Raw genomic sequence first — 72,089 nt, 5'->3', positions numbered from 1 at the left:
CATCAATTCTTACTAATGATTATGTATCAAACATCGACTTTGCCATATGAGCCAACACAACCAACCATCGCTCCTCATGTGACAACAATTTATCAACCCGAAACGTATCTCATATCAACCTCATACTGCACAATTAACACCACCGTGTAACTAGATTCATTCTATTACGACGCATCGCGCCGAGATAAGACTCTTTATATAACGGTCCTTTACAATTAATTCTATCATTTTCACTTCAACACATGAATTACTCCACAAACCGAGGTAACTAATTACACTTCATACAAGTAAAGTAACCAAGGTACTAGAAAATTTTGCAATTAAACAACAAAACCTTATAGGCAAACAAAACATAATTTCGAAATCAGCCTTTTATTTCGCGATAATTTTCGCGACATTACTCTTCCCCCCTTAAAAGGAACTTCGTCCCCGAAGTTCACCACCAAAATTACAACACATATTACCTATTATTTGCATCATAACATTAAATAAAACCATATTATTTGTTATGGACCTTACTCACTAACTATATACTCGTTAAATTAGAATTCATACAGCAACCTCCGGAATATACAGTCACCGTCGACAACACATGTTAATATGGTATGCGCAAGTGTACAAGAAGTTGTAAATCCGATAAATAGCTCGTAATAGGTCGTATGCAACATTAAAGTAACAAGAAACTATTACCGCTTCACTAATTGTGACAAATACGCTTATAAAACTTCAAACACGACTTCTAACATATGAAATTAACGGTTCAAAGGTGTTACTATGCAGTAATAACTACCTTAAACATCAAACTTGCAATTATAAAACAATTGAACATTTTTAATTTTTGAAAACCTCTTGTAACAGTGCTACTCGATCGAGTATGTAGCGATACTCGATCGAGTGCCATGCTACTCGATCGAGTGTCCTGGCTACTCGATCGAGTAGCCTACAGGTCAGAATGCTTTTTATCCCACCTTCCTGCAGCTACTCGATAGAGTACGGGGTACTCTGTTGAGTACCTACAGGCCAAGTTCCCCTATACAACATGTCATAAGCCAACATACATGCACATATTTGTCATATAAAATCGAGTCGGGATGACTCCCCGACTTCTAACATCCTGCAACAAGTCAAAATATCAAATCCGGCCTTATGGCCAACAATACAAGTTCATAACTAAGGTTTTCATAAAAACAACTACCAAAGTCTAACCATACTACCAACGCCTACCACCAACGACTATAAACAAGGATAAATCAAGGAGTACCACTCCTGCTGCTGCTGCTCAAACATCACCTCATCATCACCACCACCGCCAGAAGTACCTGCTCCCGATGACCCGATCCCCGCATCCACTTCTGCTCCTGCTCCTGCTCCTGGACCCACGTACCATGGAGTCAAGCCACCGTAGGCAAAGGACTGAGGTGTCCCCCACGTCGACTGATCCACCCCGTAGGAATGGAAAACCCCTGTGTAGTCCCCAACTCCACTCCACCACACCGGATACGGTCCCTCGGTCCCTATCCCCTGAGTGTACGCCATCTCGTGCATGTTCTGGAGTGTCAAGGTAGATGACACTCTCTCCGCCAAGTAGCTGGATCGCGTCTCCGGGGTGTCGAGGTAAGGGTAGCACGGAAAAGGCTGCTGCTGCTGTGGTGCCACCGGCCGTGGCCTGGTCTCTGAGGTCCTCTCCCTCACTCGACGGGATCCTCTCCCCAACCTAGGTCTCTCCACTTCCACGACCGACGCATTCTCTCCCTTCTTCGGCTCTGGCATCACCTCGAGAATGGTGTCGTCGATGAGGTAGGTCTGCAGATGGCGGGGTCTATCATCCTCCTCCTCCTCCTCCTCCTCGTCATCGGAGTCCACCGTCACTACCGTCGGTTCCAAGGGCTCCGTGGGTGGGAGGTGCTCAGGAGCTGGAATCTTCATCCAACTCACGTCCCACACCCTCCAAGCTAGGCTGCCGTCAGCCAAAGTCCTCAACCATTTCAGGTCGAGGTAGTAATCACGGTCCATGGTGGGCACAGGGGTAGCTAGAGGCACGTACTCCGAAGAAGCCTCGAAAGAGGTTAGCTTTTCAGCTAACCGAGTGGCGATGGCGCCACAACTAAAGTATCGGGAAGAGGCAGTAGCCATCAAGGCAAGGGCAGCACAAACCATAGAAGGAGCATTAAAGACCACTTTTCTGGTCCGCTCCGGGTTGAGGTACGACATCAAAAGCAGCACCTCATGATTGTTTAGCTTACTGATATCCGGTCGGTCATAAAGAAGGTTCGAGAGAGAACGGAGAAAGATCCTCAACGTGACATGCTGAACATCATTAATCAGCATGTTACTTGAGGTAGGAGCTGGTTTCCCGGTCAGGCAAGGCATTAGGCGGCATACACCGCACTCAGCAGGGATGTTGGTGATGGAGTCCTTGGGAGGCTTGGCCAACCCAAGGTGAGAAGCAAATTGGTCCATAGAAAGCAAGAAACTAGTGTTCATCAATCGAAACTCAACGGTCTGGCGAACGGGGTCATAGATAAAGGAGCTCATAAACTCCAAGGTGAGAAAAGGATAAGTGTGTTTCCTCAGCCTATACAACCCAAGAAGACCCAAAGTCTCAAATATGTGACGGACATCCGTCTCTATCTCCAACTCCTCCAAAAAAGTAGTGTCTATACACCTTGTAGGTCTCATTTTGCGTTTTTGTAAAGCTACAAAATGCTCTCTTTGCTTGAAATCAACAAAAACAACAGAAGGGTACTCTGGAACTGCGGGTACCACAGGTCCACTCCCTTCCCCCATCTCAGATGGATTACCCCTCCCCCGTTTACTTTGGCGGGTTCCTATGTTCAGTCTCGACATCTGTTTCAACATATGACTTAAGCAACTTGCACAAACACGTAAAGCTTATACTTCATGTAACTTGAACTTAACTCATTCAGTTAGGTACACCAATTCACCAACAAATTTCAACATGTGAAGCACATAAGTCATGCCATTAACCTTGAATATTAAGCTATGTACACACATTCACCAACAGTTTCCAAAATTTGACATACAAGCTCAGATTACTACTACTCATAGGCCATAATTGTGAAGGAAATTATCATGGTGATTTCATATGCTCAACAAATTCGAATATCCTAGCATGATTCTAAAGGTTATTCCAAACACACTTCTAATCACATGTGAGGCATTCTTACTAGTCCATGGAAAAGAATAACTTGGAACATATCATTATAACCCTTCAATATTATAAACAGCAATTCACTTAGAATTTTCAGACGGTCTTTACAGCTGTGATAATTTTGGCATATTTTCATCAATTATCGTTTCTATTATCATATTGAAGTTCAACTTATACTTATAATGTCATTCACAACACCAAATTCCAATTATAAATCACGAATTTTTATTTGAGGCACTTTTAAGACGGGGTTTTAAGGCAACTTTCTAAGGTAAAATCATCAAAATCTATCCTCCAACATGATATAAACAATACTTAAGGCTCAATTCTACCATCTAACCATTGTAAAACAACCAAAAATCGATTTTAATTTTGGAAACCCTAGAAATTTCGGGTTCAATCTTTGCAATTTCTAGTCTAATTTACAACAATTAATCACAAGCAAACATGGAAATGAGGCATGTGAATCATATTTCAACAATTAAAAGCACCAAATTGATCATAATAATCGAAAATCTCAGATTGTTTCACTTCTCTAACACATTTAAATCAGTAAACCATGTACATTAGGAAGAATAGCATACCTTGATTGAGTAGGAAAGTAAAGAAACGAAATTAAGCAAAGAAATCAACCCCAAGAATCACCACTAACCCAAGAGAATGAGAGATTTAGAGAGGAAACAAGGCTTTAGGGTTCGAAATATAGAGGAAGAATGAGAAGAAATAGAAAGATTAGGGGTTTTAAGAAACCCGTAGGATTCACTGTACAGTAACCTACTCGATCGAGTGCCTAGGGTACTCGATCGAGTACCACCCTACTCGATCGCGTAGGAGCTATTTCGTCGAGTATCTGCAGGAATTTTTCCCACATCCCGACATCTTAGCTTCCTAACTAGATCGAGTGAGGTCTACTCGGTCTAGTAAGCACTCGCACTCGGTCAAGTATGGTTAAGTACCCGGTCAGAAATACTAAGTAACTTGAAAATTCCTGCAAAACAACATTGCGTGTCGATTCCAAACTAAGGTCGGAATTCGGCACGAATTATCACACTCCATCACGGATTATAACCATTACTCACGCAAAACGTAATTCTTCAACGAATAAAGGGTACGTCACATTACGCTATACAAGTTACCCAACTCGGTTTACCTGCTACCTAATCTTCTGTAAATATAATCACACCATCATTTTACACTTAAACTTACTTTACTTGTTACTACTAAACTCGTGTTCACTTCAATTTGAAGCATATAATTAACATCAATTCTTTCTTTCACTTATCACATAAATACATACTTTTTAAACAAATTACTCAATCATGTCTTACATTCTATCATAAGCAATTCATTTTGCACGAATCAAATATTACGCAGCGGAAAAATTTCAACCAACAAATAAGGCCCAAACGCATTACTATATGTTATGTCTCGAATTATAACTCAACTATACTATAACTATCATCATAGTAATTACTGTAGGATTTATAAACTCGTATATGACTCCCGTCATCATTAACTTATAGCAAACACCTACATGTTCACTCTTCATGTCACAACATTCAATTCCACATTTTCACGCATCTCTATTACATAAACTTCCGTCACATATCTCATAACCATCGTATAAACTCGCTAATCATTCTAAAAACTCCACTAATTTCACCAACGATTACTATACGCGGCCCAAATACCACTATCACACCCCTATTAACTCTAACAAGGTCTTAACCGGAGATAGCTCCGGCACAATTAACATGCATATTACACATAGACACACGGACTCCACATTCCCATACCAGGTGACTGGCTTAAGTGTCATGGGGCCAAGGTTTTGAAATGAGGGCGCCTACTCACCCAAAACCTAGCATCAGCTGGGGCTCCCATTATACATACACCAGGTTCATTTTATTAGACTCCTTACGTTCATTATGTTCATTTGTTACAGGTTCCAAAATCGTCGCTCTGATACCACTTTGTAACACCCCCATATTCAGAGGAGCCTTAACTAGGCCTTCCTTAGCATATAAGGGCGTTACCATCTCGGTTGCCCGAGGATAGTAATAATCAAACGTCGATAAATGAACTATTATATTGTATTACAAGCGGTTTAAACCAACAAACGATATGAAAGATACAACTCAAGGACTACTAGCTACGCCTATCGAATCTCGTGAAGACTCATCCGTGCCCGGACTCCAGCTATCAACGACATCAACACCTGCTAAGACCGACTGCTCACCATAAGGGATCACGGCAGACACATAACAAACAAACAACCATACAAGGTCAGTACTGAGATAAGATACGACAATGGCAACTACAATCATCGATACAAACAATGCTTCATTCTCAAACACAATCACGATAACCCAACCAACTCTGTCACTGACTGTCCACTGGACCAACCCTGCCAGTGGGGGACCGCAGCCGTACCCACCAAATCCCCGCTCCTCATAATGAGCGATAACCCTGTCCACTAATGTGCACATCCCCTCCCGTGGCGGGTTCAACGGAGGGCGAAGCTAAGGCGTGAAGTCACTCCCGCAAGTGACCTCACTCAGCCGAGACGCATCTCGAGAACCAGAGACAACAACCACAATCACAACCACAACCGTCACAATACAATTACGATACTAAGCAATCACAATATAACCACAACGACCGACATACTAGACCATCTACAAAAACTGAGTAGACGAACCTACCTTTAAGCAACTGCAACCAATCCATGCCAACACATGGCATATCCAGCAATCAAGCAAAGCCTATAAGCACAACACAATCATCTATTACTACCAAGCAAACCCTAATTGCAAAGAACAAGGACACGGATGATGATTATGACATACCTATAGGGAGAAAACTCAGCAAAAGACCGCTACCCGACACAAGTGACGCTCTCCTAAGGCACAAGGATCTTCAAAAGGCTTCCATGGAGGTTTTGAGGTGAAGGGAAGGGGAAGAGGCGACTAAAGGATAGGAGGAAAGTGGCGGAAGTGATTTGCGTATTTAACAAAATGCGATATAAAAACTTCGCTGAAAACTCGGTACTCGATCGAGTACCCAACATACTCGATCGAGTGACCCTCTACTCGATCGAGTAACCTAGCTACTCGATCGAGTAGCCTCTACTCTATCGAGTACCACTCATGACACACAACCCAAGATGGTTTTGGCACACAATTCTAAGACTAATCCCGCTCCCAAGGTCAGTCAACGCTGGTCAAAGGGTCTGTAAAAAGGGCGGGTATTACAGTAGACTCGAGTGATGACTCCCCATAATTGTCCCATAGCTAAAGAACAACATCACCTGTCATAATCTGCTCACCATCCCCGAATGGATCACCATAGATTTTATAAAATAACAACGGGGTCAGTTACTGAATAATCAAAGCAAGGCAAGTACAAAAGGTAACCAATTGATCATCACCCTCCCCCGGTCCCCCGATCTCACACAGTAACCGACTACACACCCAAGTGTGTAGCCCTGCCATATTACCCATCGCAACAGGTAATTCTCGCTGCCATTGGGGGACCGTAGCGAATCCTCACCTAAGCCCCGCTCATCAACGAGCAAAATCCTTGTCCCTTAATGTGCACATCCCCTCTCGGGGCGGGTTCCACGGAGGGCGAACTAGGGTGTGAAGCCACTCCCGCAAGTGACTCCACCACAATCATCATAACACCAACATCACACCAACACTCCCACAAAGACCAACAGACAATCAATCGTACACAATGCAATACAATCTCAAATAAATAAAACAGGAACTCAGTAGGGAAACCCTACTTTAGCACAACTGCAAGAGATACAAGTAAGGCAATCTAGAACGGCTCCTCTACGAAGTCTCCACGTAACACAGTCACATAAACAACAATCACCATATGAAAAACCCCCATTTTCCCAATTCGCAATTCAATCAAACCCTAAAAGATTAATCAAAGAATTAGGGGAAAATAAGGACTTACCGACGATATAACAAAAGATGAAAGACCTTGATAACGATCACACACACCAGGGAGAGTTTTGGAGAGGATTAGAGTGTCGTTGAGTGTTTAGGTTTTGTAAAAGTGTAATTAGAAACTGATTAACGCGTTTTATATAATTCTAATCACCTAATAACCGCGGAAAAACACTCGTTAGACCGGATACTCGGTCGAGTACTGAGTATACTCGACCGAGTACGCTCTACTCAGTCGAGTATTCCACATTCTCGGCCGAGTATTCCTGGGCAGTGAGCCACCCAGAATACACAACATCCCTTACTCGACCGAGTAGGCCATATTCGGCCGAGTACGGGCTTAGAAAATCTGTAGTATTACAGTCTTCCCTCCTTAAAAAGAACTTTGTCCCCGAAATTCACACTATACACATAAACCCAGACCGACACGACCCACGAAACTCCCACCATATAAAACAAAACACCCAACAAAACACCCAAAACTAGCTAGACTAACACAAAACACCACTAACCCGACTCAAACTAACTCAAAAACAAACATGCGACCATCTCCTACCCCCCTAAAATGACAACGGTTACGTCTCCGTAACCAAACATACCTAATCAAAAAGGTTAGGAAAACGTTCTCGCATAGCCTCCTCGGGTTCCCATGTGGCCTCTTCCACATTATGATTAGACCAAAGCACCTTGAGTAATACGGTTTCACCATTCCTTGTCTTACGTACCTTGTGGTCTAATATCTCTTTAGGAACCTCAGCATTAGATAAGGACTCATCAAGTTCAATGTTCTCAACCTCAAGCACATGTGACGGGTTACTCACATACTTCCGGAGCTGTGAAACATGAAAGACTTTGTGGACTCGATCCAAAGCTGGTGGTAAAGCTAACCGGTACGCCGCCTCACTTACACGATCCAAAATCTCATATGGACCGATAAACTTCTAGCTTAGCTTACCCTTCTTCCCAAACATCATCACTCCTTGCATTGGTGACACCTTCAAAAGGACCTTGTCACCCACTGCAAACTCGATGTCTCTGCGGTGTAGATGGGCATAACTTTTCTGGCGATCTTGAGCTGCTTTCATCTTTTGACGAATTAGCCGAACCTGTTCAACCATATCCTGCACCATCTGTGGCCCTAAAACCACTGCCTCTGAACTGTCATCCCAACAAACTGCACTTCGGTACTTCCTCCCATACAAAGCCTCGAAAGGTGCCACCCCGATACTAGTATGGTAGTTGTTGTTGTACGAAAACTCGATCAAATCCAGTCTGTCCTCCCAACTTCCCCCGAACTCCATGGCACAAGCTCTCAACATGTTCACTAAGGTCTTGATAGTTCTCTCAGTCTGACCATCTGTTGTAGGATGAAAAGCTGTACTCATCTTTAAGGTCGTACCCATCAATTTCTGCAATTCTTTCCAAAACTTCGATATAAACCTTGCATCTCGATCTGACAATATATCCTTAGGTATACCATATAACCGGACCACATGTTTCCTGTAGCTCAAGGATAACTGTATCTTAGTTCAGGTATCCTTCATAGGAACGAAGTGAGATGACTTTATTAACCGATCGACTATCACCCAAATCATATTGTTACCTTGTTGTGTCCTTGGTAACCCCACGATGAAGTCCATAGAGATCGACTCCCACTTCCACTCAGGTACCTCAAGAGATTGGATTTTACCCTGTGGTCTCCGCTGCTTATCCTTGACCCTCTGGCAGCTCAAAAATCTAGCCACGAACTCAGCCATATCTCTCTTCATATTAGGTCACCAAAAAGTCTTATTAAGGTCTTTATAAAGATTGTCACCCCCTGGGTGAACTGAATAAGGAGTGCAATGAGCCTCTGTCATGATAACTCTTCTCAAGTCTGCATCATCAGGAACACACCATCGCCCATCAAAACGAACACTCCCATCTGTGTGGATAGAAAACCTGGAAACTGTGCCACTCTCCACTCTAGACTTCCATTCCTGGATCTTAGGATCAAGTTCTTGTTTTCTCTTGATATTCTCATACAAATCCGGCTCGATCGTCAAATCCCCGATGGTATCCCCTTTCCTAATCATATGGATTCTCATCTTGGACATCTCATCCCTCATCTTTAGCAAAGACATAGCCGTACACAGCGAATGAACACTCTTTCTGCTCAAAGCATCTGCAACCATGTTACCTTACCTTCGTGATAGATGATCTCCATGTCGTAGTCCCCGATCAGCTCCATCCATCGTTTCTGTCGCTTGTTAAGCTCCTTCTGAGTGTAGATATATTTCAGACTCTTATGATCTGAAAACACCTTAAAGGTTGCCCCGTAAAGGTAGTGCCTCCAAATCTTAAGAGCAAAGACAACTGCACCCAGTTCCAAATCATGAATTGGGTAGTTCTTCTTGTTGGAGTAAGTGTCCTCGACAATAATGCGATCACATGTTTAAATCTCATAATAAGAATGCATGAGGGAAAGTAATATTTTATTGTCAACTGATCCACATTAATCGGTAATGATTGGCTGACTAGAGTTTGACATTACTGTTGTATGATGGTGGTGATCAGTTGATCCCTTAAGGTCATACCTCTAGGGTAACACTCTTAATTGATTAATTAATTAATTGTATGTTGATACAAGTTAATTAATTCCTTAAAATTGAACGAATGATTTTGTGAGTGAGAATTCGTATCTTATTGTAATTCGATTAAATACGTTCTAAGTAATATAAAATTGTTTTATTACTTAGGTTTTATTTTTGTTTATGAAACAATTAAAATAAGAATGAATGATTTATTATAAATACAAGTTGTTGTGATTTATAATTCAATGACCCATTTTAAGTATTTGTAATCATGAATTACTAGTTAATTTTTGTATGTGATTTATTTTGTTTATATAATATTTTTTAATAAGTTAAAAATGCATTATTAAATAACATGTCTAGTAACATGTCCAATATGTCACACTATACAAATTAACATTTGACAAACTTAAAATGGACCATTTTAAGTCCATTTGTGCCGTGTAAATGGAGGAGGTTGGGTAGGTTTAGGACTTAATTGTTGTTCTAATTGAGAATTAAGCACAATGATTATGTCTCTAAAAGACCTAAACCTAGCCCTACACTCTACATCTTGAGAAGAACAATCTTGAGCATTAATAAAGCATCTTCACTAAGCCACCCGGCCACACATATAAATAAGAAGAGTTTTCTCTTCTTGTTCCAATAATTCATTCTTGTATGAGATTATCATGTTGATCATTAAAAATTCTTTCTAATTGTCAAGAACAAATAAGAAAGAAAATCTCACAAAATCACTAATATTACCAACACATTACTAGTAGTTGTAAGTAATACTCCCTCCATTCAACTCCACAAGGCCATTATCTCTTTTGCACACTATTCACAAGTGGATATTCAATTCAACGTTCTCTCGATACATAAGTGAAAATATATTCATGTGAGATCTTATTTGATTCGCCTTTAAGGGTGTGTTTGGATACTAAAATAGGAGGGAAAGGAAGGGGAGGGGGAAAGAGGGAAGGGAAAGGGAGGGGAGGGAAGGGGATAGGAAATGAGATGTGGGTGTTTGGATACAATTTCCCTTCAAATCTTGCCTATTGTGGAGAGATTTCAATTAGACTTGAAGGAGGCAAATTGAATCCCTCCAAATCACTCTCCCTCCATTTCCCTCCACCCTTATTTGCTATCCAAACAAGGAAATTTAAATTCCCTACTCTCCCTCCCTTTCTTTTCCCTCCAAATCATTCAATCCAAACATAGCCTAAGAGTACATTAAAAATATCTAACTTTTATAATTTTTGCAAATACGTAACTAAAGATATTTGCCGAGTAAAAGCCGCGTTGTCAAACGTGATAAAGCATAATGGCCTTGTGGAGTTGAATGGAGGGAGTAATATTAGTATTTATTTTAAGATACATATACTAATTTTTAGTATTCAAATTAGTATTTGTTTAAGAGGGTTATCTTGGTATTAATCCTTGAGGAGTAGATTCTAATATTGGATCTAAGTTCATCTTTGGAGCACTAGGATTTTCTTAAGAAGACTAATTTGGAAGGTGTCAAATTAGTATAACCATTTGGCCCTCTATGTAAGTAGATCGATTTCTTCTTACTTTATTTTATATTGTTATGCATGCATAAGATCTTATTAGTTTATGACTAAACTAAATTTATATAGTTATTAAAAATGTCTAATAAGAGGTTAATTAATCTTATAATTGGTATCTGAGCAATGGTTGTTGCATGCATAATCGATTTATAATTTTTTCGAGTTATTTGTAACTTAAATAAAACTAATATTTTGTGATTTATGAAGATAAAGGCCACGAAATTTTTGCATGATTAACATTCTGGTTCTAAATTGATTTAGGTCATTTTGATGATTTATGGTATTTTATTGTTCATTAATTTAATTTTTAGTATTTTCATTACATTTTAATTAGTAAAATGACTTTTAAAATACTAAAATAAGTTAGACTATGACTCTGACCTTGAAATTTTTACATGACCTCACATGCATATTTTACTTATTGTATGTAAAATTTTGTATAAAAGTGTTTTATATTGCATGATTTATGATTTTTACATGATAAAAATGGATTAAATGGAGGTATTTTGGTTAAAATTAGTTAGACTTCGTTTATGGCCAAGAAATTTTAGTATGTTGTCACATGAAATATTTACACACTGTATGTAATTTTTTAGGTAAAATGGTTTTATTTTGCATGATTTATAGATGTAAAAATCACATAAATAGTGATTATTTTAGCAAAAATAGCTAAAATGAATTTTATGGCATCGAATTTTTTCCCAATGTTGTATATATGATATGAACATCAGATCTAAAGTTTCATGTCAAATTTCATTTGATTTGGGTGATTATTGATTTTTATATAATAAAATTGATAAATAGCAACTTTAAATGGTCATAATTGTAAATTCGATTTTTGGGGCTTGAAAAAATATCATTTCCAGGTTCTGAAAATTTATATAGAATCTTCAAAATTTCAATTTTGATTTTTCATAATTTTTATGTTTAATTTGGAATTAAAAGGTTAAAGTTATGTATTATGCGATTTATTTGTGAAATAAATTAAAAATATTCTATAGGCAAATTTTATTAAAATTTTGGAGTTTTGGGAATTTTCCAGAATATACAAAATTATGATTTTGAAATTTTTGAATTTTTATGACTTATTGGGAATTATTTCTTTATTTTTATGATTAAAAGATGTTTAATGAGCAATAATAGAATATCAAGTTGAATTATTGTCAAATATTTAGTGAAAACTAAATTTTTGAGTCCTAAAATAGTTGGGGTAATTAATTTGGACATAGATTTGATTTACGTAATATTGTGTGATTTTAATAAGTTAATAATCAAGATATTCCTGCTATTGGTTCATACTTTACTTGGAATAGCAAACAAGGGGTTGACACAAGAGTCTATATTATAATTGATAGGATGTTGGTTAATTCTGAGTGGATTGCAAGTTTTCCTAATGCTTTTTCCAATTTTCCGCATGAGGGACTCTATGATCATTGTCCTTGCATTGTCCATTTTGAGGCTGGGCTTAGAAGGAGTAGGGCTCCATTTAAATACCACAACACGTGGTCCATGAGCCCTGGGTTTGAGGGAATTGTTAAGGAAAGCTGGGGAAAGATTATTGAGGGCACCAAAATGTTCCAGGTGGTGTCTAAGTTGAAGAATTTAAAAGGGCAGTTGAAAAAACTTAATAAGAATGAGTTCAATGATATTGAAAATAATAGCTCTATCACCTTTATGGCCTTGACACAAATTCAGAAAAATCTCAGGGCTAATCCTATGGATTATGAGCTTATTGCTGCTGAGAGGGCCTTATCTCGGGAGTATGCTCTTATGTTGAAAGCTAAACATATGTTTCTGTTACAAAAATCTAAAGCAAAATGAGCTGTGGATGGTGATGATAATACTGCATATTTTCATGCAAGTATAAGAAGTAGACATAGCAGAAATAAGGTTATCCAGATTGATGATATGAATGGTGTGTGTCAGAAATATGACTCTGGAATTAATGCTGCTTTCATTGAGTTTTTCACAAATATTCTAGGAACTAGCAAGGAAGTTAGTGATGTTCATGTTCCTACTGTTAGAAGAGGGATGGTGATCACTAATGAGATGCATTCTGTCCTTCTTAAACCTCTGACATCAGAGGAGATCAAGAAGTCTCTGTTTTCTATCCCAAGGACCAAAGCACTAGGCCCTGATGGATACTCGAGTCAGTTTTTTAAAGACAGTTGGGAGATTACTGGTGGGGGTGTGATTGATGCTGTTATGTATTTCTTTCAGCATGGCAAGTTATTGAAATAAGTGAACAATACAGTGCTGACTTTAATCCCTAAAGTTGAAAGACCTACTTCCGTTTCTCAATTTCGTCCTATAGCTTGCTGTAACACTGTTTACAAGTGTATAGCAAAGCTTTTGAGTAATATACTAGGTGAAATTCTGCCTCATATTATCAGTTCTAATCAGAGTGCCTTTGTTAAAGGGAGGGATATTGTTGAAAATATCCTGATATGTCAGGATTTAGTTAAGCTTTATGGCAGGAAGTCTTGTTCTCCAAGGGTTATGATTAAGGTTGATCTTCAGAAAGCTTATGATAGCATTGAATGAGATTTCTTAAAGAGTATGATGGTTGCCTTACAGTTTCCTACAAAATTCATTCATTTGATAATGGAGTGTGTGAGTACTCCTTCTTTCTCTTTGGCCCTCAATGGGGAGGTCTTTTGTTTTTTTAAAGCTAAAAGAGGGATTAGACAGAGAGACCCTCTCTCTCCTCTTCTTTTCACCATCTGTGTGGAATATTTGAGCAGGGTGTTGTTAGTGATTCAGGAAAAGGAGGGATTTAAATTTCATCCACTTTGTAAACCATTGAAGTTGTCTCATTTGTGTTTTGCGGATGATTTACTGATATTCTGCAAAGGGGAGCAAAGTGTGGTTGTTATGATGCTAAGGGCTTTTAAAACTTTCTCTAGAGCTTTTGGACTGTGTATGAATAAGAGTAAATCTTGCATTTACAGTAATGGGGTTGCTAGAGAAATTATTTCTGCGATTCTGAGTATTAGTGGGATGGTGGAAGGGAAACTTCCATTTAGGTACCTTGGGGTCCCTATTGCTGCTTAAAGATTGTCTGCTCTTGATTGCTCCATTCTTGTTGATAGAGTGTGTGAGAGGATTAGATTAATTGGCACGAGAAAATTGTCATATGCAGGTAGACTTGTTCTCACTAAGGCTGTCCTGAGTACATTGCATTGCTATTGGGCAAGAATTTTTATTCTTCCTGCTAGTATCCTTAATAAGGTGGAAGCCATTTGCAGAAGCTTTCTTTGGAAAGGGAAAGAAGCTGCTAATTCTCCACCCTTGATTGGCTGGAACATCTTGTAACGCCCCGTAATTTTGGACCGTTATTATTTTGCGAAGGTAATTTATTAATCAAGTTGAATTTAATATTAATGTATTTGAAGTAAAAATAATTCAAAGAAATATAATTTTATTATATTTTGAAGTAAAGTATTTATTTTGATAGTTTCGAAATGTTTAAAAATAGTTTAAACCGTGTAAAAACTTTTTATTTCGAAAAATGGGCATATCGGGAAAAAATTACAACTCTTTTGAAAATTGGGTAAACGATTTTGGAAATGGGTCGTATGAGTATTCAATTTTCTTGTAATCTCGTGTTTAAGAACTTTGGTCTTGTCGGAATTTGCATTTGACAAGCGGTTCTAATTATTATCGAAACGAGCCAAAACCGACTCGTAAAATCCCGACTAAAAACCCGCACCCTTCCTTTCCTTTCTCCCTTACCCGCGGCACCCTCCCCCTTCCTTTCTTTTTTTTTTTTCTGATTTTTGTCTATCATCATCTTCCTCTACCTTCTAAAACATAAAAAAACACCATTTTTACCCAAATTCAAGCTAAAATCGCCATAACTTCCTCATTTCTTGTCGGATTTTCGCATAATTTATATTTCCGGAATCCTCTCGTCGAGATCTATAACCTGGTATATTTTAATTTCAGTTTTCTTGAAGTTGTTTTAAGACGAATTTTGGCACAATTTCGGTTTTTATGCTTATTTTTGTGTTTTTATTGTTTATTTAGGTGAAGAATTGGAGGACGAGTTTGGGGACTCGTATATTGTCGAAGATAGTGGCTAGTTGCTTGTTAGGGTTTGGTTTTCAAGGTGCTAATTGCTCATTTTCTAGCTTAAGGTAACATATTTCGAGTTACTCGACGAATAATCGTCACATTCTTTGGTTTTTGTATGTTTTTGTGATTTTTGGTTGAGTAGTAAATTTTCACATGTTTAAAATGGGTTGCATGCATGTCTTTTGTTAGTTTAAGATAACATGTTAGTATTAGGAACGATTAATTATGTTTCGAGACGGTGTTAAATCGAACAAAAACGGAAAAATGGAGGTGTAGGGGTGGCGGCAGCAGAGACCGGCGAGCCCACGGCGAGCCCACGGCTGGCCCGGTCACCCGTTGCTTGTTTCGCGGTTTTTCATGCTTTGTTCATCGTTTTAGGTTCATTAATGTTATAGTTAGTATAAGATACATATGAGTACACTTAGGAAATGAATCATATTAGTAGTAAAAATTATGTTAATGGTAAAAGTTATGTTTATATTGGTAGTTGCACATGTTAGGGTAGATTATAAAATTAATTTTATAGCGATAATTGTAATGTTTTGATGATTGTGCCGAAAACTGAGCCTTAGTCCCTTTGACTGATTCGATGTCAGTTAATTGAGTGATTGGTCAGCCGCAATTTAACCCGTGCACACTGTCGCCGCAGGTGGGGTTGCGGGTAAAAATTCGGTTGGATGAAATTTTATATGAATTGGATAATCGGCCTTTTTCTTGTTTTGGGCCATTTATCAAGTTTTTAAGTTCACATGTATAGTTAGTTGAATTTAATAGCTTCTTATATTGTAGAAACGGCCCTAGATTCCCTGAAGCCTTTAATATTGTTAATATTGCTAGAAATGGTATTGGTATTAAATACTTTCTTGCAGGTTGTTGTGTTTGTCATAGATAGGTCTTTATAGTCTCTGACGAGTATATGTTCACTGCTTAATAGCCTTTGTGTTCCTGACTAGTGGATTTATATCCAAGTTGGGGCATGACCTCGTTACTTGTTTTGATAGTAAGTGGTCAGCTTAAGTACTAGCCAACCCTTTGGTGGACTCCTTAGGGTACTCACTTTGTTTTAGAAAAATTGTGGGTCTTGGGTGCGGTGGTGTGTATCCGCATGTCTAGGTCTGCGTAGATTTTAGGCTAGGGTTGTGTTGTGTCTTGGCCATGTTTTATTAATATTAACCGCTGAGCCAAGATACCGGTTCGATTACCTTCCCTACCTCGTGGTATAGACTCGAGTTACAGAGTGACTATTGACGGTACTAAGAACTTATGCCTGTCTTTGATATATTGCCCTTTCTTGTATGGTGATTTTATGAATTGTAATAGGTGAGATGTAAGCCGGTTACAATTGATAAAGTTTGGATTACTACTTGTTATATGTTTCACATGATAGTTTAGTTTGGTCAGTTTAGGGCTCACATGTTAGAATACTTGATAATTGAATTACTTGTCATGTTGTTTACATGTTACACTACATGTTACATTAAATATGACGTTTCGTGGCTGGGAGGACTCGAAGTTACTCCCCACTGAATTGTGGCTTTCGTGTTTGTATAAAATGCGATTGACAGGTACTTGTTGCTTAGTTGGGGTTCACGGACGAGCTAGTGAGCAAGAGAACTTTGGACCTAGTTTGGTTATTTTTGTAGAAACCTTTTAACTCTTGGTTATGTATATAATTTGAAGGGACATATGTCTCCCTCTTTTACTTTGGTTTGTATCTCTATATTTTCTTGCCTTTAGCATAGATTTGTAAATTAGTTGTTGGTATTTACAGGTTTTGGCACCCTCCTCTTGGAGATGATTGTGAATGGTTTAGAAAATTTTTAAAAATTACAGGTTTTGTCTAGTTGAACCAATTACAAACATATCCTGTCAGTTTTTCCGTAGATTTTACGTGTTTATTTATCGCTAAATTTAAGGGTGTTATAGTTGGTATCAGAGCTTATTTACTCCCGACGCACGTTTGTGCACCCCACCTAAAATCACTTGACCTTTAAATAATAAACTTGAGAGATGGGTAGGATGGGTAGAGTTAGGATTTTATGTGCTAGTCTGTTTTTGATTGCTAATTGTTAGGTTTGTTGTTTGTTAGTTATTAATTTTGGTGCCGTTAAAGATTGGTTATGCCAAATGAAGAATGCTTCCACTTTCTCGATATTTCTTTCCGTATTCAGTGTATCTTACCTTAATCTTCCAATTTCGTTGTTCATTCGTCTTTCAAATTCCTCTTATCTCGCCTTGGTAACTACTCTTCAATTCTTTCTCCTGATTCATCATTGGTTCGTTTTCTCCTTATAACAAAAGTCCATGTGGACACCTTCCTTTTATTCCGCAGGATAGTCCCCTTGTTCAAGAGAACCCGGTTTTGAGAGAATGTAACTTTGGAGGGCGTGAACGAGTTGAGAAATTGATTGTTTAAGGTTTGAGTTGTATAGGAGAATATAACTTGGGATCCTTTGGTTAGTCTTGTTAGTTGTGCTTGATATGGGAGCCTAGTGAGTTGAGAAACACCTTGGGATTTATGACTATTGAGAGCTTGTTTGTTATAGATGATTGAGCATGGGTACTACCTTAGTACATAAGATGGAATGAACCTGAGCTACTTCATTTGAGAGTCTTGATGTTTCTTGTGGAAAATTTAAGGAATGATAGTTAGCCCTAATCCTTGTAGGCCTGGAAAGGAATACAATAGGACATTGACGTTGCTTAATGGATTGGTATCGTACTTTGGAATTAGTTAGTTTGTTAAACCTTTTGAGTTGACCAAATCTAGTATAGAGTAGCCCTTGTTGACCTTTCGAAATTTGAGAACACGTGGTTGACCTTTTTAATCATATCTGAATTTGGGAATTTTGGTGGAATGTTGTTCAATGTAGTTCGTAAGTTCAAAGATGTGATTCTAATTTATGGTAAAGGAGATACTTTGGGACATGGATGGTAACAAATGAATTTGTGTGGTGAATTGATTTTGGCTCTTGAGAATTCTTGAGTTGAGAGAGACTTAGTGTTGAGAAGAATTTGTTAACCCTATAGATTTATAGACCTTGAGGTCGCATTGAGTACTTGAGATAATGGGAGGATGTTGTAGCTGAGTGTAGATCCGCTTTTGGCAATCCTTAATAAGCAAAAGGATAGAAAACTTGAGATCCTATTGATTTTTCAGAGTTTGGGGTTGGTATGTTACTACCTTGTTTTGAAATGAGAATCTTGTGGAATATTTGAGGAACTTTCTCTTGGAGTTTATGGCTTGGTATTGGGATTCTTGATTGAAGGTTTACTTTTTGAGGAAACCATAGTTGACACTAGTTGGATACGAATATAGCTTTGTTGGAAGCTTTGACCTTAGGCTTGTGGAAGTTGTTTCTGGATGTTTGAGGATTTGGAACGATGAGATCACGCTTATAGTGGAATACCTTGTTTCAGGGAATAGATTAGGATGAGGTAACATAAGCAATTGAGGAAACCCTTGGGAGTGATGTGTTTATGAGTTTTGTTGTTAGGAAGTTTTTGGAACCGTTTTGGGTGTTGTTGTAGTTTGTGATAAAAGTGTCTGGCATTTCCTTGTTGTCTGATTTTCCTTCTTCCTTGATCATGAGCGTTACTGCTCATACCTCTTTTCCTTACTTCATCATACTCCTCTCATAAGTTTGATGTTGGTAACCTATGAAACTCTATGTTTGACACCCATTTAGGTTCGACTTCAATTCTTACCTCATGAAATTCATACCGCTCTTTTGATTATTATTCTTATTATAGAACTTTAAACTAAAATTTTGAAAATGCTTTTATGATTTTTAATGGTTTTAACATTAATGAGTGTTAAATCTCGTTGTTGGAGACATCCCAATAATGGGTTTTCTCATTTATTGGTGTAGAAATATTTTTATATCTTGATATGAATGTGGATGTTCTTGTCTGATCAACGAGAGTATCACCGTTTCATTGAAAAGATACCTATATTTTTCTTATGATTATATTATTAAGTTGTTGTATACTATAATTTCTCCTTCTAAGTTTCGAGGACGAAACTTTTTAAAAGGAGGGGTGATTGTAACGCCCCGTAATTTTGGTCCGTTATTATTTTGCGAAGGTAATTTATTAATCAAGTTGAATTTAATATTAATGTATTTGAAGTAAAAATAATTCAAAGAAATATAATTTTATTATATTTTGAAGTAAAGTATTTATTTTGATAGTTTCGAAATGTTTAAAAATAGTTTAAACCGTGTAAAAACTTTTTATTTCGAAAAATGGGCATATTGGGAAAAAATTACAACTCTTTTGAAAATTGGGTAAACGATTTTGGAAATGGGTCGTATGAGTATTCAATTTTCTTGTAATCTCGTGTTTACGAACTTTGGTCTTGTCGGAATTTGCATTTGACAAGCGGTTCTAATTATTATCGAAACGAGCCAAAACCGACTCGTAAAATCCCGACTAAAAACCCGCACCTTTCCTTTCCTTTCTCCCTTACCCGCGGCACCCTCCCCCTTCCTTTCTTTTTTTTTTTTTTCTGATTTTTGTCTATCTTCATCTTCCTCTACCTTCTAAAACATAAAAAAACACCATTTTTACCCAAATTCAAGCTAAAATCGCCATAACTTCCTCATTTCTTGTCGGATTTTCGCATAATTTATATTTCCGGAATCCTCTCGTCGAGATCTATAACCTGGTATATTTTAATTTCAGTTTTCTTGAAGTTGTTTTAAGACGAATTTTGGCACAATTTCGGTTTTTATGCTTATTTTTGTGTTTTTATTGTTTATTTAGGTGAAGAATTGGAGGACGAGTTTGGGGACTCGTATATTGTCGAAGATAGTGGCTAGTTGCTTGTTAGGATTTGGTTTTCAAGGTGCTAATTGCTCATTTTCTAGCTTAAGGTAACATATTTCGAGTTACTCGACGAATAATCGTCACATTCTTTGGTTTTTGTATGTTTTTGTGATTTTTGGTTGAGTAGTAAATTTTCACATGTTTAAAATGGGTTGCATGCATGTCTTTTGTTAGTTTAAGATAACATGTTAGTATTAGGAATGATTAATTATGTTTCAGACGGTGTTAAACTGAACAAAAACGGAAAAATGGAGGTGTAGGGGTGGCGGCAGCAGGCCCACAGCAGGCCCACGGCAGGCCCACGGCTGGCCCGGGTCAGCCCGTTGCTTGTTTCGCGGTTTTTCATGCTTTGTTCATCGTTTTAGGTTCATTAATGTTATAGTTAGTATAAGATACATATGAGTACACTTAAGAAATGAATCATATTAGTAGTAAAAATTATGTTAATGGTAAAAATTATGTTTATATTGGTAGTTGCACATGTTAGGGTAGATTATAAAATGAATTTTATAGCGATAATTGTAATGTTTTGATGATTGTGCCGAAAACTGAGCCTTAGTCCCTTTGACTGATTCGATGTCGATTAATTGAGTGATTGGTCACCACAATTTAACCCGCACTGCCGCACTACAATGGGGTTGCGGGTAAAAATTGGTTGGATGAAATTTTATATGAATTGGATAATCGGCCTTTTTCTTGTTTTGGGCCATTTATCAAGTTTTTAAGTTCACATGTATAGTTAGTTGAATTTAATAGCTTCTTATATTGTAGAAACGGCCCTAGATTCCCTGAAGCCTTTAATATTGTTAATATTGCTAGAAATGGTATTGGTATTAAATACTTTCTTGCAGGTTGTTGTGTTTGTCATAGATAGGTCTTTATAGTCTCTGACGAGTATATGTTCACTGCTTAATAGCCTTTGTGTTCCTGACTAGTGGATTTATATCCAAGTTGGGGCATGACCTCGTTACTTATTTTGATAGTAAGTGGTCAACTTAAGTACTAGCCAACCCTTTGGTGGACTCCTTAGGGTACTCACTTTGTTTTAGAAAAATTGTGGGTCTTGGGTGCGGTGGTGTGTATCCGCATGTCTAGGTCTGCGTAGATTTTAGGCTAGGGTTGTGTTGTGTCTTGGCCATGTTTTATTAATATTAACCGCTGAGCCAAGATACCGGTTCGATTACCTTCCCTACCTCGTGGTATAGACTCGAGTTACAGAGTGACTATTGACGGTACTAAGAACTTATGCCTGTCTTTGATATATTGCCCTTTCTTGTATGGTGATTTTATGAATTGTAATAGGTGAGATGTAAGCCGGTTACAATTGATAAAGTTTGGATTACTACTTGTTATATGTTTCACATGATAGTTTAGTTTGGTCGATTTAGGGCTCACATGTTAGAATACTTGATAATTGAATTACTTGTCATGTTGTTTACATGTTACACTACATGTTACATTAAATATGACGTTTCGTGGTCGGGAGGACTCGGTTACTCCCCACCGAATTGTGGCTTTCGTGTTTGTATAAAATGCGATTGACAGGTACTTGATGCTTAGTTGGGGTTCACGGACGAGCTAGTGAGCAAGAGAACCTTGGACCTAGTTTGGTTATTTTTGTAGAAACCTTTTAACTCTTGGTTATGTATATAATTTGAAGGGACATATGTCTCCCTCTTTTACTTTGGTTTGTGTCTCTATATTTTCTTGCCTTTAGCATAGATTTGTAAATTAGTTGTTGGTATTTACAGGTTTTGGCACCCTCCTCTTGGAGATGGTTGTGAATGGTTTAGAAAAATTTTAAAAATTACAGGTTTTGTCTAGTTGAACCAATTACAAACATATCCTGTCAGTTTTTCCGTAGATTTTACGTGTTTATTTATCGCTAAATTTAAGGGTGTTATACATCTGCTGCAGAAGTGAAAAGAATGGTGGTCTTGGTGTTATTGATCTGAGTAGGTGGAACAAAGCAGCCTTAGGTAAATATGTCTGGTGGATAAGTCATGAAAAGGACCATTTATGGGTTAAATGGGTCCATACCATCTACATTAAAAACTCTGATTGGATGAATTATCAACCTAAAGTTGATTCTAGTTGGTCCTGGCGCAAAATATGTAGTGTGAAGGATCATCTTAAAGCTGGTTATCAGGGGATTTGGTGGTTGTAGCCTGCTAATGCTTATACAATTAAGTAAGGGTACCATTGGTTGGGTACTGTTGAAAGTTCACAGGACCGGGCCAAGTTTGTTTGGAATAACCTGAGTGTTCCTAAACATTACTTTATTGGGTGGTTAGTTGCACACAGGAGACTCCTCACCAAGGATAGATTACATAACATGCACATGTGCCCTGATAAAGTGTGTGTTTTAAGTGGAGTTGCTGATGAAGATCATAGCCATTTATTCTTCCAATGTGATTTCAGCAAATGTTGCTTGCAGTTGGTGAATCAAAGCTTGGGCATACAAATTCCTGTTGCTGATGTTGTTCAATGGTGGTTGCGTGTTAAAGTCAAAAGTTTATTAAGAAAATAGGTTATGGCAGCTGTGATACAAGGTCTAATTTATAAGATTTGGGAGACGAGGAATAGGTGTAGAATCGACCATGTTATTGGCAGGCCTGAATTTCTTGTCAGGCAGCTAAGAGAGGAGATTTGTAGTCGTGTTATCCGTAGTTGTAATGCTATGAATAAGGATATGGTTAGACAATGGCTAAACATGTAGCCTTGTCGCCTATTCCTCTTGGAATGATGTAATTTGCAAGTGCTTTTGGTTTTAATATACTTACATTTTACCAAAAAAAAAAAGTTAATAATCGCAACTACACATAAAACCGGACCAAATATACGATATTAGCTTAAATCGGGCGATTTGGCACATCACATGATATGTTTCATACATATATTAATGCTGCATTTTTTGTATGAATGTCATGTTTTATTTTATGTAATTTTGAATTATGTAATTTGTACTTAGTATGGCCTTAGTTTTAATTGATATTTCCCGAAATGAATGGGGATATCGATTCGGTTGTAATTATTTGTGATCTCGTATCACTTTTTTTTTTTTTTTTTTTATAATGTATAAAGTAGAAAAGCTATGTAATTTATTTTTTTACGGAGTTCCTTGAAGACGGTGCCATTTGGGAAGGCGTTCCGACAAAGACGGTGTTGCCTTGAAGTGTGTGCCAAATGAAGTTCAAGGGACCAAGGAGTTGATTTCCAAATTTGTAAATAGTTTATTAAATTTACTATTTTTGGGAAGGCCATAATAGGATTTTATTACTTTGCTTTGCATTTATTTTATATGTTTGCATGCATAGCCAAATCGCCATAACTACACATGCATATCATATTTTATCGAGTCATCGACCGTGTCAATTATAATTATCGAAGTTCACCGCTTTAGTTCACTTAAAACGAGATAGATAATAAATTGACAAGACCTCTCACTAAATAATAATTGAGAATTAGCCTTACCAAATAGTAGAACCATGAGTCCCAATTTCATAAGGAAGTAGGCTCGTCTCACCGAGGTGCTAAACTTGTTACGTTGGGTAAGTGGATAGTAAATTGTTATTACATCGAAATTTGGATTGAGCTCAACGGAAGTATTCATGACCGTAGCCGCATGTGTTCCGGGCTTAAGATAAATATGAAAGTAATTTTATCGACCGAGAATTCTAGCAGTAGAATCGTTTAAAGAGTTAATCCACCGAATTATATTGATTAGGGATGAATCGGCTCACCGTGCCCGAGTTAATATGAATTTGGATCTCAGGATCATTTATAATAGTTGGGTAGAGGTCACTATATAAATGCTTAAAACTTGTTTAAAATGGTTACAAGTATTATTAAAACAATAAATGTTTATTAATTCCTTCACTTCCTATTTCGTAGTCAAAAATGTTTTCTCAATTGCAATGACAACTCCAAATTCATCCGCAAACGCTGGCTCGACCACTCTCACCAATGTTTCTTGGCTCCGATCATTCATGGATCGATGTAGATTAGAAAAGAATGGGTCCAACTTCGCCGATTGGGACGCTCAACTCCGTTTGGCTGCGGAGGGTGACGACGAGCTTCGTTACCTCAGCGAGGCCTCTCCCGCCATACCTACCGCAAGGTTTACCTCCGTCGCTGGGCAAGCCTATGAGACTTACCAAAAGGAGTCAGCCGCAATCAAAAATGTGTTGATCTTCTCTATGAAGGCCGATCTCCAAAGGAGTGCTATAAAGATTAGCACTGCATATGAGATCTATACGAAGCTTGTGACCATGTTTTCACAAGCTCCAAGGATCATACAATATGAAGCGGCATCCGCATTTTTCGATCTCAATATCAAGGAGGGCCAAAACGTTAGCCCTCATGTGCTCAAGTTAATGGAGCATGTTGAGACTCTAAAGATGCAAAAGGTAGAAATTCCCAAAGAACTCATCATTGACCGAATTCTTCATTCCTTGAACAAGGTTAAGGCATATGTTCAATTCAGGGTGAATTTTAATATGCAAAACTTGAAAGTTTCCCTCGATGAATTGCACAAAATGCTTGTACAAGCCGAGAGGGGCATGGGGCTAAATGTTAGCACCACCAAGGATGTGCTCAACTTTAATCAAAAGAGCAAAGGGAAATTTAATAAAAGTGGCAACAAGAGTAAGAAGCTAACTCCCAACAAAGGCAAAGGGAAGGCTTTTGAAGCTAGCTCCTCTAAGTCCAAAAATGGTGCCTCCTCCGAGGACAAATGCCACTATTGTAATGGTGTTGGGCATTGGAAGAGGAATTGTCCAAAGTATCTTGGCGATATCAAAGCTGGAAAGATTGTTCCAGTAGATAAATAACAATCCCTATCTTTTTTTTTCGATCTCAACTTTGGTATTTTGATACAAGTTGTGATGACTACCCTTTTTATTGTACTTAAGGCATCCAAGAAAGGACAAAGGCAAAGACAAGCAAGCCTAGAAGATCTTGAGGGAAGCTATATGTAGCCGCCCATGGTGTTAGATCTATGGAACCATAGCCTTATTTTTCTTTGTCTTTATTATCGTGTTTTGAAATTTTAGAACTCTTTTAATTTCCTTGTTCGACTTGGAAATTTGTTTGTTTCCTTTAAAACAATGGTTGTATTTTGGATATTGGTGACTTGGTTTGCAACCCAAGTCACTCACCTTATCGTATCATTTGTTCTAAAATTTGTCATCATACACTTCTTGCATCTAGAAACATTAAGTTTTTATCAACTTAAATTGATCATTAGACAAATATAATGATCGAATCATTATATGTCCATAAGCCATGAATTCGATTCTCCTTATGCCATTGTGACTAAAGTCACAACTTACTTATGTAAGATCAATTATGAAGTTATGTTGAGTTATTGAACTCACATTAGGGAACGTTACCAACCTTATTTGATACACCTATCAAAATTAAAACGTCTAGTCTACATTATCTTTTCAATATGTCTCAAATAGATCTCTATAGGTTGACATGTGAAATCTCTTCCTCCTCCACCATCATTATTTGTGGCTCAAAAGCTATCTTTGGAAAAATTTAGTGTATTTTTTTTCCTAAAGATAGAGTGGGAGTAAATTTAGCCACAAACCTTGACCAGGTGGAATCTACGTGAGGACACCAAAAGAAGATGTTCTTAGGTATGGGATCTACATGAGATGACCAAAAGAAGATGTTCTTAGGTTAGACTCTTGATGTGAGGAGAACAAAAGAAATCATTCTTAAGAAAACTTGAGACTTATGAAAAGAAAAAAGAATATGTTCTTGGAAAATAAGATTTTGATCTATGAAGTGGATATACCTAGAGATTTTAAAATTCGACATTTTACTTAAGAGCCTTATGAAACCAAAATGGTATCTATGCAAGTAAATGGATTTATTTGGGATTGTTGAGACCAATCCAAAGTAAATAGAAATTTATGATTAAGAGTTGCATAGAGAGGCATGTCGATGTCTATAAAAGCTATGTTAATTAATAACTAAGAAAAAGATTCAAATCATTGCTATACCTCATTTTGAAAATAAGTAAGGTATTAAAACCAGTTTTCAAATGGGTATTTAGAAAGGGATATGTGAATAACATATATGGTTTTAACTAATACTTAGAAAAGCAATGACCATTCCAAATCATGTAATATTTCGAATGAGTTGTCGAAAACGAAACATGTGTACACATGGAATTGAGTGGGAGTCAGTGACAATCATGTTTAGACATGAAGTTGAGTGGGAGCAATCATCGTTCATGAATTGCATAACATATTACTCATTGAGAATGACGTGCAAATACTGTCTTTTATAAAGAAGTATTTAGGTTTTCAATTCTGGATAAAGTTAGACATTATGCAAATCTATCATTACATGGAATGTTAGATTGGCACATAGATAGATATCTTATGTTGATAATGATCCTTCATCTTAAAGAAATCAACAAGTTAAGTAGGTTGTTCATATTGATGAAAATTGAATTATCATAGAATTATGATTATTCACATGAACCTAAGAACTGTTGTCTACATGAAATTGATTACTAATGTTTCCGCCATTAGAATAATCATGTATGCCTTAATGCACATGTCCTAGATGAATCGCATGCTTGGAGCATGATGAGTCGATAACAAGTTAACCCATATGAGAGTCATTGGTAAGCCTTAAGGAACCGTCATGAATTCTCAAGGAGAACTAATGGTCTGTTCTGGAGTTTGGAAGAATACTGAGTTGTGTGTTAAAGATTATACGAACTCAAATTTTCAAAGCTCATAAGGATTTGTAAAAATCCTAGGCTGATTTTATTAACCTAAGGAGCAAAAGACTAGAAAAGGGTATTTTATTGTCATCCATTGCAAGATTCTACAAAATGAACCTAAGTACGTTGTGATTACGTGGTGTGATTTGATGACTATGAGTAGTATCGTCCACCAAAAATCACATCACAGGTTATATAGTAACAATGGGAGCTTCTTTCAAGTTAAAGAACCTGAGTCTAGTATGAAGTCTAGATATGTACTTAGTAAAGTTCATGCTATGAGAGGGAACATGAAATTGAAGGAAATCGCAATTCATAAAGTTTGAACTCTTAGACACATGGTATGTTCACAAGCTATACTTTTATTGCATTAGGCAAGTGTATAAATACACTGATGATTATAAGACATAGAGGGGTAATATGGTATTGACTACTCGTATGTGATAATCACATTTATCGTTTGAGTTATTGATAACTCATCTTGTACTTTGTTACATCCAAATGGGTAGTTGAGACAATATTGAATCCCATTAAAGTGAACTGGATTAACATAGTATTCGGCCCTAGTTACTTATATGAGGTGACATCTCGAAGTGACTGGAGTGTGATGCGATTGATGGAAAGTTCAAGAGCCATAAAGTCAAAAGAGATGACTAGTCGATCACATAGACAGACTGTATGGGACACTCTGTCGGGCTTATGACCGCTTATAGAGTTCTGGAAATTTTTATAGCTTGGTCGTGGCGAGAGCTACTATAGTATTCTTATGAATCGATTCTTTGACTAAAGACTTTTTGCCTAAGGTGGCACAGTTTTAGAGTAACTTTGATTTATGTTCTACGACCTTAGTAATTGGGGTCAAAAGGGCATATTTTAGGTTATGATAAGCTGTCGCTATTTAAGGGAAGAGTGCAATAGGAATTGTCCATCCCTGTCAGGGTTATCTTATATCTCAAGGCCACTCGAGGAGTAATGAACTGAAAATGCGTGGCCACGCTCGGAAGGTATCTACGGTAGATAATTCCGGTCAGACAGTTATTCTCCAGCTCGAGGAAACCACTCATGATATGATCAAATTCAAGTACGACCTGCAAGACACCTTGCATTAAGTGGGAGATAGTAATAGGACAAGGGAATTGGTGACTCACACTTATCGCGGACAAGTGGGAGATTGTTGGAGTAAGTGTCCTCGACAATAATGCGATCACATGTTTAAATCTCATAATAAGAATGCATGAGGGAAAGTAATATTTTTTTGTCAACTGATCCACATTAATCAGTAATGATTGGCTGACTAGAGTTTGACATTACTGTCATATGACGGTGGTGATCAGTTGATCCCTTAAGGTCATACCTCTAGGGTAACACTCTTAATTGATTAATTAATTAATTGTATGTTGATACAAGTTAATTAATTCCTTAAAATTGAACGAATGATTTTGTGAGTGAGAATTCCTATCTTATTGTAATTCGATTAAATAAGATTCATTCTAAGTAATGTAAAATTGTTTTATTACTTAGGTTTTATTTTGTTTATGAAACAATTAAAATAAGAATGAATGATTTATTATAAATAAAAGTTGTTGTGATTTATAATTCAATGACCCATTTTATGTACTTGTAATCATGAATTACTAGTTAATTTTTGTATGTGATTTATTTTGTTTATATAATGTTTTTTAATAAGTTAAAAATGCATTATTAAAGAACATGTCTAGTAACATGTCCAATATGTCACACTATACAAATTAACATTTGACAAACTTAAAATGGACCATTTTAAGTCCATTTGTCCCGTGTAAATGGAGGGGGTTGGGTAGGTTTAGGACTTAATTGTTGTTCTAATTGAGAATTAAGCACAATGATTATGTCTCTAAAAGACCTAAACCTAGCCCTACACTCTACATCTTGAGAAGAACAATCTTGAGCATTGATAGGGCATCCTTCCCTAAGCCACCCGACCACCCATGTGAATAAGAAGAGTTTTGTCTTCTTATTCTAATAATTCATTCTTGTATGAGATTATCATGTTGATAATTAAAAATTCTCTCTAATTGTCAAGAACAAATAAGAAAGAAAATCTCACAAAATCACTAATATTACCAACACGTTACTAGTAGTAGTAAGTAATAATGTTAGTAGTTATTTTAAGATACATATACTAATTTCTAGTATTCAAATTAGTATTTGTTTAAGAAGGTTATCTTGGTACAAATCCTTGAGGAGTAGATTCTAATATTGGATCTAAGTTCATCTTTGGAGCACTAGGATTTTCTTAAGAAGAGTAATTTGGAAGGTGTCAAATTAGTATAACCATTCGGCCCTCTATGTAAGTAGATCAATTTCTTCTTACTTTATTTTATATTGTTATGCATGCATAAGATTTTATTAGCTTATGACTGAACTAAATTTATATAGTTATTAGAAATGTCTAATAAGAGGTTAATGAATCTTACACTCCTCATATGGCTTCAGTTGCCTCGACGCATAAGCTATAACCTTCCCATTTTGCATCAGAACACAACCCAATCCATTATTTGAAGTATTCATATATACTTCAAATTTCTCACAACCCTCTGGTAAAGCTAGGATAGGAGTTGTGGTCAAACGCTCCTTTAAGGTCTGGAACGCCGTCTCACAACTCTCATCCCATCGAAAACTGGTTTCTTTCCTCATCAAGGCTGTCATAGGTCGAGCTATCGTAGAAAAGTCCTTCATGAACCTCCTGTAATAACCAGCTAGACCCAAGAAACTCGGAATCTCCGCAACATTCTTCGGTGATTCCCACTTGGTTACTGCCTTAATCTTGCTAGGATCCACGGACACACCCTTTTTGGATATCACATGACCCAGAAAAGCCAACTCCTATAACCAGAACTCACACTTGGATAGTTTGGCATAAAGTCGATTGTCTCGTAAGGTCTGCAAAACTAGTCTCAAGTGCTCCTCATGCTCTTCCTTAGTCTTAGAGTAGACTAATATGTCATCAATGAAGACAACCACAAACTTGTCCAAGAACGGACTAAAGACCCGGTTCATCAGATCCATGAAAGATGCTGGTGCATTCGTCAAACTAAAAGGCATCACTACATACTCATAGTGACCATAACGAGACCAGAAAGCTGTCTTAGGAACATCCTCGTCTAATATCCTCAACTGGTGATAACCTGACCTCAAATCGATCTTAGAGAACACCTCTGCGCCACTCAGCTAGTCAAACAGATCATCAATCCTAGGCAAAGGATACTTGTTCTTCACCGTGATAAGGTTCAACTCCCTATAGTCGATGCATAACCTCATACTCCCATCTTTCTTCTTGACAAACAACACTGGTGCTCCCCAAGGTGACACACTAGGGCGGATATACCCCTTGTCCAACATATCATGCAGCTATTTCTTCAACTCCTCCAGTTCTTTAGGTGGCATACGGTATGGTGCTTTAGATATAGGACCTATTCCCGGTTTAAGCTCCACATTGAAGTCGATATCCCTCTTGGGTGGTAACCCTGGTATCTCATCTGTAAAGACATCACTAAACTCTTCCACCACTTATATATCAGACACTGTCAGCTGCTCCGCCCGCTGATCTCTCACTTGGCAAAGAATCAAGGGACACTTCTTCCTCAAACATGACTTTAAGATCATTACCGCGATGAACTTACGCGTAGGTTTTACAACAAACCCCTTATAAGACACCCTTATACCCTTAGGACCCTTTAAAGATACTTTCTTCTGTCGGCAATCTATCTTAGCATCATACTTACCCAACCAATCCATCCCGACGATGACCTCAAACCCATCCATAGGAAATTCTAGCAAGTTGACTGGCAAGTCTAACTCTCTAACCAACATGGACACATCCCTATACAACTTGACATAAGACACCGACTCCCCAGACGGTATAAACACACTATATTTTATAAGCTCAAACTCCCCCAAACCCATAGACAAATCATGTCCTCTAGACACAAAAGAGTGTGTTGCCCCAGAGTCAAACAAAACAAAAGACGGTGTATTATTAACAAGAAAGGTTTCGGTAACCACATGAGCATCATTCTCAGCTTCCTGCTTGCCCATCATGAAGAGATTCCCGCTGCTTTTCTGACCTCCACCCTGGACCGAGGTGTTAGAAGTACTTGGCTTAGCTGCCGAGTTTTAAGTCACACTGTTGTTCGGGCGCTGGGACGATCCTCCACTGTTGCGGTTAAAACCGCCATTGTTGTTCTGCCCTCCACGGTTACCCCACGACCCAGATGGCCTGTTGCTAGCAAAACTCTGACTCGGGCCCTGTGAGAAACTTCCCTGAGAGCTCCTCCAGCTCGGGCACTATTACAGTCATACCTCTTGTGGCCTATGCCACCACAGTTGAAACAAGTAAGGTTGGAGTTGTCACTAACACTCCATCCACCACCCCTACCTCATGCTCGCGACCCTCCAGAGAACCCAGCTCCCTCTGAAAAAGCCCTTGACTGACCAAAGTTTCCCTTCTTGTTACCTGACTGGTTGCTACTCCCACTCTCTGCTTTCCTTTTCTCAGCAGCGGTTCTCTCTGTAGCTTCCTTGGATAGATCCACCAACCTCTCTGCTTGTCCAGCTCTCAAGTACACATCTTTCAGATCAGTGATAACCCCAGCTGGTAACCGGTTCATGATCTTGGGTGCCAACCCCCTCTCAAAACGAAGAGCCAAACCTTTTTGCCCTAGCTGTATGTCTTCGGCATAGCGAGATAACTCGAGGAACCGGTGATAGTACTCGGTGACCGTCATGTCATCAGTCATGGTGTAATAATCAAACTCGGATCTCAACTTGTGACGGATGTGTTCCGGCACAAACTGTTCCCTCATAGCGCTCTTCAATCCCGACCATGGTATAGCACCGAGTCCTTCACTCTGGTAGTAAGCTCTGGCGTCTTCCTTGACATTCTATCACCACACAGCAGCCTCTCCCCTCAGGTAGTACACTATCTGCTCAACATCTAACTCTGGCGGACACTTCACCACTTCAAGGAGATTCTCCATCTCACGGTGCCAGTTATTGAGCAGCTTTGGTTCCTCGACGCCCTCGTAAGTTGATGGGTTGAAGCGGGCGATAATAGTGCTCAGGTGGGTAGCATCCACCGGTTTCTCAGCCCCTTACCCATATTCTTAAGAGCTTCAAGGAGTGCATCCTGCTGCTCGATCATACGAGCTACCTCATCCGTGGACATATTAGTTGCTTGGATATACGCGGCTCACCTCTTTGGCGGCATTTTCAGCTGATAAGAAGCAAGGAAACGTAGGCACAAAAGCCTACGACTCAAAATAAACATAACCCTGTGCCAAAGAAGCACTCGGCCGAGCATGGTGACATACTCGGTCGAGTATGGACTACTCGGTCAAGTACCTCCAGTACTCGGTCGAGTTGTCCACTCTAGAAGCCAACGTCACAAACCCAGAGAACATACTCGGTCGAGTATGAGTAATACTCGGTCGAGTATGCTCCACTCGGTCGAGTATGCTCAATACTCGGTCGAGCTGACACAACCAGAAGCTACTGTTAAACGCACCCCAAACAACACTCGGTCGAGTACTTGGTTAATCGGCCGAGTACCCCCTACTCGGTCTAGTACCTGCCCTGCTCGGCTGAGTCAGGCCAAAAACGAGCTACAACTAGTCGTAATCATATTATACACATACCTTTCTACCCAAAAGATACTTACAATATGTCACTATCCTTTGAAAGCCACATAATAAACAAGTAACATGCCAACAGATTCCATACTAGAGATCTAATATCGACAATTCAACATATCTTTCACATACTATCGCATTCCGCTTCCTCTATCATATCATCCAACCATTCATATTTTCAAGTACTACACACACATTGACTAAACATAACATCCCCCCCCCCCCATGTGACCGGCTTGAGATCGTAAGGGCCTTAGTGCGACTTCAGGACGTCTACCAAGTCTTTGCGGTAGCTCCAAAAAACTCTCCCCGGGTTCATTTTATTTAGACTCCCTAAGTTCATTGGGTTCATTAGTTTTAGGTGCCAGAATCGTCGCTCTCATACCACTTTGTAACACCCCCTCATACCAAGGTACCTTACCAAGGACTACCCCAGCATGAAAGGCTGCTACCATCTCGGTTGCCCGAGGTTAGAATACCAAAGTTAACAATCCAAAACACATTTATAAAGTATAAAAGATTAAAGTTTACATGTTCTCCAAAACCAAAACCAAATTGCAACTGTGAAATGTCTAACAACTACAAAGAATGCAACTAAAATCTTGGCGGCGGAAGCTAGACTCGAGTGATGACTCCCCATAACTGTCCCATAGCTAAAGAACTGTATCACCTGTCATAATCTGCTAACCATCCCCGAATAGATCACTACAGATATTATAAAAAAACAACGGGGTCAGTTACTGAATAATCAAAGCAAGACAAGTACAAAAGGTAAGCAGCTAATCATCACCCTCCTCCGATCCCCCGATCTCAAACAGTAACCGACTACACACCAAAGTGTGTAGCCCTGCCAGATTACCCATCGCAACAGGTAATCCTTGCCGCCAGTGGGGGACCGCAGCCAATCCCCACCTAAGCCTCGCTCATCAACGAGAGAAATCCCTGTCCCTTAATGTGCACATCCTCTCTCGTGGCGGGTTCCACGGAGGGCGAACTAGGGTGTGAAGCCACTCCCGCAAGTGACTCCACCACAATCATCACAACACCAACATCACACAACCACCAACACCAATACTCCGACGAAGATCGGAAGACAATCAATCGTACACAATATAATACAATCTCAAATCAATTAAACAGGAACTGAGTAGGGAAACCCAACCTTAGCACAACTGTAAGAGATACAAGTAAGGCAATCTAGAACGGCTCCTCTACGAAGTCTCCACCTAACACAATCACATAAACAACAATCACCATATGCAAAACCCCATTTTCCCAATTCGCGATTCAATCAAACCCTAAAAGATTAATCAAAGAATTAGGGGGAAAACAAAGACTTACCGACGATAGAACAAAAGATGAAAGACCTTGCTAACGATCACACACACCAGGGAGATATTTGGAGAGGATTATAGCATCGTTGAGTGTTTAGGTTTTTTAAAAGTGTAATTAGAAACTGATTAACGCGTTTTACATAATTCTAATCATCTCCAAATCAAACCGCGGAAAAACACCCTTCAGACCGGATACTCGGTCGAGTACTGAGTATACTCGACTGAGTAAGCTCTACTCGGTCGAGTATTCCACATACTCGGCCGAGTATTCCTGGGCAGTGAGCCACCCAGAATACACAACGTCCCTTACTCGGCCGAGTAGGCCATATTCGGCCGAGTACGGGCTTAGGAAATCCGTAGTATTACACCAACAACAGCAAATAGTCACAATATCAATCGTACAAACAATTACAATATAATCTTAAATCAATCAAACAGTAAACCGAGTAGGAAAACCCTACCTTAGCACAATCCGACACGAGACAATCAAGTTAGGCTAAAACGGCTCCACTACAAAATCTCCACCTAACAATAATCATACGATTCCAATTACAAACATGCCAAATCCCCTTTCCCCCAAATCATAAACTAGGGCAAAACCCTAAAAGACAAATGACAAAACTCATAGAACTAAAGGCTTACCGACACAATCGACGCGAAGGAAGGGTGAACAAGACTCACGAAAGATCCACAAACTGGAGAGAAATTTGGAGATCATTAGAGTTACGTTATAAGTTTACGTTTTGGTAAAAGTGATTAAGAAAATGTAAATCTCGTTTATATAACTCTAATCCTCTCTAAATCAAACCGCGGAAGTAAACATTGTCAGACCAGATACTCGGTCGAGTATATAGTATACTCGGCCGAGTATCTCCTACTCGGTCGAGTATTCCCATACTCGGCCGAGTATTCCTGGATAGTAGCCTGACCAGAAATACACGATGTACGTACTCGATCGAGTAAGCCATATTCGGCCGAGTAAGAGACTTACAAAACCGTAGTATTACAAGGATGACAATGATAATCATAAAGACTCAGTCCTAGTCTAAATCTGGCCAGACTCTCGGGATAGTACAGTTCCCGATTCGACATGCGGCAGGACAGTCCGCATCCAAGACTCGAATGACAGATCGAAATTCGAGAACCCATAATCGGCAGGATAGTCCGAAAGAGGCAGAAGATATGAACTAAACCCATACTTGGCAGATCGGCACAAGTAGGGCGTAAAGATAAGTCAAGCAGTAAGGTATAGCATAAAGGCATTATCATAAGAATACGACTCTTCACAAGTAATTATTTATAATAAATCTTTCATACTTGTATTTGGTCGATAAGCATTTCCTTTCATAAATATACATGCCAGTTAAATAAAATATAACAAGCGGTAATGGATAACTTATGTTATGTAAAATTACGAGATAAAATGTAACCAACAACAAATGGGTCATTCTTAAACATTCACCATGATAATGGGTTGGTCCAACAACAAAAGGGTGTAAACAAGCCTAATCAAATAAACATAGCAAGCCCAACTAAATAAACATAACAAGTCCACCTAAGTAAACATAACAAGCCCAACTTTACAAAACACCACACAATATAGCCCAATAGCATGAATGTAAATAAGCCCAATTTTGGGTTCTCATAAATCCGTCCCAAGCACCCATATTGGATAAAAAATTAAGACGGAAAATTCTAAGCATGAGTAAGACGTAAACATTACAATACACACAAGTGAATAACCCATTTTATACATACGGATAACCATGTAAACACGAGGATTTCATATGTATACCTGAGACGGGAAAATAATTAAATGAACGATATTTAACGAATTACGTTTTATAAAACACGAGACGAAAATTAAATAATTCAATCAAACCCAACAAGGCGCCAAAAGAACCCATAACCACGGCTCAAGGGAGCCATTTGGGCAGCCCTTTCATGCTCCCAACAACCTTGAAACCATCCTACCCAAGCCACCACAGCTAGGACACCCTAGGCACGGCCAAGGGTAGTGGTTATGTCAGCCAAAGGGGGAGGGAAAGTGGCTGGAAAAACAAGGCAGGCAGCGTAAATAGAGCAGCAGAAAAAGTAGTTTAGCAATTCTTTGTGAGACCATTTTAGGCATGATAAAAGATGGAAATAAACCATACAGATGACCCATATCATACCTGCATATACACTTGAGACGGACGTAAACAAATTGGCTCAAACCCAAGTTAGAAACCCGTCTTAAAACAACCCCAAACATGACTCGACACAACCCCTTATTCGACCAAAACCACAGTTTGAACCCATCTTAAGACGAGTTTTTAAGCATACAAAAGATGAAATCTTTCCCATAAAATTGACCTACTTCATACATGGACATGCCCATGAGACGAAAATCACAAAGTTGGCTCGAACCACCAACCAAACATTGAGCAAAACCGTGTATAAGATCGACTCACAACCCCTTTTTCACATTTTTGAGCAGCCCCTTTTTAGCTATGTTTTGACCCCCCATTAAGACAATTTTTATGACGGCATTTAACACGATAATTTCAAGCATTCAAGTGTTCCAATCTCGCCCAAACAACACACCATTCTACTGAGTAAACACGGTCCACAACTAGCACAAATTGTGACGGAATTTCACATATAAAACACAAGGCACTAAAATACTTCAAGTAAGCCTACAAGTCGAGTATTATTCCGACACATTCAACCATTCATAAGAGGAAAGCACTAAGAACCAAACTTTATCACACAAGAGTATATAAAACGACTCATAGGACGAAATTTCGACATTTTTTTCGAGTAACCTATCACCGTTACCTCGAAAGCTCTTTAATCTTCAAGTAAATGGTCCACAAGGCACGAGTCTTCCTCCGGGTCATCAAATCCTTCACCTAGAAGCAAGAAAACGGGATATTGAAGAAAAAATTGAAGCTTTAGTAAGATGGCCGAAAAACGAACTTCCATAAGGGTGGGACTTTCTTACCTAGAAAGTTGAAGGACGAAAAAGGGAAGACAATGGCGCAAAAATCAAAGGAAGGTTTAAAAATAGAGTCCATGGTTGCTGAGTATTGTTGTTGTTTTGCTGTTGATTTTCGAAAAAGAAAAGGAAGAAGGAGGTGAGGATTGGCCGGTTGGTTTATTGAGAGTGTGAGAGTGTGAGTGAACAAATATTATTATTTTAGGTAGGTGTAAAAGTAGGTGGTGTGTTGTCGGTTTCAGGTTGGTCCACAATTTACTTAGGTTAAAAAGTGAAATGTAACGGCCTTATACTAGACGGAAATACGTCCCAAGTCTACTATAACTTAAGACGGAAATTATTATTATTATTGTCACTTTTATTACTATCCGACTAAAAAATATATATTTTTATATAAACTAAGCTTTAAAAATATAGCTTTTATAAAAATCATGTTTAAAAATAAAATTAAATAATTAAAAATATAAATAAAACAATGGAATGGTCAATTTAATTATAAATGTTAAAAAGGGAAAATTCGCGGGTGTTACAATCACCCCACCTTTTAAAAAGTTTCGTACTCGAAACTTGAAAGTAGAAAATGAAAGGTTATAAAGATAAAGCTGGACATTTTGAAATCGGTAACAAAAACATTAAAAGGTTTGTCATTGTAAGAATTAAAATTCCTTCAAAAATTTCAAGTAGAATTTTCCAACAGCACCAGATTCTCGTCAAAGGAACGAAAGTGTTCTCGCTGCGCATTCAAGAACATCAACATTACAAATCAAAGACAAGGTAAAATACCAAATCATTTGCAGAAATCCAAATTCAAAATACTTCCAAAAACATTTATGGAGAGTTTTTGGTCGGTCCGCTTTGAGCTTAGATTTCGGTTACTTGTCGTTAGGAGCACCTAGACCAAAATAATATTTATAACTTCACAAACAACTTTACTACTAGTAAAGAGGCAAGTAAAGGTCGGATCCCAAGGGACGGGTATTGATGTAGGATTTTAGATTGCAAGTAGTGGTGTCTAGGGGTGTCACAATTTGGGTTGAGATAAGAAGATCACTAAACTAAATAACAATTAAAGTAAACAAGCAAGATGACTAAAATGAGATGTAAACAATTTATTAAAAGCACTAGGGTGTCATGGGTTCATAGGGGATTCATGGGAATTGATCATACAAACATATTCTCAAATTATAAGCAAGCAATTATTGTTGTGATAGGATCGAGTTGGTTTATATCTTACAATCCTAGGAAGGTCTGGGTCCCGGAGCCGAATGGATTAGATTGTACAACACCTACAAGTCGACTTAAGCCTCCCTACTCAACTATATGCATGGTCTAATGAGACTCGAGTTGGTTTATGTCTTACAAGTCTCATTGAAAAGGTAAGTGATGGGTAAAAAAATGCAAGGATTCATAGGTTCGCATTTCATCAAACTTAACATGTGCATAAGTTGAGATCACAACAAGCAAGCAAATAAATCATGAAAACATATTATGTTGGTTTCCCCTAATTACCCATTAACCCTAGTTAAAGAAACTACTCACTCATTATCAAGTTTAACATGTTAACAAGGTTGTCAATCATATTAACAAAGCAAAACATGATGAATAAATGAAGATGATTAACAATAATTAAAAAGGGATTAAGAGAATTATACCTAATGATGATTCCAAAATAATAATGCAAAGAATAATATAAGTACTTCATGATTGATGGAAGGTTGTCAATCTCCCAGTAAACCCAAATAATCTTCAATTACCCAAAATAAAAGATGAACAATGGAGAAATTAAGGAAATGGGATTTGTATTAATACTTGATTAGAAGTTGATTACAAGATTAAAGAGAGATTAGAATAATATAAACTACACTAAAGATTGATAAGAAGAACATGATAATCTAATTAGTCTAATAGGGTATTTATAGTGGGGATTAGGTGCACAAATTAGGGTTACTAAGGGATTAAATGACGATTAAGTCCTTGAGGAATCGCTCCTCTCAAGAAAAGATGCGGGTCTCCTTTTAGCTAGTCTTCCAAAAATATGCGCATCTCGAATGAAGAAAGAAGAAGACGTGTTTCTCTGGAGTACATCTGAGCGTCCAAGGGTCGAGACGAGCGGATTGGGGAGCTTCTGAACGGGCGGCCTGGTGGTTTGGACGAGCGTCCTGGGGAGCTGCTGGACGGGCGTCCCGAGGGGTGAGACGAGCGGATCTCAGCTCAGCTTCCTTTTCTTCTTTTCTTCTTTTCTTCTTCCAACAATCCTCCGGGATTTTGTCGGGGATGCAAGGATCTTCTTCATCATTGCCCATCTACTACATTATGTACAAAGGCCTTCTAGTCTTGTCTTCTCTTTGATGCTTGGTCATTAGATTTGATCAATTTAGCTCTATTTTGCCATGAAAATGCAAGGTTTGCACTCCTCTCCTACCAAGGAAACAAAACCTCAAAGAATATGCAAAACAAAGGACTAAAGATAGTAAATGACCCAAATATGCACTAAAAAGCATAGGAATGAGGCTACTTCGGGGACTAAATATGCTTAAATATTGATCACATCAAATATCCCAAAACCGAACCTTTGCTCGTCCCGAGTAAAGAGGTGACAAAACTAGGACCCTTATTTAAACTATCCTACTAATATAGCCGATATGAGACAATTAGCGGGTCTCACTCCGCCCCTTCAACTCACAACAAGACAACCATAAGGTAGGATGCCTTCTTGCAAGGCAAGGTGGGTCTTGCCAAAATGGCGACACACCCAATCATTAAAGCACACAAAATCAAGTAATGGATGCATCTACAAAAAGAATAGTCATTTTCCTCATCTAATTGGCGGAAATTATCTGAAGGGGAAACAATTCAAGGGTACACACTCCTTCATAGATATGGTTTCTTCAAGTTACTAAACCTAGAAAGATACCAATAAATCACCTCTAAGTTGTGTCAAGCTAGGGTACCTTTGTCCTCAATCGTTAAATGCTTTTGTCAAGAATAGACTCCCTATGGTGTTAGAAACACTGGAGGATCGCTGAATTCCCCTTCTTGCCCAGACAAGAAGAAGGGTCATCCCCTCTCTACCATGCACAAAAATGAATACGATGGATAAAGGGATCAATAGTAATTGATTTTCATTTGGGAGTTTGTTTTTGTTGTTGTTTTTCCCCCCAATTTCTTGTGTCATATAACTTTTGAGAACACTTGCTTTTTGCCATTTCTTTTGATTTTTGGCATTTCAATACTTGATAACTTTTCAACTTTTGCATTTTCTTTTGAACATTTTCAAAGTCACCCCAATTACTAACGAGGGTGCCTTATTTTTGAAGCATAGGAGTTTTCATTTTTTTGTTGATACTCCTCTTTTCTTTTGATGCAATTTGCAAATTTTTTGGCTGTTCATTTCATTTCTTGAACTCAATTTGAACAATTTTTGTGCCTATTCCCTTTGATGACAAAATGTATGGTATAACATGGATGAATGATGGTTGCATGGTTTCAAGGGTCACCTTGGAATAAACGGTAGCCAATGAGTTATCACATCACAAGGCACTCTTGACTAGGCCTTAATCCATGGGTCAAAGGATACTAGCATGACACATCCTAGGGTGTTTTACAAGTATTCTAATAAGCAAAGTCTTAAGAAGAAAAAGCATCTACTAGGGCCTATATACACTTGTCATGGTTCCCAAATAGATGGTTTCACAAAAATTTTCCTAAATGCAACTATATGCCATGATGCAACTAACATTTATACATCCTAATGCATATGCTTCTACCAACTAATGTGCCAAATAATCTAAATGCAAGTCCTAAATTCACATTGTTTATACCGCATCAATCAAAATAAAGCCACATAGTCATTAACATAAAGAGGAAAAAGAAGGTTGGAAAGATCATACCATGCGGTCTTCAATATCCTCATGTCTCGGATGTGGCGTACTCAATAAATGTGAACAAGGATGAACAAACACAATATATACAAAACAATATATACAAGTCTACACTACAAAGGAAATGAACTTGTTTTTGGATTTTCAATTTTTTCAAATCTTTTGGATTTTTCGAAATTTTTGATATTTTTTGGATTTTGAATAAAAGTCAAGTTAGAATTTCCCATCCCCACACTTGTATGGACATTGTCCTCAATGGCTAATACGATAGGAAATTATGCAATGAATATGCATGATTTCTAAACTAAATGCAAACTATACTAAGCTACACTACATGATACATGTGTTTTTGTTATTGCGAAGAGCATAATTTAAATTAGATCCCAATGCATATGCATGGACTTCCCCAAACCAAAATAGACATTATTTCTAATGTCATGAATTTCGGGGGAGTTTATGCACATGGAATGCAATGCATGAAACTAAAGATTGTCATTTTGGATTTTACAAGTTGGGAACAAAGATAAAGAACACCTTAATGAAGCCAAGGTGTTAGTCCTCCAATGTTGCTAGGACTCCACAAAATGAATGATCAAGATAAAATAAAAACAAGAGAAGTAGACAAACCATAAGGGAGGTGTAAGAATGTAGGAGCCTCCAAAGTTTGCTAATCCTCACCCATCGTATCATCATCATCATCATCATCATCTCTCGAGGCATCATCAACCTCCATAGATGTGGAATCATGTCCACTCTCACTTTCAGTTGCTTGTTCTTCTTCACTTTCCTCTTCCTCTTCTTCTTGAATCTCTTCTTGGTCACCACCCTCTACAACAACCATCTCCTCTCCACCCGGTCCACCACCACTAGGAATGTTAGGAAAGAATACTTACCTATCCGCCCAGCTAGGCAAAGGACAAGACGGATCAAGAAGTCCTTGCCTAGCTAGATGTAGGAGGGGCGGATATTGGGCCTTGTAAGCATCCACTCTATCATTGTAAGCTTGCTTGTGCATTTCCCTCATGAGTAGTGTCAAGTAATCATTTCCCACTTCGACATCCTTGGGTTTGAACTCGTGGTATTCAAATGGGTAAGGTGGGGTGATAATGGAGGATGAGGGCTCGGCAATTTTGCCCCTTTGTTGTTGAATGATATACTCGGTCTCTTCGGAGAGTGGGAGAAGGTAGTTCGGCGGTGAACATTCAATCGGCAAATTTTGGAAGGCTAGGTGAAGGATCTAGCTTCATTTGTTAACCACCCATATTTGTCGTCAATAGTGTCGTGTTTGACCCACTTGAACTTGTGAATCACGGTGTCCATATCAACAAGATGGCCTCCTTTAACCGGCACATAAGTGTTGTTTTTGTTGAAATCCCGGTTAAAATGCTTAGCCAAATGGGTGACTAGTCCTCCATTGACAATAAAGGCGGTGCCTTGTTTGCCACAATCGACATTAAGCCATCATTCAACCAAAAGTCTTAGAGCATTGTATGGCTTGATAAATTCCATCCCAATGTTCAAGGCTGACTCAAGAAGAATACAATCGAGTTTGGTAAGATGATTTGTGCCATTTATAGCTATCAAAGTATTCCCAATGACCTTATGCCATACTCTAATGCCCGGATGGTGGACTAAGAGAGCACGACAATCATGAAAGCGTATGAATTTTTTTCCGGAAATTGCCATTCAAAGAGGAGTGGGGTCATACTTGATAGGAGTCTTTGTATATTTCGGGTTATCACCAAGGCCTAATATCTTACTCAATTCGCCATAAGTTATGCGTTTATTAACATTTTCAAGACGAAACTCGATGTTGGTTCGAGTCTCCACCCTTGTGACTTTCAAAGAACTTAAAAATTCCAAGGTGAGGGAGGGGTATGTCAATTCTTTCATTGTAAACAATTTACCGAATCCCATAGACTCAAAGAAGGTTTTGGTTTGTTCAAGAACACCCAATTTTGACAATGCATCTTCACAAATAAACTTAGTAAGCATGATGGTTTTCTTAGCAAAGAGAATGAATTTCTCTCTATGAGAGTCGGAAGTGAAAGTTACCTCCAGATAATTGGATAATTGTTCAATGACCGGAGTTGTTGATGTTGTAGCTTCCATAGGGGGATCTTGTTGTTGAACCTCCAACCTTGCCTCATGGACTACCAATGCCTTTGACAATTGTTTTGCTTGAAGAGCTAGTTGCCTTTTGGAGAGTGTCTTCTTTGGGGGTGCCTTGTTGTCTCCTTTAGTTCTTGCCATTCTTCTTTGCTTGGTTACACCAATGAAAGGTTGAAATTTTCAATTTTTAGTGATACCCAAATCGATTTAGGATGAATGAATGTTGCTCTGTATCCTAAAAAATCGACTCAGAGGTTGAAGATTTTGCTGTTTGAATCACTTGTTGCACAAGGAGTGATTAATTTTTGTTGTGACGAAGTTTGGTTTTGATTTGGTTGAGTTTGGTTGAGGAAATTTGATTTTGTTGATGGAGAGGATGAGGGTTTTTGGGTAGTGGGTAGTGTTTGTATGTTGAATAAATGAGAATGAATGAGAGAAAAAAGGGTTTAAATCAACCGTCATATTTGAAAGTGCAGCGGAGGACGAGCGGACCAGGCATCGGGACGCTCGGATTCCTCAATGTTTGGCTCAGGAAAAGATGCCACAGGACGAGCGTCTTACTTCTAAGACAAGCGGATTCCTTGGGGAGGGACGAGCGTCTTTCTGGGTGGACGCTCGGATACCTTTACAGAGAAAATCCCATATTTTTGCTATTAAAAAGACGAGCGTCTTTTGTGAAGGACGGCCGTCCAGACTGAGACGAGCGGATTCTCAGCTGAGACGCTCGGATTCTTTTACAGACCAGTTTTTTGTATTTTGCAGCTCTAGTAGACGAGCGTCTGGTGACTTTGGACGCTCGGGTTCTTCAGGACGAGCAGATTGTCCGTTTGGCCGCTCGGATTTTTCCCTGACCACACGGATCCAGGTCCATCCGTGGGCACTTCGTAACCCGTGTCATTTTCATTCTTCAATTATCGTGTTCTTCATTGTAGGGGCACTACAAAGGAATGAATAGCCTAGGCGATTGCTATCTCCACACTAAGGTACAACACTACACATCAATAAAATCATAAGTCCCTCCCTCACTTCTCTCAAAATGATGAATATCTTGATCAAGGCACAAAAATATAAATCCAAAAATGACAAAAATGCAATATAATAATTGAAATACAAGTTAGGGAGTTAGAATATTTACAAATGGTGGTTTAGGGAGGACTCCACCAAACTCTCATCCAATGTGAGATGTTAAGGGGGCATGTTCAAGGTGTTGTTGATGTTATTCAACACCTTGAAGAAGTAGTCGAAAGCTTGCTCATTATCATGATAAAGGTCCTCAATAGATTTTTGCACTTGTTGTTTTCCATGATGGTCTTGTTTCATAGCATTACCAATATAGGGATTGAATATCCCTTCGTTGCATAATACGTGGACAGTTATTGTTGCCATTTCTCAACTACTTTGTGCAACAAAACATTTCGTTGCATAATACGTGTTTTGTGCAACGAAATGGTGGTTTTGTTGCCATAATGTCACTTGTCCACGTTCATGTATTTGTCTAGTTATGGCAATATCTTATGAAACTCGAGTCAATTCATTAAGCCAAATAAATAATTTTCTTAGAAATATAATACTTCTCCGTACAATATGTGATGGGTGTATTTTATATAAGGTTTCTACCTCATTTTTACACGCATTTCTATACTATTTACGTGGCATCTAGCTACAAATACCCCCGATTAGTCTACTTTGGTTCGTTTTGTGTAAATTGCAGGTATGGACCGAAAAGAAGATAAATCAAGCCTAAACTCGTCCCAATTGCATACATTTATGGAGAACAAGGAATCAGAGCTTGGAATCTGTCACTTTGATGACGCGTGAGCTGGTTTCGAAAGGTGTCTTAGTGCCTAATCGTGCTGAAATAGCTCGATCGACTACTTTTCCAGTCGATCGAATGCTTTACATAAAGAAGATTACACGATCGAGTAGTTATAGTACTCGATCGAGAAGACAATACAAGGAGTTACTCGATCGAGTGGTTTATTTCCAATCGATCGAAGGGTTTGTCGCTTAGTTGCTCGATCGAGTGATTTATTTCCGCTCGATCGAGTGGTTTGGCCTGTAATAGGGTTTTTCCGCCTAATTTCGTATGGGCTTTTGTAATTAGGCTTTGAATTAGGTTTAAGGGGGAGATTTTCCTATGCTGCTAAAGGGAGTAGACTGCGTAACTCTTCCTCGTTCACTTCTACATCATCTTTCACTGCTTCACTTTCTTTTACACTTTTCTACTCTAGAACTCGGATTCCCAATTTGTAATCGGTATTATTTTCCCCTTTTATTTCTTAATCGTAATTATTGTTTTGTTTCTATCTTTCTCTCATTACTTTCATTATTGTTTTATTTGATCCTTCATTTTCATTATTGTTATGTTTAATTCTTATTATCTATATGTTATCGTTGTTGATTCGATAGTAATGTGTAACTAATTCCCCCTTGCTAAGACTAGGGAATCCATAATTATGAAGGAATAGTAATTGCCATATTAGGTCTTGTGCTTGTGTGGTCTTTGTTGTTAATAGCTGCATTTAACTATTTATGCCTAATTGAGTCGACGCAATTAGTCATTTTATCGTAGTAAACCTTCACCTAGACCGGAAGGTTGGAAAGGGTGAGACTCGTAGCGAACATTAGGGCACCGTAGTGAGGGCGAAAGCTAAGCTATTTGTGCTTTAGGGCGAATTGAGACCGGAAGGAGATATTCACTGCTCCTCAGACCATATTTGCATTGACCTGAGACTTAGATTGCTTGACCGAATAATCATGGTGAACGGACTTTTTTAGCTGCTTTCTTTATTTGCATCATCCTTATTCTCTTGCCTTTTCTTCTTTATCTTTCTCACTAGTTTAGAACCACCCAATTAAAACCCCCAATTTGGTTACCGTGACGAACTTAGACAAAGTTGACATTTTTCCCATCTCCCTGTAGAGATCGACCCGACTTCTCTAGCTATATTAGTTAGAGCCAGTTGGTTATTTTTTATAGGTATACGACTGCCCTGTCAATATGCTTCTTAATACATATTTCATCCACTTCAAATAATAAGGTTAATACATACAATATGCTTCTTAATACATATTCATTGACTCAAAGAAGTTTAATATGTCCCAAAAATAAAACCTTAAGGAGCTAAACATTTTACATCTAAGGCTTCGGCAAAAAGAATCTCATGCTTCAGTAGTAAACCAAAAAAGAAGCTTCAAATGTCGATACAACTTCCAACAGTCCATTTGCCCAACAATCCATGAAGCGATTGTGTAATCTCATTTAGCGCTACCACCTGAAACAGTATATAAACCAAGAAGTTGAGGCTGGAAAACATTATAGAGGTAAAAATAAGAAAGAGCAAAATGCAATGTCGTTAAATTAACAAGCCTCCTAAACCTCTGATACATTACATAGGTAAAAATGAAAGAACCTTGAGCATTGAAATCGCTTACAATTATAAAAAGAACGGGTACTATACAAGTATTTCTATCTCAACATTCATCACCACCTTGAACAAGTATTTCCTTCTATCTAGGGGTAAGCATATATGGCACTTATGCTCATTTGCAAACTCTTTCCAAAAAATACACAATGGTTGACACACGCATCAATCGTCATTTTCCTTAGATGCAAGAGGAAGTACGTCTTCCCCTAACTCTCCTCTTACAATTGTCAAAAATGGGAAATGGCAAATTCAAAACAAGTCACCAGATAATGTTTATTCACATCAAAATTGACCCACATACAGAACATTATAGACTAAATTTCCCAAATTAAAGCAAAAGAACCAACATTTCATTTAAAAAATAAAGACACCCCGAGAAAGTCATAATTCACATAGCACTACAATACATCTTACACCTAAGTAATGGATCATAGAAAAAGGGAGACAATTTATAGCTAATAAAATTAAGGAACAACAAAAATGTCGTCAATATAAGCCAAGGTAGCATACACACAAGTAATTTAGAAAGGAAGCAACTACTCTTATTTCCAGCATCTTTTATCCTCCTCATCTTTCCTTTCCAAGGAACTAGCAAACATAAAATTACCACTAAAAATAGATCAGATTAAACTTGGAAATAAAATTAACAAATAAGAACTAACCTGATGCTAGTTGATTCTTATAGACAGTTAAATCGCCAAGGTGCCTATAACATTAGCACAAATCAGTTCACCTCACCAAAGTTCAGACCTTAGCACAAGGTGTACAACTTGTCAAAAAGTTAAATAATTAGAACTTGCAAGCTCCAATTTTCATAGCCTGTTGTAGAATGAAGGCTACGGTCAGAAATTTGACTACAACAATTGAGCTCCACATACACAAGTTAAATTGCAAAGGTACCAATAATCGGAAAATGGACAAAAAAGTAAGACATATGACGGAAATTAGGGGTTCGTTCTTCGCTAAAAGTAATTGTAAATCTCAGTATTCAAATACTAGTAACTTTATAAACTAAAGAACACATCACAATCAACAAAAAAACTACTAGTAAATCCTTATATTTGACGCAAGGATCAACCTAATTAATAAACAAAGACAGAGTGATTATTTAAGACAACCGCAGTCGCAACAAATGAGAAGACTACTGTAACAGCAAATTTTGTATCGCGATAACTGAAATACAAAACAAGGAAACAATTAAATTTTTATTAATAAATATCAAAAGTACGTGTACAATCTCTAATGTATCCTCTGATTCTAATATGCTGTAAGGGGTATGTATACGGGGTACACGTGAGGGGTACGCGTGTAGACAAATTTAATTGCTCTACGCGCGATGTAAATTTGATTTCTTGAGAGGGTCGCGATGACTTGAATCTCTCTTGAAGGTTTGAACTTGTGATTGAATCTTCAACGCAGGCGGCACGATTTGATGTGCTTGTTGACTGCTTGCAATGATTTTGACAGAGAGAATTTGTAGGAATTTGTACCTTGTTCTCTCCAGCTCCTTTGCAATTATGAATTTCCAACCCTTTGAATGAATGAGGAGAGCTCTATTTATAGAGTTTCAAATCCCCTTGTTGGACTTTGATGGTCACAGGCCCATTTGTGGGATTATTAGCAACCTTGGCCCAAGTTTGATTCTTTCTGGGTTTAGTGATCCGAATAACCCTTTTTGTAAACCGAATCGACCCACATTTCATTTAAACGGGACAAATTAATTAAATTAAGTTAAAATTTAGTATTAACTCAAAATAATTAATTTATTTTATTTATTCGGCACATTAACAAATTTTCCGTGCCTACAAATTGCCCCCTCGGGACCTTGTCACGTGCACCTCCCGGTGTCTTGACGTGGCGGGGTCTCGATTTCGCTTTGACTTGGAAGTCGATGATGAGCGCCTTTACTTGTCGCGAAGACAGCTCCACTTGACTTGATTTGACTTGGAAATTGATAATGAACACCCTAAAGAATGATCCATCTTTTTTGTCACCCTGTCGTTATCCAACTTGGCGGGTGAATTTGTATTTAACTTGAAAGTCGAGGGCACCTCAACTTGTCGTTGAGATAAATTATTTTTCTTGTAACGTCACCCTATCACTATTTGATTTGGCGAGCGACTTTTTTTTTTTTTTTCCTTTGACTTGGAAGTCGAATAGCGTACCCGAACTTGTCGTAAGGGTAGTAGCTTGCGGAATTTTTTTTTGACATCACCCTGTCATTTCTTTTTTAGACTGGGCGAATGACAGCGTTGAGAAGTTTCAATAAGCAACTTATCACGCAAACTTGGACACATTATAACGTCGCCTTTCGTTTGTAGTAATTAGAATATGTATAGCCTTGACCAAGAGTGGACCAAAATTTCCACGAGAAGTAAGCAACGCATTAGAGAAATTAAGAGGTCAACTTTAATCTTAATTGGGTTACCTACTTACCTCATCACTTTCTTATTTTGAGATATATTTATGGAAAGTGACAAGTCCTAGGATTCTTTTTTTTTTTTTTTTGCGACTTACCTAGGTTTAATAGAATTTATGGAAACCAATCACTCATGTATATATATACCCAAGCTTGAATCATAGGTATGAAACATCGGTCAAACAATTGCTCGACGAGGCATACCTTTTTCTTTTCTCTATTTTTTTTTGGCAAATTCTTGAGTTATTTCTCCTGTCCGTCCATACTTTTGCATTCGTGATGTTAACCTTCATCTTCTCCTTTTTATCATATGTGCAGAATTCAATTCGTTTGGTACCGAAAATCGTCTTTGGTTTCTCAACCCATTCAAAGAAACTTCAAGTAAGTCATTGTTGTCCGAACATCGTTGCGTCTCGACTTGTTGTATTAGTCTTCATTGTGCGAAGGACCCGCTCGATACAGGTAAATTTTAATCACCTTCCTCTTTCCTTGTCAAAACAAATCTTGATAAGCGGTTTGAATCGTACTACTGCCTGAATTTTGACTGACATCAACTCGAACTTCACTCGAGCTTCATGTATAAGTTTGGCCTTCTCTTTGACTATAACTTAAAATTTTGCCCCAAGCTTCACCATGAACTATTCTACTTTCCCCTTTTATTTGGTAATCTTGTAAAACACGTATTGCATGAGAGGCAAGTCCTGCACTTTGTTTCTCTTTACTCTGTTCGATTTATTTTCTTGATGCACTTTACCCTCCGATGCGATGTTCGGCAGAATACGTCACCTTTAGCATGAGACCTTTAGCATGAGTCTTCTTTTGCTTCATACATATTTTTTTTCATATCCAAGTCTTAACAGAGTCTCTTTGAGTACACTCAAAATATAAAATATTGAGGTAGCTTAAAAGCTTGGCCTGACATTGAATTTAGCTTACTCCTTTCAATTGGTTCTACCTTGTGTGGTTGAATTCTTGTATGTTACTTTTTGACGGGATGAAGATCACCATAATGATCAATTAAACACACACCTTGCTTTAGATAACTGACCCGTAAAGTTCGAGTTTGAACAAGAGCGATTCACACTTCGTTCCCTGATTTCGTGAAAAAAAAAAAAAAAAAAAAAAAGTGCGTGGACAGCCCCTGTTGTCGACCCATTTTACATCATGGAGAATGATCTTTGATCCTAAAGCTTCCCATATTCACAAAATTTGCAGTCCCACGATTCCGAAACATCGAATAACTCGGATTTTCGTTATCGTTTGACCTCCCAACGACCTCAGCAAAGACCGTCTGAAACAATCACCCTTTTTTTTTTTGGTGTATTGCTGGACTGGTACCCTTTCTGCTAAGCGTGGCCCTTTTACCTTTTGCTGTTTCTGTCCTTCTTATCTTGCCATAGCATTGCCAATTATCAAACCATACTTGGATATGAACTTGATTAATTGTCTACTATTCATGGCTAAACCGTGATTTTTCTTCACTTATTTGCTTTATGGTAGCTATGTTGCAATCTACACTTCTGATATCGTTCTTTTCTTATATGCCTCACCTTAATCATAAACCATCTTTAACTTTGCTGATGCTTCTCCTTTTTTTTTTTTAGTTATCACAGTTCGGTGCAATCTCGGATTTTGTGACGACCGTAAAATCGAATTTTGAGGTAAGAAATTTTCCCATGTTTTCTCCAATTCTCGATATTACGCCATGATTAGTTTGCTCTCTTGCTCGTAGTTTCCTGTTGTCTTTGGAGAGGACAATTTTTTTATGAAAATAAGGAGGTTATAGTTGTAGCCTTGTAGACTCACGCATACCTGTTATTCCTTTTGTCGATTTTTTTTTTTTATTTTTTTCTATTTTTTTTTTTTTTTTTGACTCTTCATCTAACTTTTTTTTTTTTATATAATGAAAATTGCAGTATCAACTATCAAGCTTAGCTTTTCACTTGTGCTTTGTCGTCCCAAAATTTACTAGGAGTAAGGTAGTATTCACGATCCTTTTCTGTTTGCCTTACTACTTTGTGCTGTTGAGATTTGACAATGTCATTGGCACACAAATTTTGCTTGTATGTCTGTTTGTTTATTGACAATACACAGGGATTTTGCTTCACCTTCTCGGCCAATTTCAATTTATCAATACTTCACGCAAGACCATCGTATTTGTTCACCGTTCAAGACTAATTACTTCACAATATTTCAACCTCCAAATCGAGTTGTCGGGGTGAACCCATTCGGGTCATTTTGAAGACTTATTGCTTGTTAGGGTGAACCCATTTTGGGTCATCGCGACAAGTTGTGTCGGGTGAACCCATTCGGTCATCGCGACACGCTTTTGAAGACTTATTGTCTGTTAGGGTGAACCCATTTTTTGGGTCATCGCGACAGGTTGTGTCAGGGTGAACCCATTCGGGTCATCGCGACACAGTTTTGAAGACTTATGCAATGAACCTCTTTATGAAGACTATTATTTCACTACCATGAGACATGTCGGATGAATATACTTCTTGATTTGATGACTCTCCGACTTGTAAAAGATCTCCATATATTCTTTATATTTACTTGTATTTGTCCCTTTTGCAGGGCTGCAATGGTGTACCTGAAGGAATTTCGCAAGGGAAGCAACATATATCTTTCTGTAGTTGACCGCAAGGATCAAGATGCTTGCATCCGGAACTTACTTTCTCACAAGCAAATCGCTTCGTATGCTAGAAGGTGGAGCAGCCCACTAACAAGGGATTCTTTGCTAAATGAAATGTCCATGAAGCTTGACACTCGAGAACCAGACGCTTGCTCACGCTACCTTTTAAAAAATAACCTTAAAGTGAAGCCTGGTACAAATTATACTTATGAGTTACTTGGGCGCAGAATCATCTCAGGAAAAGTTAGATGGGGATCCTTCAACCTGAAAATTTACGGGGAATCAATCTACATGCCAAAATATTGGGAGTGGACTGAAGATGTACTTGCTCGCTTTAGTGACATCCTTTCGATCGCTTCTATCCGTCAAGCGGTCTATGCTTCCTTATATTCTTATGATAAGGACTTACATATCATGCGTGCCTTCTTCGAAGGATGGTGTCCTGGTACTAATACCTTTCATATCGTAGAAGGCGAATTTTCTATCTCCCTGTGGGATCTAAAGAAACTTGGAGGCCTCCCTGTTGTGGGAGAGATTTATGATGAAACGGTGCCTCAACTTAGCATCCTAAAGTCAACGATCAAGAAAATAATTTGACCCCCTACTACGTGCACTTTCTTGTTTACTGCGTTTCACTACCTTGCGAAGGAATCAAAGGACAAGGGTGAAGTTTCGCTCAAAGAATGGATTGACTTTTGGTGCAAAAGACAAAGTTGTACATCCGCCTCCCGTTAAAGCGCGAAGGACCACCAAAATCCTCCACCTTCAACCCGTAATCCAAGTGGTGAGATTGAGCCCCGAACATCTGATGAATGGACAGAGGAAGAACACTCCTTATTTGAAAATCTTGGTTGCAATGATTCCCGACGGGCAAAGATTTATTTAGCCGCGCATTTATCATGCTGGCTTTGCGTATTTGTTTTGCCGGAAGATAGCGACAGATTAATTAGACCAGCTACCTTCGAGATTGCAAGTATGATGGCAGAGGGTCGAGTTTTTAGTCTGGCAATTCCTGTATTAGCTAGCATTTACAAAGGTTTGAATGGGTTAGCCACGTCTATGAACCCCGGATACTCCAGGTCATTCTTCCCTAAGACATTACTTATACGGGTGGATTGCAAATTACTTTGACACTTATCATGCGATAAATCCATCACCGACAGGTCCCCATATGACTAAGTATTCAGGTCCCGTTGGGGCGAGGAATGGAAAACCCGAAGAAGCTCGAAAACTCATGCATGAGGGAAGAAAATTTGATGCAAAGCGTTTTATGTTAAATAAACACAAAGTAGATGTCTTGGTAGACAATGGTGACCTTGATGCCCTGGGGCTCGACTATCTTGCATCCCTCCGTTCCTCCTATTTGTGTTTGCGTCTGAGTAATGGGTTTCACCTTGAACCTTATAATCCCCATCGGTTTAGTAGACAATTTGGCTTTTGTCAAGACATTCCAGCGTATTGAATCGTGGTTCGACAAACCCGACGTCACATGCTTCGAGGCACCGAAATATTGGCAAGTGTTTTTGTTTACAGTAGCATGTCTCGCGTTTACCTTCCCAAATCCTTCGTTCGGATGGGATGAGAATGTCACCCCTGGTTTTACTAAATGGTGGAAGGAACTCTACCCGAAGGATCTAAGAAAGAATGTTGACATTCTTGTGCACAAGATCGGAGTGACCACAAGACTAAGAAGCGTGATCATCATGGGGATACTAGAAATCACCTCGAGAGCAAGCAAGGCCCCGAAATCCAAAGTTGTTGTCCCTAAAGCGAAAGGCCATATTGAGGACAACCACCACAGCGATTCAGCTTCCGAGATTGACCCTAAACATGATCGTCGTGGCAAGAGAAAAGCGTCTGTCTTGGACGCAGATGATGTCATACTAGATGTCCAGATTTTTGAGGGGGTGTCGAGTGCATCAAGAATGCCTTCGCAAACGCTGGTTAGCTTCTTTTCTTATATGACTACCGTTGTTTATTTATTTATTTTCCTACCTGATCATCATTTTTTTTTTTTTTTTTTTTTTTCAGAAGGTGAATGTGCCTTGAGACATCTCCTTGCTCCGAATATCGTCTTCCACATCGTCCACCAAAGATGAAGCCTGGAAAAGGGAAAGGGCTTATGATTCTTAATAAATCAACACCCGTAGGAGACTCTTCTGGTCCAGGATCTCAGGGGAGCCAGACTGACAGTTCGTTTGCCAATGGTAGTCAAACTGCCGTGGATAGTCCAGCTTCAACTCATATGTCTCCTCCTTGCAAATCTGACGATCGAAGGCAGACGTTTAAGCCTCTAACAATACCATTTAAACCTACCATGCTCCCTACGTGTTCCAAAGCCTCATTTCGTCCACCTCCTTCACTTAAGGGGATTTTTGACAGAGCACTAGACGCGATCCGCTTGCAGGTCTTGGGAGAATTAAAAAATGCAAGCTTCTCTAATGTAGAGGAAGTGGCAATGAAGGCTAACGTGTATTATGAGAGCATCCGACAACTCAAAGGCGGCTGTTCTTCACTACAGGCACGAGTGGATTCTTATGTGGGTGCGGTCCATGCTTACCTTGCACTCGAGAAGCGGCACGGAGTGTCATCATCCTGCATTGCTAGAGGACAAAAGGGTGGAGTGGCATCAAAAGATTGAGGATACCAAATCTCTTCATGATAAGGCGCAAGAAAAGCATAAAGAGCAAGCTGTGGAACTTTCTGTCACTCTGGAAGAAATAAAAGATCTTGAAGCTAAACTCAAGCAGGCACGAGAGAAGGAAAAGACATTGCGAAGCAATTTAAAAGCTGGGGATATATCTTTAATCTCATTGCAAGATGATCTTCAGAAGTTGGAGAGAGAATTAACCGAGTTTGACAATATCCCTGTTTTGAGTCCTGAAGAGGAAGCCTTACTTCAAGAACGAAGAGTTGAATTGGAAGAGATGCGGGCTTCTCTGGATGTTGATCCATAGGCACTTAGATATTTTTTTTTTAGATTATCTAGATTTCATCCTTGATTCATCCTTTTTTTTTTTAAGCCTAATGGACTAAATGCTCCTAAGATGTTTGTTTGACTTAATCGTTTGTGTGCGATAGCACCCTTTCAGCTTGTCCCATTCCATTATATTTATTTATACAAACAAATACTTACAATACTGTTTATTTAGCCGTTCACAGTTTAAACTCTTGCGGGCCAGGAGTAATTATTTTGATGTAATTTTTTTTTTGGTGTGGCTGCACTTGAACAAAGTGTTTGCTCAAACTGCCTACGTACTTGCAAAGCTACCAAGATGACAACTTGCAAGATCAAGCCAACGTAGTTCAAGAGAGGGATCTTTTTTGTTTGGAGGTGTGGCTGCACTTGAGCTACATGTTCACCCAAGTTGCCTACGTACTTGTGAAGCACAAAGTGTATTTCACAAGATCAAGCCGACGTAGTTCATAAAGGAAGAAAGAATTTTTTTTTTTTTTTTTTTTTTTTTTTTTTTTTGTTTTTTTTTTTTTTTTGTTTGTTTTTTTTTTTTTTTTTTTTTTTTTTTTTTGCATACAGTTTAACCTCTTGCTTCTTGAGCTTGGACTTGCGCTTTACGCTCTTGCTTAAGAGCCTTCACTGTTGGGATTTAAGAATAGTAACGCTTCAAAAACTTCCCATTGATTGGGCCTACTCGAACGCCGTCTTCATCCACGATTTTGTAAGCACCATTTGTATAGACCTCCTGTACCACGTATGGACCATCCCACTTAGAGGTGAACTTGCCAACCGGCTTGTGAGAGGTGATGATTGGTCTTCGTCGCAAGGACGAGGTCTCCTACTTAGAAAGAACGAGGGCGCACCTTTTTGTTGAATGCGCGTGACAACCTTGCTTGATAGCACTGGAGCTTTTGTTGAGCCTCTAATCTCTTTTCATCGAGAGCTTCCAACTCTGCTAATCGCAATTTGTCATTCTCATCATCCGTGAGTCCCTCCCCGAATAGCAATGCGTAAGGAAGGAATTTGCAACTCCAAAGGCAACACGGCCTCCACTCCATACACCAACGCATACGGGGTTGCACGAGTAGGTGTTTTGTATGTGGTACGATATGCCCACAACGCCTCTCCAATTCTTTCATGCCAATCTCGCTTTGACTTTGCTACTACTTTTCTCAACAAGTTGCAAAGAGTTTTATTAAAGGCTTCAGCCAAACCATTTGCAGAGGCATTGTACATGGATGACTTGTATTGTTTGAACTTGAATTTTTCTCCCAGACTTGTCATCAGATGGTTGAAAAATTGTTTCCCATTATCAGTTGTGATACGTTGAGGTACACCATATCTCAGAGATGATTTGGGTTCTAATGAAGTCCACAACATTTTCTTTCTTCACTTCCCGTAGTGTGATGGCTTCTGCCCATTTTGAGAAGTAGTCAGTGGCAGCGAGGATATACTCGTGTCCATTTGAGGCCTTTGGAGTAAGAGGTCCCACAACATCAAGTCCCCAAGCTTCAAAGGGCCATGAAGAAACAGTAGGATGCAACGGCTCCGGCGGTTGGTGTATGAAGTTTGCGTAGAACTGACAGGGTTCACATTTTTTTGCAAAGTCCATACAATCTTGCACCATGGTTGGCCAGTAATATCCCATTCTCTTTACGCGATCATGAAGTTTAGGCCCAGATTGATGAGCACCACAAATGCCAGAATGAGCTTCATGCATTGCTTCAGTAGCTTCGTCCTTGCTTAGACACCTCAACCATTGGCCTGAGAAAGAACGTCTGTAGAGTGTCCCTTTATAGTGAATGAACTTTGGAGCACGTCGACGTATTTCTACCTTGTGTCTGGGATCATCGGGTAGTTTTTGGTGGTCCAAAAAATCAATGATAGGTTGACGCCAGTCATCTTCATCAATCGTGTAGACGCATATCATGTTGGACGTATCTACATTTTCCTCTTCTTCAAGCAATGATACTACCCAACGATTGCAGATCGGGACTTGCATAGACTCTTCGCCCCTGCCAAAGTGGTCGCAAGATTAGCAAGCGCGTCAGCCAACTTATTGGCACTCCTTGGCACATGACCAACATGGATGTCCTCAAGTTGATTCAATAGTTGTAATGCCCGTTGATGGTAGGGAATCAAGTCTTCCTTTTTTACTTCATATTCACCAAGGACTTGGTTGACCACCAGCTTCGAGTCGCCGTAGATGTCCATATCTCTAACACCTATTTCGATCGCCATTTGGAGGCCGAGTATGAGAGCTTGGTATTCTGCCATATTATTTGAGCACAACTGAGTGAGCGTAAAGGAGTATGGCATGAGATGATTTTGTGGAGTTACGAATACAACTCCGGCTCCACTCCGTCCTTCCTTGCAAAGACCGTCAAAGTAAATTTGCCATGGAGGTAGGACGTCCACATAGAAAATTTCTTCTCCGGGAGGTCATCTGAAATTTCCCACTCTGGCACTCGATGATCAAGAAAGAAGTCGGCGATAGCTTGGCCTTTGACAAAACTTTTGAGGCACGAACACCAAGTCATACTGCTTAAGTAACATTGCCCATTTCGCAAGTCTTCCAGACAAGAATGGTCTTGAGAGTATGTACTTGATTGGATCAGCTTTTGAGACCACGTGTATGGTATGCGCCTGCATGTAGTGTCTCAACTTCTGGATGGCGAACACCAAAGCAAGACATATCTTCTCTATGGGCAAGTAATTCAACTCGGCTCCAACCAAGGTACGACTCAAGTAATAGAGTGCTCTCTCTTTACGGTCTTCAATTTCTTGAGCACACATTGCCCCCAGAGCGTTCTTGTCTTTGCGATGTAGAGGACAAGTGGCTTTCCGGAATTGGTGCCCCAAAGATCGTGTGCATCGCCAAGTACTTCTTGATGCTATCAAAAGCATTTTTGCATTTTTCATCCCATTGGAATGGAGCATCCTTTTTCATGAGATGGCCAATGGTTGGCAACGTCCTGCTAGGTTAGATATGAACCTTCGAATGTATGCCAAACGCCCTGCAATCCGCGCAACTCTTTTAACGTCTTTGGTTCCGGCATTTCGTTGATGGCTTTAATTTTTGTTTGGTCAATTTCAATGCCTCTATGCCTGACCACAAACCCCAAGAACTTCCCAGATGTGACACCGAACGCACACTTGAGTGGATTCATCTTGAGTTGACATTTTCTAAGTCTTTCAAAGACGGTTCGAAGGTCTTTGATATGGTCTTCTCTTTTCTTTGATTTGACAACCACGTCATCAACATAACACTCTATTATTTTATGCAGCATGTCATCAAAGATCTTTTGCATTGCGCGTTGGTACGTAGCACCAGCATTCTTCAATCCAAACGGCATGACCGTGCAGCGAAGATCCCTTTTGGGGTTCGAAAACCTGTTGCTTCTTGATCTTCGGGTGCCATATGTATTTGATTGTAACCAGCAGTACAATCCATGAATGAGAGGGCTTCATGACCAGTGGTTGCGTCAATCATCAACTCTGTAACTGGCAAAGGGAAGTCATCCTTTGGGCATGCATCATTAAGGTCTCTGAAGTCGACACATATGCGCAGTTGTCCATTCTTCTTTCTGACTGGGACAATGTTTGCTATCCAAGTAGAATATTTGACTTCTCGAATGAAACCTGCTTCAATGAGTTTATTGACTTCCTTTTCAATTTCAGGTACAAGCTCCGGCCTGAAACGACGTTGAGGTTGCTTTTTGGGATTGGTGCCTTTCTTGATTGCTAGACGATGAACTGCAATTTTTGGGCTGAGTCCAGGCATCTCCTTATAGCTCCAAGCGAAGACATCTTTGTACTCGACCAACAACTTGTAGTACTCCTCTTCTTCTTCCTTAGTCAGCAAAGCACTGACATAAATGGGGCGAGGATCTTCAGTAGTTCCCAAATTGAGTTCCTTGAGTTCATCCACAGTCGATTGCCCCCCGTCTTCAAGTGTTTCAGGGGCCTCATCGGCCTCAACTTCTTCATTCTCGTCAGGTATCTCTTCTACTGTGATATGATATGACGACGTTGTAACTTCTAAATCTCCTGGCTTCTTTACATCAGAGGGACGTGAAGAGGAAGGAATAGGCTCAACATTTTTTGACTGGCCTGTGAGAACTAGTATGCGCCTCCTTGCTTTGAGTGGCTCATGCTGGATGATATCCACTACTTGCATACGCTTCATGCGAGATGGTATTGCGCTTCTCAAATCATCGCTTACTCTTACTTCTTCTTCATTTTGTGTTGCAAAAGTTGAGAGAGGACGACCCTCACCACTATTCCTCTTGAGAGCCCCTAGTCGACTGAAGACTGTTTTTGATGGAACACCCAAGCGTTCATGTATTGCGCCCTTTTTGTTTATGCGCAACGAAGGTGTTGACACTTTGACCTTACTTTCTCCTTGATTGCCAAGCCTAGCAAAGACAGAAATGTGTTTGGTTGAAGAATTTGGTCTCCCTAACCTTGTAAATATAGAAGGACGACACTTCTCTGCAGGTGGACTTATTCGATCGAAGACTGAAGATGGATGCATCTTTTCCTCTCCTTCTTCATTTTCTTCGACCTCTTCTACTGTGATGTGCTGAGAAGATGCAGTAGCTCCTTTTCTACGAGCACCAATCTTCACAGGCGTAGGAGACTCATATCCGAGGCCGGCCCTGGTCACCATGAAGTTCCCATCTTGCTTGAACACTTCATGTTGCGCTTTGTTAAGACCGTACGGCTCAACTTCTATAACTTTGCAGAGAGGAGTCGGATTTGTAAAGTCATATCCAGCCTTGGCAAGTAGCTTGTAAGCATTGGAATCAAATATCCCCTTATTTTCCTCACTTGATGATTGACTGGATGAACAGACGAAACCATTCGGAGGAGGTCTCACAATCTTCATTTGAGATGAACTTGGTAGAGGTGTAACGACTTTGGCCACCCATTCCTGCTTGAACACCAGACTTGATTTTTTATCCTTAGGCTCTATCTTTGGTGTTAGACACTCTGCAAAAGGACTCTCTCCATCTTTGCGGCGAGATTTTGGGATGTATCGTAATACTGGTGGTGTAGTTTTCTGCGGCGTCTCTTGCTTCTTAGGTGACGCAACAGGAGTAGCTGTTTTGTTGACCTTGTCTACATCTTTCTTAACATAATTTTCTTTAGCAGGACTTGCAGCTTCATCTTCTTTGATGATGTTCTTTTCCCGCTTCCCTCCTTTTCCTGTTGAAGAGATGGTGGTTGGCATGAACTCACTGGAAGTACCATTCTCTTCAAAGAATTTTGCATCAGCGAAGAAAGAGTCGACCTTAGAGAAAGGTTTGGCGTCTCCGTCTATTTTCCTTTCGCCACCACGATAATATTTCAAGCATTGATGGAGGGTTGAGGCGACAACTCCATTCTCGTGCTTCCAAGGTCGTCCCAGCAATAGTTTGAACGATGTCTTGCCATCCATGACATGGAACAACGTGTCGGAAGAAAGATCACCCATAGTAAGGTTCACACGGATCATGCCCACCGCGCGCTCCCCATTCAAGTTGAAACCATGAATCATTGTTCGACTACTGGAGAGTTCGTCCATCGTGATCCCTAATTCGTTCATGGTTGCTTTTGGCATGAGATTGACTCCTGAGCCTCCATCTATTAAGATGCGCTTGACCTTTTGCCCCCGGATGTACCCCGACACATAAAGTGGCCTGTTGTGAGGCTTGGATCCAAGAAGTAAATCCTCATCCGAGAAACTCAAAGTCGCATTGCAGAGACACATCCAGTTGATTGCTCGGGAGGCTCGCATTTTCCTTCATCTTGCCTGCGTACAATTACGGCTTCTCAAGTCCTTGAATTATCGCCTACGCTTCTCTTTAGGTAGATGAAAGATTTGTTTCCACCCCATGTTTGTAGGAAGGGCATCGAGAGCAACCACTATTTCGTTCTCTTTTTCAGAATGAGACTGTTGTGGTGATACCGCATCATCTAGGCCCCTTTCCTCATTCTTCTTTTCATCGTCGCCACCTTTAGTAGCTGAGATGGTGCACGCAGTAACCTTGTTCATGAAATCTCGCGGGAAGAATTCTTCTAAGGTTACGGGACTTGGTGGTTCTTGCTCCAGCAAATCAATTGGCAAGACATGTGGTTTGACAACTATTTTGGACTTTTTCTTTCCCTTCGTCTTGCGAGGTTTCGTCTTCTTTGATTGTTTTCTTCGACGATGAACAGGTTGCGCTGTCTGTCTTGTTTGTTTCTTTGACTTCTTGCGCGTAACCAAAGTCCAACCTTCATCGTCATCTTCATGCTTCTTTTCCTCATTCTTATTCTGAGGAGGTAGTTTTTCTTCCAATGACATTGGAGGTAGCGACGACAATGACCCTTGGATCTGTAATGCCACAGCTCAAAACTTCCGAACTGCAACATATACACACATTGTCCTTGCCGTATAATTGGCTCGTCGGGTTGCTCCAAGACTACGTAGTTTGATTTGTAGTTCTTGTGTCATCCAAGTCAAGAATGATCTTCCCCTCCTTGGAGAGCTGCATGATCTTCTCCTTGAGTGTTATACACTTTTCGATAGGGTGACTCACCACCTGTGATAACGATGATAAAATTGGGATCGTTTGTCTTGTTTGCTTGCTCGGGCGCTTCGACTCGCAATTGTATAACCTTCTTCTCTAAGAGGTCATCGAGCATTCCAGACAAGTCAGAATCTGGGAATGGATATTTCTTAGCCTGCAACTCTTTCAATGTAGGCTTGTCTCGTTGGTAGTTGTAAGAGAATGACTCTTTCTTCTTTTCATACTTAGGCTTTGACGAGATTTTGACAGGTGCACTTTCTTGGTTTCGACGACCATTGTTTCCTTTGTCGACGATTTGGAGTTCTTATCCGTTTTCTTGAACTCCTTCTTTTCACTTGGCACCTTAGAAGAACTTGGTCGAGCACTACCATGTTCTTTGATTGTGATCTCCATGTCATGGGCGCGGGTAGCCAGATCTTGGAAGCTCTTTGGCATGATCCCTTTCAGGATGTAAAGAATGTCCCATTTCATCCCGTTGACGCACATTTCAATCTGGCCGACGCTTCACTTAAGCGATCCTTACATTCCGGACTCGGCGCACGCCACTGTTGATGTAATCGACGACAGGCTCATCTTGCCATTGAGATGTCTTTGTCAATTCGCTCATGCCGACAACACGTCCTGGTCTTTGTAGAATCTGTGAGGAATTCATCTTCCATGTGACCCCACTGTCAATTGACTCGAGTCCGAGATCGTGTACCGGTCGAACGCGATCCCTTTGAGCGAACGAACGAATCGCTTCACCAAACGATCACCTTCTCGTTCGGATTGTTGCATGTCTCGACGAAGTGGGCGATGTGTTGCTTTGGGTTCCCCTTCCCATCGAATCGTTGAAATTTTGGAGGCCGATAGCCGATGGCATGCGCAGACTGTCAATCCTCTTAGTGTAAGGCTTGATGTAGCGTCCACTACTTGTCGAGCTATCATCCAACTGACACTTGATCGTCTTGGCTATTAACTCCTGCAGCTTCTCTTCAGTGAAGTTGATGATCTCATTCTTTGGCTTTTCCCTATCTTCGCCAACTTCTCCATCGCTATCAACATCCCTATCGGTGTCACCATGCTCGCTCTCGGCCTTCCTGTCACGGAGTGCCACCACCTCTTTTTGGAGCTCATCAATTTTTTTGTTCTTTTCTTCATTCTCCTTCATCAAATCCCCTTGTTGGACTTTGATGGTCACAGGCCCATTTGTGGGATTATTAGCAACCTTGGCCCAAGTTTGATTCTTTCTGGGTTTAGTGATCCGAATAACCCTTTTTGTAATCCGAATCGACCCACATTTCATTTAAACGGGACAAATTAATTAAATTAAGTTAAAATTTAGTATTAACTCAAAATAATTAATTTATTTTATTTATTCGGCACATTAATAAATTTTCCGTGCCTACAACTACAAAGAAATGGTTAGTCATACAATAAGGGGTCCTTAGCACAAAGAAATCAAACGATTTATTCAAAATCAATCAGATTCAGAAATTAGGGTTAATAATTTTAGGGAAAATTAAAATCAATATCTCGAAAACTCTAGTTTTGGTAGTGAACAAACACTAGGTAGGCTGCAAGGGGTTTCTGGTGTGACCATGGGAAGCAGATGTAGTCAAATAGAGAGAAAGACGGTGGTGGTTTTTGCCAATTTTTGAACAAACCCTAGTTTTGCTGGAAAATTCTAATGAAATAAAATGGGATTTTTGTTGAGGGAAATTTTAGGGTGAGTGGGAGTGGCTGAGACTTAAAAGTTGGGTGTTCTCAATTTGTTTTTAGAATTTTAGGGGAAATATTAGGAGGGAAGTTTTTGCGCCTTTTTTTTCGAGTAAAGGCGACAAAATAAGTAATTTGTAGCACATGATATCGCTAAAGGCAACGAATTTTTGATGTCGTTGCCCAAACTGTAGAATACAGGCGACAAATAACACCATTTATTGCCCAATAGTATATTTGGGCGACAAAAGTTTGTTTTGTTGCACAAACATTATATATGGGCGACAGAAATGAGGTCGAAGCCCATATAAACATTATTGTGCGCTGAGTAAATAATTTGTTGCCCACACTGAACTCTTTTGTCGCCCAAAACGATTTTTCTTGTAGTGTCGGAACTTAACCTCGTTGGAGAACTCCCCCACTCTACAGCCCAAACCTTTAAACACCCGAAACATCACAAGTCTTGATAACCTCCTCTCAGCCGACACACTATACTACCACGAGCCATGTCTTGCACCACATGTCACCGTCTGGTCAAGTGAGTGCCCCCACGTGCTCCTGAACTTGCATGACCATGTGCCCTTCTTGGGAATTTGCTACAAATGCATATCGAACATCCTCTGCATCCAATATACCCTGGACCGGGTCCGCCACTTCAGAAGTCCTAGATCACAAACGGTCTTTGGCATCCAACCTGGAAAAGACTCACCAAACCTGTGGCACCCAACCTGATAAGGGTGCACCTGATCAACAGTTCTAGTACACAAATAGTCTTTGTTCCGCAAGACCTGTGACGCCTTTCATCCATTTAGTCCTGGATCGGGCTTGCTCAAGGACTCACCCCAAGTTAGGAGTTACATGTCTTACAGTGTACAACTTCAAGTTTTGGGCCTGCTGATGCATCCTCGTGTCTAGCCCAAGTCGAACCTTGGGCTCTGATCTGACTTGTTGTGCGGAAGCGTGAATATCCCCGTGTGGGCTTCTGCTGCATCTGTGTCCACAATCCATAATAGTACGATATTGTCCGCTTTGGCCAAGCCCTCACGGATTTACTCTTGTGCTTCTTCCCAAAAGACTTCGTACTATTATATTTTTTAAACTCTTATAAAAGTGATCTTCCATTTTTGTTCTACCGATGTGGGACAAGGGTTTGCACCCTAACAATATGAATTCTGAAACTTAGGGTTATCAGATTCTGATACCATGTCAGAAGATAATTTAACCAAAAGCTAAGCTGATCGGTGATGCCCAAGAAACAGTATTATATACCTTAATAATATTGTTTTCTTTAGTTTGAACTTGTTTTATTGGGCTTGAGTTTAAGTCTCATAAAATCACAAGCCTGCATTGTTTGGATAAGATTTCTAATTACAGTTTAAGATTTTAAAAGAGGACGAACTCGTAATATATAAAAAAAACCCAAAAAAAAACATTAACTAAAACTTCATATTAGGGGTTAAGTGTCCCAAATAGTTAAAAAAAGGATTTCCTTAAAAAAACTCATTGCTTCCGCAATGTATGAAAGGGTGGTAAAGGTCTTTTAAGTTTTAACACGGTTATATTCTCAACTTACAGCTCAATTAATATGCCAATTTTTAAAATAGATCAATGACCCACTTGCTTAAGAATTGATGTACTCGTATCAATATTGTAGTACTACGATTTAACAACACCTCGTGAATTTTGTGGTTAGTTGGTCTATATATGGAACTTAACTAATTTCATAATTTGATGATACCATTTATGCAAAGAAAAGGGTTTGATAATAGTTTGGCTGCAGGGGCTTCTAAGGCCCAGGGCCACCCAGGGCCAGCGAACCGGGCCTCCAAATATTGGGCACAAGTCCATAATATTTCACTATGTTAAAAAAAACTAACACTACAACAATTAAACGTTTGATATTCTCCAATATCTTTCCAATATATCAACCCTTGATCTTCTCCAATATCTTTCCCAATGTAGCGTTTGAGATTTCCACACCGAAATCCCCAAATAATCAATCCGTCATCTAATCTCTAACTATATATCTTTAATCTTCATACAAATTTATAATTACTAACTTTCAAATTGATCTAATCTCTCAATTTATAAAGAAAGCATCCCAAAATATAATACTACAGTTTTCTAAGTCTGTTGCTCGGTCAAATAATGCGTCGTGTGTTTCTGGTCAGGCTACTATCCAGGAATACTCGGCCGAGTATGGTAATACTCGACCAAGTAAGGGATACTCGGCCGAGTATACTGTTGACTGAGTATCCGGTCTGATGGTAATTATTTTACGCGGCTTGATTAAAAGGGATTAGATTTATAAAATGAGTTTTACTTTTCCTTTTTACAAAACCTAAAACCTTCAAACGTAACTCTAATCACCTCTACTCTCTCTCAAGATCGTTGATTGTTCGTGAGTCTTTGTTCATTCCTTTCTTGCGTTGATTGCGTCGGTAAGTCACTAGTCCTATGAGTTTGCCAGTTTGTCTTTTAGGGCTTGCCCTAGTTTTGGGATTTGGGGGAGAAATGGTTATTGTGCATGATTGTGAATCAATTGTATGATTATTGTTAGGTGGAAATTTTGTAGAGGAGCTATTTTAGCTTGCTTGATTATCTCGTTTCAGATTATGCTAAGGTAGGGTTTCCCTACTCGGTTTACTGTTTAATTGATTTAAGATATGTGTTGAAATTATTTGTACGATTGATATTGTGATTGATTGTTGTTGGTGGATTGGAGTATGGTGTTGGTGTTGAGATGGTTGATGATGTTCGCGAGATGCGTCCTCGGTTGAGTGGAGTCACTTACGGGATTGGCTTCACGCCCTAGATTCGCCCTCTGTTGAACCCGCCATAGGAGGGGATGTGCACATTAATGAACAGGGTTATCGCTCGTTGATGAGCGGGGTCTTAGATGGGCAAGGCTGCGGTCCCCCACTGGCAGGGCTACACACTTTGGTGTGTAGTCAGTTATGAGATGTGATTGAGAGTTTGAGGTAGATTGTGAAACAGCTGTTTATCTTTATCGTACTTTGTCTTATTTTGATTATACAGTGAACTGACCCCGTTGTTGTTGATGTTTTGTAAACCTGTGGTGATCCATTCGGGGATGGTGAGCAGATTGTGACAGGTGATGGTTGTCTTTAGCTACGGGGACGAGATGGGATGTCATCACTTCGAGTCTAGCTTCCGCTGTTACGAGTTTAGTTGTTTTGATTTCAGTTGTATTGAGATCTTTATACATTTCTTCTGAGTTGATTTGAGATAATGTAATTGTTAACCTCTTATATACTTAATAAATGTTGTGGAATGCTTTCTTTTGATATACTATCCTTGGGCAACCGAGATGGTAACAGTCTCTCATGCTAGGGTAGTCCTTGGTATGTGGGGGTGTTACAAAGTGGTACTAGACCGGCGATTGTGGAACCTTAAACCAATGAACCTAATGAACATAGGGAGTCTAAATAAAATGAACCCAGGGAGAGTTGTTTGGAGCTACCGCAAAGACTTGGGAGATGTTCCGAAGTCACATTGAGGCCATTAGAACTTGAGCCGGTCACGACGGCGTGTCAAGGGATCGTTATCTGTTGGATGCTTTTATGTATATATTGAATGAAGTATATTTTGGGTTGAATGAAAGTGATTGGAGTATATGTAATGTGATGTGGGGTAGGTCTATATGATCATAATGATGTTAATGTTTGGTTTATTGGTAGTAGCATGTGATTAAGGTCATGCGTATATATATGAATGTTGTGTTTAATTTACATGTGGGTATGATAAAAGTTCACCTATGTACTGGTTTTTAGAAGTTCGAGTTGTTATTGTATGCCTTATTCATGTTTAAGTTGTTTTGTTAAGGAAAATTGATTTGTATGAAGACCGATTATGGAAGGGCTAAGTTAAAATTGTCATAAGTCGAGTTCTAGAAATGATATTGGCGTGATTCTAATTTGAGGTGATTGCTTGTCTTCTTACGATTCTAACGATAGTTCATACGCCTAAAATGACCCAAGTAACGAGTGAGATATGAATATTTTACGAAAACTGGACGTTGCTGAGAAATGTGTCGGAACTCGACCGAGTAGGTCCTACTCGACCGAGTAAATTTCATACTCGACCGACTAATCCATATTCGGCCGAGTAATCTTTCTTTAATAAATTTTGTTCATCTTATGGAAACGAAAACTCGGCCTAGTAGTCTCATTACTCGACCGAGTGTCATGTACTCGGCCTAGTACATCATGCACTCGACCGAGTACCTCTTTGGGCGGTTGTTTTGAGTCAACGGCTACGTTCTTACATATGTTTTGAGCCGTAGGTTATGTGCACATGTATGTTTTGGGTCTTAAAGCATTCTTTTATATATGTGACGGTCTTGATACATAAGTTACCAAATGCTATGATGTGGAGAATGCTGGCTTATGAGGGATATGTGTTGGGTAGGGAGGACATGAGTTATACGTGGTTGTGAGGGATAGTGGAAAAGGAAATGGAAGATTGATGGCTTTTGTTAGAGGAGACACTCCTTCAGTCCAAGCAGTCACTGATTCTTTGAATATTTTTGCCCAGATGTCAGGACTGAAAGCAAACCCTGAGAAAACAAATATCTATATGGGAGGGATAAGAGAAGAAATCAAACAAGCCATACTCAGGAACACAGGATATGCAAAAGGCACATTTCCATTTAGATACTTGGGAGTCCCCCTGAATGAAGGGAAGCTCAACAAGATCATGTTTGCTGACCTGCTAAATAAAATTTAGAGTGCATTGACACATTGGGCAACTCATAGGCTATATTATGCTGGGAAAGTCAGTTTAATAAATATAGTAATTTTTGGGCTTGAACAATACTAGTGTGCTACTTTACTGATTCCAAAAGGGGTGCTCAAACTAATTACCAAATTCTACACGAATTTCCTTTGGAATTCAGAGGAATCAATTAGGAAATTGGTAATGAAGAGTTGGGCTTCTTGTTATGTCCCTCATAAGGAGGGGGGATTTAACATAAAGGAAGTGTTTGCATGGAACAAAAGTGTTCTCTGTAAATGGTTATGGGCTATAGAACATCAATCACACAGTACATGGTCCCAATGGAACCGTGTCTATAACATCAAGTCTTATAATTTCTGGACAATGCAAATCAAGCCTCATCATTCTGAGAGTTGGAGGAGTATTCTTCAGGTGAGAAATGAGTTGATAAATCGAGCTGGAGGGATTTCCCAAGAACACGCAATTATCTCTAGCCGTGTTAAGAACGGTAAGCTCCATCTCCATCTGATGTATGATCAGTTAAGGAACAAGGAGAATACAGTGGCTTGGACTAAGGGTGTATGGCACATAGCTGTACTTCCAAAACATAGTTTCTTTATGGTTTTGGCTATGCAGAGACGCCTAGCAATAATTGACAAGCTTAATAAAAAAAGGGCTCTGTATAATCAACCGTTGCATATTATGCAAAGAAGCTTGTGAAACACACAAGCACCTGTTCTTCAGATGTCCATTTGCTACAGCTGTTTGGAATGGTATTTTGGACTGGATGCAATTTCCTGGTCGAACTATTGATATGAGAATTGAGCTACGTTGGATAGCTGGAAGGAGAGTGACGAGGCGCTGAAAAGCTTCATGGTCTATGGGCTGTCTTAATGCTACAGTTTATAGTATTTGGGAAGAACGAAATTCTCGCATTTTTCGTGATGTGGAACATACCATTAACTACTTGATCCGGAAAATCCAGTTCTTAGTAGGAGTTAGACTCTTATTTGTAACTCACCCAACATATGAGGATGAGATAATGGAGAATTTAAATTCTTAGATTCTTCTAAATTATTGGTTATACTTTTGTAAGATTTGCCTCTTTTATTCCCTATATGGATGAATAAAATGGCTTGCTTTTCTTGCAAAAAAAAAAAAAAAAATGGAAGATTGATGAGCTTATCGAGGCAGGGAACATGTTTTGTGAGATGTGGTGGGTGATATAGTTGCGTGTTGAGTAATATGAAAGCAAGTGTATATGAGCAACGATGATGTAAGTGTAAAGAAACGTGATAATGCAAAGATTGAGATGAGGGATGCGAATAGTGGCAAATTGGGATGTGTAAGGATTTATAGAGGGAAGCGGTTAGGATGGTGTTGGTTAAGGATATATGTGATGGAATGTCGTTATAGAGGGATGAAAACAAATGGTCTATAGTGAGATCGAGTTATGCCGCGATGTGTAGATAGTGGCCGAGTTTGGAAACTTAGATTACCAATAGGTGAGCCTATTGTGTAATTCTTTGGGCAATTAATGGTATGAGGTGAATTTTTGGTTTTCTAGGGATACGAAAGGGAGATACAACTAATTGAAGAGTAACCGTTGGTTGTGTGGACTTGATGGTGACAAGTGTGAGTGAGTAGTATAAGGGGAGATGATCAGTTATAAGAAAGAATGCGAAGATATTGATATGAATTAATGGAATTTGAGTTGTGGAGCAACAAAAAGGTAACCGGATTACTAAAGAGTTAGGTAGAAGAAGGAAGGAGATGAATTATTAATTGGTATTATTGGATTGAAGTAAGTTGGGAGAACGTTGACCAAAGTTATGGGACTGAAAGTAAGGAATCATGGAAATGTACGATAATATCATGAGAGGGTGTGAGTTAATGGTTATATAGAAGTTCAGGACGACATGTTAGCTGTGAGTTTCGAGGTATTAAACGAGTAAGAAGCTGGTAGAGTGTTTGCACAATATGAGATTTTGGTGGAGAGTTAGGTGACGATACAATAAAGTATAGAATTGGAAATAATGTTCAGGTAAATTTCGTTGATGAATTTGATGTTCGTTATTTGGTATGATAAACAAAGGGAAGAAACGGATTGTTATATTAAGAAGTGATAGTAAGAGAGTAGTTACATGAAAGATGGTGGTGTCGTAGTGTTGTCACTAGTGGGTAAGGATGATGTGAAATGGGGAAGTTCGCCATTCTAAAATGTTGATTTTGTGGAGGCCTGATTGGTATGTATGGTTGAGAGGGGGTATAAGATGGGGATATAGGAGGTGTTTGCTAGTAGTTGGGTACTTATGACGATATGGTTACGTTCACCGGGTGGTGATAATTGTGCAGATGGAAGGATATGTTATAAAGGGCATTTGAGTTAAGCTCGGGTGAGAGATATCCATTATCAAAAGTGGTAGCTTACGTGATCAGGATTGGCTAGTTGAATTCGATTATGGGTCCATGATGTGTGTAGGTGTCTGTGTGAGGTTTTGACCTCACGAGTAGTGGCATGGTGTGATAGTTATAAGTCGTTATATGAGTGTTCCACGTCAAATGTTGTGTATGGTAACATAATAGGATGATATTCAAAAAGGGTAAGTTGGGTGATATAGAATGGCTAGTTATACTTGTATGTGCATGTATGATATCTGTAAGCCAGTGTTTATGGGATTGTATAAGTTGCGATGACTGTTGATGTGGTTGTTGTGCCTCGGGTGGCGATCCGGGCACGGTACTTCATGTTGTGATATGATTATTTTCGCGCTGCAATGCGGCTGTTGGTGGTGATGTTGCGATGCCGTCATCGGTTGTGGTGGAGTAGGCGGGATAATAATGAGACGATCTTTCGAAAGTATATATCAGTTATATAGATTATTGTTTGTTTACTGTTGTTTCTTGTCAGCGTCGGTTTGGGCATATAGATTGTTGTTTTGTTTATTAATGTTTCTTACCAGTTTCGGCTTGGGAGTGAGGGTAGAGTATGATATGGAAGAAAGTTGCGTATGTTTCCGTTGTTGTCATGGTATAGTGATATTCTGTTAATGGGACACAGTTGTGAGAAGTTGTTAGAGTACTTTCGATCTTGTTTTAGATGAGGCATTAGTTGACATAGCTGTGGCAAGGGTTTTGTGGATTGTGTGTGCGCTGAGCTGGAAGCGGTAAGTGGTTCGTGATCTTTATTGGGACATTGAGTATAGGGTATTGTGAACTAGTATGATGTTAAGTTATGGATGAGTTTTACGGCAATAAACAGGAGAACTTGAGGTTCTAGTGTGAGTGTGTGTAACAATTGTGGATCGTGAGTTATGGTTGTGGAGATAAGTGCATGTATAAAGAAGTATGTCATTTTGCGGTAATGGTTATACTAAGGATTTTGTGGTATAGGTTAGGTGGGGTGCCAAATGAATTGAGGTATGAGAACGGCTAGAGTAAGAGAGTTTTGGATATAGGAATGGATGTAGGTAGGTGTTGAGACTATAGGCAATTATCGTTGACATGCAGTGGTGATGAAGATAATGAGAAGATATAGCTAAGGATCTAGTATTAGTGAGTTACGAGGACGTAACATTTATCTTAAGAGGAGTAGGATGCGACAAAGAGAGTTGATGGTTGTACATGTTGTAGTATAATTGGAAGTTTGAGTGTTGGTGTAGAATAAAGGATGGATTTGTGTGGCGGTTGATTTTATTAAAGGCAATGGCAGTGCTTGTAGTAGTATGATGTTTATGAGTGTGAGTAAACTTCGATAGTGTTGATGGATTGGGTGATGATGTTTATGTGTATGAGTAAACTTCGAGGACGAAGTTCATTTTAAGGGTGGTAGAATGTAACATTTTGCTTTGTTGGTTGATCTTCTTTGGTGGATTGTCTTCGTATTGAGTTTGCTAATGAGCTTTATGGAAGTAAGACAGAGTTGGCAACACTTATGTTGTTGGTATTCGATAGTATTATGGAGTTAGTATCGAGAGGATATGCTGTAGTTGAGATGATATCGTGAGCCGTGTTGTGGAAGTAAGCATGGTTGATGGAGTTAGTGTTAGGTGTTCATGTTTTATAGGTTGGGTTTGAACTTCGGGGACGAAGTTCATTTTTAAGGAGGGAAGACTGTAATACTACGGTTTTCTAAGTCTGTTACTCGGCCGAATATGGCTTACTCGGCCGAGTAATGTGTCGTATATTTCTGGTCAGGCTACTGCCCAGTACTACTCGGCCGAGTATACTCTATACACGACCGAGTAGCCGGTCTGACGGTAATTGTTTTATGAGGTTTGATTAAAAGGGATTAGAGTTATAAATTGAGATTAACAGTTTTACTTTTACTTTTTACAAAACCTAAAACCTTCAAACGTAACTTTAATCACCTATAATCTCTCTCAAGATCGTTGATTGTTCGTGGGTCTTTGTTCATTCCTCTCTTGCGTCGATTGCGTCAGTAAGTCACTAGTCCTATAAGTTTGTCATTTTGTCTTTTAGGGTTTGCCCTAGTTTTGGGATTTGGGGGAGAAAGGGTTATTGTGCATGATTGTGATTCAATTGTATGATTATTGTTAGGTGGAGATTTCGTAGAGGAGCCGTTTTAGCTTGCTTGATTGTCTCGTTTTAGATTGTGCTAAGGTAGAGTTTCTCTACTCGGTTTACCATTTAGTTGATTTAAGATATGTGTTGAAATTGTTTGTACGATTGATATTGTGATTGATTGCTGTTGGCGGATTTGAGCATGGTGTTGGTGTTGAGATGGTTAATGATGTTCGCGAGGTGC

The sequence above is a fragment of the Silene latifolia genome, chromosome Y (genome assembly GCF_048544455.1).
Source record: "Silene latifolia isolate original U9 population chromosome Y, ASM4854445v1, whole genome shotgun sequence".
Taxonomy (NCBI): Eukaryota; Viridiplantae; Streptophyta; class Magnoliopsida; order Caryophyllales; family Caryophyllaceae; genus Silene; species Silene latifolia.
The sequence above is the reverse complement of the archived record's forward strand: the minus strand, read 5'-3'. Positions refer to the sequence as shown.